General features: G+C 42.6%; 1 protein-coding gene and 1 non-coding gene across 4 annotated transcripts; one reads left to right on the top strand and one right to left on the bottom strand.

Annotated features, from left to right (window-relative positions):
* The first annotated feature begins 28,008 nt into the window (after positions 1-28,008).
* Positions 28,009-60,675, top strand: TC2N (tandem C2 domains, nuclear). Of its 3 annotated transcripts, none has more exons than XM_075282416.1 (12): positions 28,009-28,068; positions 34,012-34,136; positions 38,873-39,103; positions 39,361-39,531; positions 40,080-40,159; positions 40,723-40,798; positions 41,229-41,329; positions 43,830-43,946; positions 48,001-48,192; positions 50,564-50,678; positions 51,473-51,672; positions 58,621-60,675. In XM_075282416.1, exons 2-12 carry the CDS (start codon positions 34,076-34,078, stop codon positions 58,735-58,737), a joined length of 1,461 nt encoding a protein of 486 aa, XP_075138517.1. In that variant the 5' UTR covers positions 28,009-28,068; positions 34,012-34,075; the 3' UTR covers positions 58,738-60,675. The 3 variants fall into 3 exon arrangements, with proteins under 3 accessions (XP_075138517.1, XP_075138519.1, XP_075138518.1); XM_075282418.1 differs by having other exon boundaries at positions 28,017-28,068; positions 34,055-34,136; XM_075282417.1 differs by lacking the exon at positions 28,009-28,068 and having other exon boundaries at positions 34,011-34,136.
* On the bottom strand, positions 29,015-29,121 carry LOC142214740 (U6 spliceosomal RNA). Its single transcript, XR_012717305.1, has one exon. It is a non-coding gene; the product is annotated as a U6 spliceosomal RNA (small nuclear RNA).
* Positions 60,676-69,321: the final 8,646 nt, after the last annotated feature.

The following is a 69,321-nucleotide window of genomic DNA, read 5'->3' as shown; positions in this document are numbered from 1 at the left end:
TAATCTCAAACAGAAAACTGACTTCATTTTCACACTATGTTCTGTCCCATGCCAAAAGAGTTGTGTATCGCTAATATTTCTACTAAAAAACCTTAGCCCAAATCTTTCTGCTTCTAAGAGAAGAAAAGGTAAGATATAGCAGCTGATCCCTTCAGAACATCTAAATATCATTTTATAGTCTGAAGACTACACTGCTTGGTTTGTTACCTGATATTTAGTAATTTCCAGAAGGAAATTATCACTACGTATGGGGTATGAGATTCTCTTTGTTACATGTGTTATTGTCCCAGGCCAGAGCTCAGATTCTGTGATACAATCCAGAGCAGGGGGTGAGATATTTGATACAACAATGTAAGTACACTTACTGATAGAGTTTGTAGTAACAATACACAATGAGAAATACAGAGTAACTCCCAGTTATCAGAACTAGATTGTAATATGGTCTGTTTGGGCAGTTGCCCATGACCACCCAAAACTCTTACCACTTGGAGGAAGCTGTGGGAACTGTAGAATTTTACATGTAAATACATGTACAGCTGCGAATAGTGTTCCTATAAGTAAGGGGGCACCAACATAGTTTGGGCTGTTTTGGAATAGGGCAGTGCATGCTCACTTGTACAGCGCTTGTTACAGACATTCACTGTCCCATATAGGGCTCACCATCTACATTCCCTATTGGCATGTCTTTGGCATGTGGAAGGAAACCTACACAAACATAGGGAGAACATATAAACTCCTTGCAGGTGTTGTCCTTGGCAGGATCCGAAGCTAGGACTCCAGTGCTCCAAGGCTACAGTGCTAAGCTCTGAAACACTGTGTTGCCCATAGTCCCTCATATTGAGGAAGCCTGCTGTTGTTTCACAGTCAAGTCCTCTCTCATGTACCCCATGACCATTAAAAATAATGTTGCCTTCAGTAACATTCACCTGATCCCTGTGTTTGGCTGCATCCCTGGTGCATGTTGTACCCATTGCATGCATAATGTATAAACCACTGGCAATTGATTGAGAATGAGCATTCCTGTGACTGATCATTCATATGATAATCTGCCCATTTAAAACACCTTGAAAACTTTAGCCAGTGGGGGGGCTCACACTCTTTATACAGCCTCGGGGCCCATGGTAGTCTTAATCCACCCCATAAAGTTATTTCTTTACAAGAATTTGTATGTATACATTATTATAGCATAACTTGACACCTGAAATATTTGGAGGAGGCTACAGTGCACCCCATTATTACTCTTCTGCTATATGAAACTCACAGGAATCCCAGGAACTGTTTGCTTTGTCATGTAACTTAATAGTATAAAGAATAAACTAGTAATCCAGCGTCTGATTCAGATCTGGTTCAATATGCTACAAAAGGTGTCTTTCTCATTCTTGAAAAGTCACCTGCTACTTGGACACATACCTCCATGCACTACCTTCTAGAAGCTGTTAGAAGTTTTAATAATTTAGGGGTGTCAGATAATTGGGATTTTTTTTTTTTAATACCAAATTCTACTAGATCACCCCATCTATCAGATTCCAGCCAACCCCACCCTGCTGGCTGGACAGACATGACTTCTCCTGCTAACCCTGGGAGTACTGGTTATCAACTTCCCCACCAGACTCATTCTTGTTCCCCAGGAGACATCACTGACCCCTTTAAAGCAAATATTAGAAAAAGATAAAACTTTATAAGCCAAAAAAGCTCTATTATGAAGACAATTAAAGTTAATAAAGGGGATCTGGAATCCTGTGGCCTGGCTATTGGAAGAACTCAGCTTACATTTCCATCTAACTACACAGAGAATTGTCAGAATGTGTATTGTATCCGGGATCACAGGCCTGTTACTATGTAACACTCCACAGGAATCACTGGCCGATCAGAACAATGGGCAAGATGTGACCACATGCAATGACAGAGAATACTAAAAGTAGATGCCAAATCACAAGATGGGGGGACTTCACTAGTCCTAGCAACACAACAACTTTTACATTGAATCTATAGTATTGTGTATTTAATAAGTCATTGTAAGTCTGGGTTCATGCAGAATATGTCTTGTAAGAAATCAGCAAATGCCATCCAAAATGAGTTGTTATTTTGCAGTTGAAAATTTTGGATTAGTCTCATATGGATCCAGTCCACAGAATTTTTCAAGGAATCCAATATTGCTAGAGTACAGCAACCTACAGTGGTTTTGTTACTGTGGTCACATCGTCACATGTCTCTCGCTTCTACATCAGCCATTCCCTACCAGGGCGTCGAGGAAACCTGCCACAGGTGCTGCAACACTCCAGTGCAAGATGGCAACATGTATCAATATCAAGTCTATCAGGACACAGAGAAGAGTACAATTACAGAACTATGGATGGCAATATCCAAAACAATACAACAGTCTAGTATCCAATGTAACTTATGAAATACATAAACATGTACCACATACATAGTGCAGGACAAAGGCAAGTTTACAGTGTAACTCCCATTTCATTTATTCATTTTTGCATTGGGGTTATTTGGTGAACATTTTTGTAATATACTGTACTTAACCTAACTTCCTAAATCTAACTTCCTTTTATTAGAAAACAGGCTCTAAAATTCTCCCTAGCAACCCACTAACTGAGCTGTTGCCAGGGAAAAAGATGGGGCTGCGCAAGGACACATGATCCAAGAACAATCAATTCAATCCATGTACCAAGGTCTGTCCGTTATTAGTCATGGTTGGAAATGGTTTGGTTCACTATAAACAATATACTTGCCCAGGTAGTGTTGCTGTTGCTGTATAATCCTGCACAATCCCCATCTTGCACTCCGATGCACCTTGTGTAATGCTGAAACAGGAAGGCTTTGGTTTGCTGCCCCACCATTCAGGCTGCGATTAGTGCTGTCTGATGCAGGCCTACTTCATCAGGGTTGAGATGTGGAGATCTGCAGAGATGGGAATGATGCTAGGTATTACTTTTTTCATGTGCATTGCACAACTTGGGTTGGATCCAGTAAGAGAGCATAATTATACAGTGTGGGGGCCACTAAGTGATCATTATACACTATGTAGGAAACTGACTGATGATTCTACTGTTTCAGTTGTCACTAGAGATGAGCGAACACTAAAATGTTCGAGGTTCGAAATTCGATTCGAACAGCCGCTCACTGTTCGAGTGTTCGAACGGGTTTCGAACCCCATTATAGTCTATGGGGAACATATACTCGTTAAGGGGGAAACCCAAATCCGTGTCTGGAGGGTCACCAAGTCCACTATGACACCCCAGGAAATGATACCAACACCCTGGAATGACACTGGGAAAGCAGGGGAAGCATGTCTGGGGGCATAAAAGTCACTTTATTTCATGGAAATCCCTGTCAGCTTGAGATTTTCGCAAGCTAACTTTTCCCCATAGGAATGCATTGGCCAGCGCTGATTGGCCAGAGTACGGAATTCGACCAATCAGCGCTGGCTCTGCTGGAGGAGGCGGAGTCTAAGATCGCTCCACACCAGTCTCCATTCAGGTCTGACCTTAGATTCCACCTCCTCCGGCAGAGCCAACGCTGATTGGCCGAAGGCTGGCCAATGCATTCCTATCAGCGCTGGCTCTGCCGGAGGAGGCGGAGACTAAGGTCGGACCTGAATGGAGACTGGTGTGGAGCGATCTTAGACTCCGCCTCCTCCAGCAGAGCCAGCGCTAATTGGTCGAGTTCCGTACTCTGGCCAATCAGCGCTGTCCAATGCATTCCTATTGGAAAAAGTTTATGTCACAAAAATCACAATTACACACCCGATAGAGCCCCAAAAAGTTATTTTTAATAACATTCCTACCTAAATAAAGGTTATCCCTAGCTATCCCTGCCTGTACAGCTATCCCTGTCTCTTAGTCACAAAGTTCACATTCTCATATGACCCGGATTTGAAATCCACTATTCGTCTAAAATGGAGGTCACCTGATTTCGGCAGCCAATTACTTTTTCCGATTTTTTTCGATGCCTCCGGTGTCGTAGTTCCTGTCCCACCTCCCCTGCGCTGTTATTGGTGCAAAAAAAGCGCCAGGGAAGGTGGGAGGGGAATCAAATTTTTTTGGAGTTTGCCACGTGATGTTCGATTCGAATCGAACACATCGAACAGCCTGATATCCGATCGAACATGTGTTCAATAGAACACTGTTCGCTCATCTCTAGTTGTCACTAATGTAGCATGGTATGGTAAAAGATGAATTTTCATATTTGCTGGTAGAGGTGGTTGAGAAGTATAGGATGGTGTAGCTTTGACAGTAAATTCACACAGTTCAGTTTTGGTGCAGTACATGAAAACTGTATCAGAAAAACCTGCATGCCATTTTCACATGGTTTTTGGGGGATTTCTAAGTGAAATAATTTAACATGTTTCAACTAAAGAATTCAAAAACTGACATAAAAACTTCATAAATAATTTTTTTTGATAGGGGTACCCAAAGTCTGAAATGCAGTGCAGTGAAATCATGTTTTTTTGCCACAGTTTTTGCAAAAAGCAGCAGTTGCGAGCAGTTAAGACAGAGTCGAGGCAAAGTACAATGAAGCCCAATGACTGATAATCTGATGACTGATAACTGGCCAATGACTGATAATCATGTTTCCAATCCAATCTTGCAGCACACGTCATGTGACTAATTCTATACCAGGCGGATCTCTGAATGATCACAGACAAGGGAGCGGTTGGATGAAGTCTGTGGGCTCAATAGATCCTTGTGCAGATTACCACTATTTCTCTGACTACTCATCTCTATCTCTAACAGCATACGGGTTATACAAGTCACTGTCACGGTTTGTAACAGTAAACAGTATAAAAAAAAAGTCAATTCTTGACCAAGATTTAGGTCCTGTTATATGTCTCTAGTGACTGTGGACAGTCTGAAACATGCTGGCTACCTGATACCAAAGCCCCATCCCCTTTGCTCTTGGGTAACAGGACTCTCTTCTCCAGGGAACTGCATAGTCAGCAAACATGGGAATGGGAAACAAACACCAGATCCTTTAGTCTTGAGTGGCATAGCCTTATACCATAATCAAGGGGCCCATTTTTATCTGTCTAGGATTGCCTAAATTCTACATATGCCACTGCCTAATACACTGTACAGTTTGAAGTAGTGAGCAGGGGTGGGTTTTGTTTGGGTAGGAAAGGGTGGGACTTATGTATAAAATAATTACTATGACTTTCTGTGGTTGCCACATGTCCCAGTCCCGGTTTATAGGGATTGGGTAATCAACAGCTTACTTGCTTCGGGCAACAGAACGGAACGAAAGGCTTCTGCTTTTATACAGAACTTCAAATGCACCCATATAATCAAAGAGGCGTAACAGGTCATAGCTAGTCATAATCTCTGCAGTGGCACCATACATAACAGAACAAAAGATAACATGACTTTGCAGGTATTTTCCATTTACCACAGTTCGACGCTTGTCGCTCACAACAGATTCAAACAATAGTCATCTTGCAGTGAATATAATAAATAATTCGCTTTTTGTATCTTTTCATTGTAAGTATCCATTGCTGACAAGAAGCCCAATTATTACAGAATTGTCATGTAACTTGAGATGGGGATCTAGGCAAACTTGACACCGGCCCTCTTGTAGAGCCAGACAAAGACCCGAACTGCAACAACCAATGTAATAGGGAGTCTACCCAGTCCCGTTGGGTGACGTCTACATTCATTGTTTATTCAACTATAATAACACAGTAACTTACACCTGTCCCGGAGCCAATAAACTGAAAAGAACAAAAACACCCGTAAAGTTAGACCAGTAGATTGTCTACCATGCTCAAGTCCCTGTCTGGGAAAGCACCAAGTGATCTGTGCAGGAAGTATAACTGGTGGTTTGAGAGTGCTGTGGTGTCACTGAGCTTGCACCCCATTAACACCTGTAATGTATAGCCGTTGTAAATGAGTAAGTATGTAAACCAGGGATATGTTTAAGGGTATAAGAGCAGATGTAGTGGTTGCAAATGAAGCAGGCCCTTCCACCTGTGATGTCACTTTACATTGGATACTTACTATCAGTATTATTTTGCGTATCGCTCCTTTACAGTGAGGCAGTTACTGTAGGTGGTAGGACCCTATACTGTACCTGTCAACACAACTCCAAGCGACTATAGAAATCACAAACCCATTCACATTAATGAGACCCATTAGGAAATAACTGCCCAATCCACAGGCAGCATTGATCCCGTCATCTACGACACTTCATCCTGTTCATTCTCATCTTTTGAACCAGTTACAGAAGAAGAAGTTTCCCGGCTCCTCTCTTCTTCTTGCCCTATGACAGTAGTATGCAGTAGTAACCCTTTCTCCTCACACCTTCTCCAGTCTCTTTTGCCTTGTGTCACTACTTACCTTACTAAAATATTTAACCTCTCTCCTCTCTCCTCTTTCAAACATGCTGTTATAACGCCGCTACTGAAGAAATCCTCCCTTAACCCGCCCTGTGCTGCACCTTCCTATACTTCCAACCTCATCTCTGTCTATCGCCCAACTGTACTCTCCGTTCACTCAATGGCCTAAGCCTAACACCCTGTATTATCAGAACCTCCCACGTTTGTATACAAAACTGTTCCCAAGTTGCACCACTTCTCTGGAATGCTCTATCCTGGACAATCAGATTAACTCCCAATTTCTACAGTTTCAAGCGCAAACTAAAGACACATCTTTTCAGACAGGCCTATCCCAATTCCTAATGTAAATACTTCCACAGTTAAAATCCCTAAAATGAACCCTCTTATTATGACGCTCCCGCTTTATATGTCCAGGCACGATCTGCACGTTAAAGGACATGGCTCATACAGCTTTATTTATGTATATGACCGTAACCTCTATTACAAAATTGGCAGCACCATTGTATAAGCAATGCTACCTTCGATACTGTCCTTGCTATCTCTTGTGTCACTCCCTTTACCTCATAAATTGTAAGCTCTTGTGAGCAGGGCCCTCCGTCCCATTGTGTGAATTAATTATTTCTTTGTAATGTATCTTTTATGTCTGTATTTGAACCCTACAAATTGTACAGTGCTGCGGAATATGTTGGTGCTATATAAATAAAATGTATAAAATGTAAATTATTATTAATAAAAATAATAATTTAAACTTATCACCCTCATCCACAAGGCTCTCCATAATGCTGCATGTCCTTACATTTCCTCCCTCATCTCTGTCTATCGCCTAACCTGTGTTCTCTGTTCACTCAATGACCTAAGACTTACATCCTCTATTATCAAAACCTCCCACTCCTGTATCCAAGGCTTCTCCTGAGTTGCACCACTCCTCTGGAATGCTCTATTCCGGACAATGAGATTAATTCCCAACTTCTACAGCTTCAAGCGCAAGCTAAGGACACATCTTTTCAGACAGGCTTATCAGAATTCCTAATGTAATCCCTTCCACAGTTAGAATCCCTAAACATAACCCTCCACTGTTCACAATCCTGCAATATCCCACATGATATGATGCCGTATCGATTGGACTGTAATCTTATATGTTCAGGCACCATCTGCACATTAAAGGACACTGACTGGTGATGGCTCATACAGATTTATTCATGTGGAATGAAAGTAACCTCTATCACAAAAATGTCTGGACCACTGTATAAGCAATACTACCTCCGATGCCGCCCCTGCTACCTCTTGTGTCACCCCCTCTACCTCATAGATTGTAAGCTCTTGCGAGCAGGGTCCTCAGTCCCATTGTGTGAATTGACTATTGCTCTGTAATGTATCTTTTTGTCTGTACTTGAACCCTAAAATTTGTAAAGTTCTGCGGAATATGTTGGCGCTATATAAATAAGATGTACTATTATTATTACTGGCAATGTTATGAAGCATGCTGGCACATGAGCTGTCAGCTGACATCTACTTCTGTGTATAAACCAGGTTAGTTAAAAGATAGAGCCACTACAATCTTGCCTGACACTACCATCCCCCTCCTCCCCTGACCTAGACAGCCACTCCTTCAGGGTAAAGCAGCTCCTGCTACCATCTCAGCACAGGTAGTAGTGCCAGAATCACCCCAGGTTATGCCAGCCTTCAGCCCTCTCTGTCTCCTGCTCCCGCTGTATACGGATTACACTACTTCCTGGGTTCTTCCAGATTATTGAAAGCTGTCATCACTTCCACCAGGTGACACAGACTTCAATCGTCTTGCTCCAGATGTCAGGATAAATCGCTGGGAATCTGCTCACCTCTGCCACAGGTACAAAGAGTTACTGTACTTCATACCTGCCATGTGCCATGCTGGAGTTTTTAGAGTCACTCCTCCATTCACTGTGGGCGCAGTTATACAATGAAGTTCTACGACTGTTCTGCTGCATAGATATATCTATATTTTATGTATTATATGTATTGTTATGTCTATACATCAGAGTTTATATGATAATATACATACTTGACGCTTTGTGGGTGCATATATGTGCTGTTGTATCTATTTGCATGTTCGATATGTATGTTTCCAAGTATGTTTCTGCATGTATGTCCACGTGTATATTTTTCTATGTTTGTGAATTATTATGTATAATTGTATGCATATGAACAATATCTGTATGTGATTGTATGCTGGTGTGTATGGGCATAATTTTATGCATGTATATGTGTTTGTGTATAATAGTGTGCATGTTTTATGTAACTGTATGTATGTACTGTATGTCTAGTATAAAGATGGCTGGTCGCACAAGTATAACAGGTTTAATTATAGTACAATATGGCAGAAGAGGTGCAGAGCAGTTACATGTGTATTAATGGAGCCTGCACCGTAATGTAAGGTTGTTGCATTAGTGAACGCACTTCAGATAATAGTTTACAGCATTTGTTATGTAAGTAAATTTTTGCATTCTGCATGGGGGAAGTAACAGATATGGACTATACTATATTCTATCACAAAGACCATGTCATCCAGATCATTCTGTCTTGCTTTGTTGTGAAAAACAATTGTTACACAATATATAGATATCTGGTAAAGTTGAGTAGCCATCAATATGGCTGCAATCACTAAATCCACAGGGGGCCTCTTACCCAACTTTCCTAAAGTTCTGAAGGTAAATTTCCTCCTTATACAGTTCTCATCCCCCAGTTCAATATCAATGTATAATCATTCACATGTGCAGTTCCAATAGTTAAAGAAGTATTACGATGGAATCCCTGGGATGGTGTCATTGTCCAATCTATCACCACTCCACCCTTGCCCACTGCCGTATTTCAGAAGTTATCATTGCAGAATGGAAATTTAGAAATCCTTTACTTTTTATTTTCCTTTATGCTGGCACTTTTTTCCTCTTTTCTAACAAAGCTTACTGATTTACATGACTGTACGGGAGAGTTCTCTATGTACGTATTTATACCACTACCATTGAACTCACTGATCAATCTGTGCTCATTGAGCTTCCTCTTCTGATAGATGCAGGTAGCCTGAATTTCATCATTTAATATTGTTTTCTCACTTGTGGTTTAGTAATCTGTAGTTCACAATCGCTCTTGTAATGTAAAACAGTACTCCATGCCCTGTTTTACTGGTGAGCCTGTAATATAATGCATTTATACATATTAGCCAATGCAGCAGAGGTGCAACATTGAACAATGATGAGACATTGGTGTGTCTCAGACTAGACTTTGACACTAAACTGTAGTCACAAATCACAGCTTTGACCTATTGAACTACGGTAAAAATCAGCCAAGCTGCAAACAGGAAATAAATGGCGGGACTTCTTAATATACCATGTTTAAGGTCTTGACTGGACAGTCATCCTACTAATATTAAAAATGTGAAAGTTTGTGTGTTTGGATGTTTGTGAGTTTGGATGTTTGTTCCTCAATCACGGTGATACGGCCGAACGGATTACAGTCAGATTTGGCACATACCTAGAATGGTGCCCAGAAGGAAACATAGGCACCTTAACATCCCCGTAGGTTGCCGGTTTGCCCAACCGCGAGCACCGAAATCACAATCGGCAGAGGCTGAAGGACCTGGGATGACGTCAGCGCACTGATCTGATTGGAGCAAGCGATGGAGGGGGCGGAGCTGTGCAGACTCAAGCCAGCCACACAGCCTTCCCGCTGTTCTCTTATTGGGGCGGTCAATACAGGGGCGGAGCTATAGCAGCTCAAGCCAGCCGCCGAGCTAAAGCAATAACATGTCAGCGCTTATGCGAAGTCCCGAATGTGCCGGCATCAGTGAAGCCCAGCACGCGGCATGGATGGGTGAGTCCGCCGGGGCTCCAGGGGTTGCAAAGAGGAGGAGGAACCCGGAGCGAAATACACTAAATCGCCGTCTACCTGTGGAGCGGCGTGCACACTAGTCGGGACACTAGGCGCACGCGAGTCCCCTGCTGGGTGGTGGAGGCCGGGGTCCGGTGGTAGAGGTCCGGGCGGGGGGATGGAGTTAATTTCGGTGGTGGTGCTGCTGGAGGTCTGGGGGGGCAGGGTGTTTGGGAATGGGGGATTGAATTTGGTGGTGCTGTTGGAGGACCGGGGGGGGGGGGGGGGCGAGAGGTTGGAAGCCGGGGTTGTGGGGACTACGCTGCAGGTCTCTCGCGCACGGGGGGAACGGGGCCGCGGACGTAGTCGCGGGTATTGCTAGTTTCAACTATATGGTTATATGAAGAAAAAACAAGGGAACTGAAGATTAAGCATCAATATATTGTATAGACAAAAAATAGAAAAGTTGTCTCTGCTCACCTCATTAGGAGAAAATGATCTTCGGGCTGCACGGCTAGCACTTCACTGCTTAAGTGCTGTTCAATATTTTCACATGTAGAAAAAATAGGTAGTCCGGCAACTCTATGATAAGAAGTAAAATGTAACTTTTAATGGAAATCAGAAAAATGACCAAAACATGACAAATACTGTATAAATGAAAAAAACATAAGAAAAAAGAAACCCACCCTAAAGAAAAACCCTAACCCCCCCCCTAAAAAACACGTTTTTTTTTTGGGGGGGGGGTTCTTATGTTTTTTCATTTATATTTGTCATGTTTTGGTCATTTTTATGATTTCCATTAAAAGTTAAATTTTACTTCTTATCGGAGAGTTGCCGGACTACCTATTTTTTCTACATGTATCAATATATTGCCCCATAGCTACACTGTGAATGAATACAATATAATGGCTGGGGTCAATTCACCAAGTCACTGCAGTACCTAGATATAATTATTATAACTGGAGGTTTAGCTTGTGAAAAGAAGATGACAATAGGTTTATGGGCTTGTGGGAACTAAGCAATTGAGCGCGGGACTTAACTCTATGGGCAGTTTAAGCAATAAAGCGTTGGGTAATATTTACACAGAAGATAGTAATATTTGTTGAGAGATTCAGATACAAAATTAATGCTATTACAACATAACTATGATACAAGAAAATAAAAGCCTTAAAACACTGACCAAAACAATGAATAAGGTCTTTTTACTGAATGTAGCAGCCCCTGTCCACCAAATACCTGCATTTCCAATTGAGTGCCAGTTATTCAGTCTGAGCCCTCTTTGCCAATCTGCATCACCATTAAAAATCATCGGACCTCGTTGCCTCGGGCCATGGAACTTATAGACGAGTTCGGTAATTACTCAGGCCTCCGCACTAACTGGTCTAAATCCTCTTATATGCACATTTGCCGAGCTTCAGTGGCGGTGGGGGGTGACATGATGTGTGGGCTCCCGGTTGTCCAGGCCTGTAAATATCAGGACCATAAGAGGTTCCTAGACCTGAATGTGTTCCCACTCGTTTCCCATTTTAGGATTAAATTCCGGACCTGGGCTGCGTTGCCCCTGTCTGTAGCGGGTCGTATTAACCTGATTTAAATGGTAGTCTTGTCCAAGTGTTTATATGTCTTGAGTCACTCAGCCGTGCCTGTGCCTCTCCAGTTCTTCCAACAGATGGACTCTCTGACGACCTCCTTTGTGTGGGGCCATTCCAGGTCCAAATTGAGCTTCTTTACCCTCCGGAGGCCGAAACAGCTCGGTGGTGCATCTCTCCCCGATCTGTTCCTCTATTACTTAGCTGGCCAGCTTCGTTTTCTCAAACTCTGGCTCTCCCATGGACTGCTTTCGGGCCCTGAGGCCCACCTGGCTCACCATCTGGACTTGCGTATCTTGTGGCCTGTGTTGGAACATCCCCGACTGTTTAGGGGCAGACTTTTGCTCCTTCACTCTCTGGCGGCGCAGGTTTGGAAGCAAGCCCGGAAAGTGTCTTCCTTCTCTGACGTCCCTGCGGATGCCCAGTCCTGGTCCCGTTATGGTGTGTACTCCCTATCAGATTTATACGAGCAAGGTGTCTTTGTTGCATTTGATTCCTTAGTCTCCTCACGTGAGATTCCTCGCCATCATTTCTTTCGCTTTCTCCAAATACGGCATGCCCTCTCCTCCATATTCCCCGCTCAGCCATGTACTATCTCTGAATACCCGCTTATTGGTGTGCTCCGTTCCGAGGGGCCTGATATCCGCTCTTTATGAGCATTTAATTTACGCAAGGGTCTCCTTGACTGAGGACCCAGCCCTGGCACGTTGGCGCACCAATATCCTGGAGCTGACAGATGAGACGTTTCAGGATGTTCTGGAGTCTTCTTTGTACGTTTCACCCTTGGCCAATAATTAACTGATTCAAATATTTATTTTACATCAGTGTTACCTGACCCCGGCCCGTCTCTTTAAGATGGGTCGTCTACTTGGCCCGAACTGCCTCAGGTGTCTGTGTCCTCATGCGTACTTCTGGCACATGGTGTGGAGTTGCCCAGCTGTGCAGGCCTTTTTTGAGAGGGGTGGTGGCCCTACCGGCTGATGTTTTGGGTCGTCCTGTTCCGCTCTCTCCCGAGGTCTGTCTGTTTGGTGTGCTGGAGGAGGAGTTGTGGCAACATCACGTCCGGATTTTCCTTCGGGAGGGTCTGTTTTATGCCAGGAACACCTTTGCCCTCCGGTGGATGGCCCCGCAGTCTCCATCGGTATCTCAGTGGCGGAGACTAGTCAATTCAATCCTCCCATTTAATCAAATTATATATAAGGGTAGGGGCTGCCCCCAGAAATTCATTAAGGTCTGGGGAGCATGGTGTGCTTCTCCTGCTACCCAGTACTCTCCCCCCTCCATGCGCTCGGCGCTGGGCGCCTTTGCACCTTGAGTAATAATAATAATACATTTTATTTATATAGTGCCAACATATTCCGCAGCACTGTACAATTTGTAGGGTTCAAATACAGACAGAAAGATACATAACAAAGAACGTCATTTCACACAATGGGACTGAGGGCTGAGTAGGAGCTGTCGTGTTGCTTTGCTCATTGCTGCATTTCCCTGTGTGTGTACTGGTGGTGGGCTGTGGTGGGTCGGCGTCGTGGCAGATCTTTGTTTATTTGTTTGTTTGGAATTTTCTTTGTGTTTTATTTTTGAATTTATTTGCCTGTATTTTCCTGACTGCATCGTTTGTTATGTTACTTCTCCTTCAATAAAACAAGTTTAAAAAAAAAAAATCGGACCAACACCTTTACATATGAATTGTAGATGTATATTATGGTCCATGTCTCTCCATAGCATACTGTTTATTACAGAATGTATGTTAAGTAAAACTTGGCCCCTTGCTGGCATAGATTTCAGTTCTGGCGTACAGGACCATCCAGGATGCACCAGAATTATTAAGAGGCTGAAACCTCTTTTGGCACATATCATACTAGTCTTAATAAATTCTCCCTACAGTTCTTCTGCCTTTTATTGATAAATCTAATAAGAACTATATTGTGTATATCACTGATGGAATCAACTCACAAATGTGGGATAGGAGATAACTTATTAACCCTTTTAAGAATGGAAATATTAGCACTTTATGAAGAATCTTTTACCAGTCCTGCATTATGGAGGGGCATATGCAGCGCCGCACCTCCCATGAGGCGACCTGAAGCGACCGCTTCAGGCGGCGATATGCCAGGGCCCCGGGAAGGGCGGCATTTTTGCTGACCTAAGCCAGTCCAGGACAAGCTGCCCTGGACTGGCTTAGGGTCACCGTCACTGAGCGGTGGATTGGGGAGGCCGCCCCTCACGCTCAGGCAGAGAGCAGGTCCTCTCCCTGCCTGCTCTCTGCCTGCTAAAGACGCTCGCTCTGCTCGGCCCCGCCCCCTCCGCCCCGCCCCCTCCTCCGGGGGGGGCGGCTTTCTGACATCCGCCTCAGGCAGCAGAAACCCATGGTTCACCCCTGGGCATATGACACATGTGATGGTGGGAAAACTACATTTCCCATGATCCCTCTAAATATGCCCTTTATCAACTCAAACAATTTTTCATTGGTGGTTCATTGTACAGTTTTCAACATATCCTCAGCTACTATTACCCAGCCTAGAGGCATTTAGTGGAGACAGAAGAGAGTGACATATCACGGGGTGTTTTGGGAGGGGGAAGAAGTTAATACACAGTTTAAAGGGATTTTGCATGGCTGAACTATGATGATTTATGCTTAGGATATGTCATCAATATCTGATCAGTGAAGTCCAACACCCGAGACCCCTAAAGATCAGCTATTTTAAGAGATTGCAGTGTTTGGGTGAGCATGGCAGCTTGAATACCAAGCACAGTACCATGAATTGAGAAGGGGCTGTGCTTGGTATTGTAGTGCAGCTCCATTCACTTGAATGAGACTAAGCTACAGCTGTACCATTTGACAAATAAGCATGAATAGGGAAGAGACCACAGCTCTGTGGGGATCTCAAGTGTCAGGCCCCATCGATAAAGTATCCTAAATATTGTTCAATCCTGGAAAAACTCTTCTAATCATTTCATGAATAGAGCACATTGAGACACCAGCATGTACTTTTGTAGCGCCTGGTAGCTGCAAGGCATTGATCAGTTTACTGGATTATTTATTATTATTATTATTATTATTATTATTATTATTATTATTATTATTATTATTATTTTTAAGCACTATTAATTTCATGATGCTCTACATTTGAGGGTTTACATAATATAAACACAATACAAGTACAACACTAACAGTGATACAGGTACAGTGGGATAGAGGGCCCTGCCCGCCAGGGCTTACATTCTAGGAGGGAAGGGGGTTGGAGACCATAAGTGAGGGCAGGATATACATTGAAATCGTACATTAGATGTTTTTAAAGGAAGGAGTTTCTAACATTTGCATGTCTGTTCTGTTTATATAATGTGTTGGCATGTGTGTGCCTGGGCAGCTTACCAGCAGATTGTTGGTTTCCAGTAGGTCTGTGTTTAAAACTGGATCTGAAACATGTATGGTGTCTTTATACGTAGCCTCTGGATGCAGCAAACAATTTGGTTCCTTTCACGCTTCCTACCAGATATGACACGTGACACATGTTAAGTCCAATGTAAATAGCGATGAGAAATTACAAAGTAATTTATTAAGTCACGTGTGGCACTGTCATACTCATAGGGTGTATGTGGCACATGCAGAGCAGGATATCCCAGCTGTCATGTGCACCTACAATAGGGGTCACATATAATAACAGCTGCCAACTTTCATTTAGGACTAAGTATTAAATTAGTAGCCTTGAGCCATAGCATTGCCTCCTTTTGCTCAATATCTAATGTACAGTATATGAACCTTAGGCCAAGTTCGCGTATGCCCGGGTGAATGCTTCCCTGGTTCGTTAGTGCAAGTTCCTGCCATGTAATCGGGATACAACAATTTGTGTTTTGATGTCACCCTTCATTCTTGGACAGCATCTAGGACTCATAATGGGCTAAATATACAGTCATGGCCAAAAGTTTTGAGAATGACACAAATCTTATATTTTCACATGATCTGCTGCCCTCTGTTTTTTATGTGTGTTTGTCAGATGTTTTTATCACACACAGAAATATAATTGCAATCATATTATGAGTAACAAAAGCTTATATTGACAGAATGAGTTAATGCAGCAAGTCAATATTTGCAGTGTTGACCCTTCTTCTTCAGGACCTCTGCAATTCTCCCTGGCATGCTCTCAATCAACTTCTGGACCAAATCCTGACTGATAGCAGTCCATTCTTGCACAATCAATGCTTGTATTTTGTCAGAATTTGTAGGTTTTTGTTTGTCCACCCGTCTCTTGATGATTGACCACAAGTTCTCAATGGGATTAAGATCTGGGGAGTTTCCAGGCCATGGACCCAAAATCTCTATGTTTTGTTCCCTGAGCCATTTAGTTATAACCTTTGCTTTATGGCAAGGTGCTCCATCATGCTGGAAAAGGCATTGTTGATCGCCAAACTGCTCTTGGACGATTGGGAGAAGTTGATCTTGGAGGACATTCTGGTACCATTCTTTTTTCATGGCTGTGTTTTTAGGCAAGACTGTGAGAGAGCCAATTCCCTTGGCTGAGAAGCAACCCCACGCATGAATGGTTTCAGGATGCTTTACAGTTGGCATGAGACAAGACTGGTGGTAGCACTCACCTCATCTTCTCCGAATAAGCTGTTTTCCAGATGTCCCAAACAATCGAAAAGGGGATTCATCAGAGAAAATGACTTTACCCCAGTCCTCAGCAGTCCAATCCCTGTACCTTTTGCAGAATATCAGTCTGTCCCTGATGTTTTTTCTGGAGAGAAGTGGCTTCTTTGCTGCCCTCCTTGAGACCAGGCCTTGCTCCAAGAGTCTCCACCTCACAGTGCATGCAGATGCACTCACACCTGCCTGCTGCCATTCCTCAGCAAGCTCTGCACTGCTGGTAGCCCGATCCCGCAGCTGAAGCACTTTTAAGAGACGGTCCTGGCGCTTGCTGGTCTTTCTTGGGCGCCCTGGAGCCTTTTTGCCAACAATGGAACCTCTTTCCTTGAAGTTCTTGATGATGCGATAGATTGTTGACTGATGTGTAATCTTTCTAGCTACGATACTCTTCCCTGTTAGGCCATTTTTGTGCAGTGCAATGATGACTGCATGTGTTTCTTTAGAGATAACCATGGTTAACAGAAGAGAAACAATGATGCCAAGCACCAGCCTCCTTTTAAAGTGTCCGGTGGTGTCATTCTTACTTAATCATGACAGATTGATCTCCAGCCCTGTCCTCATCAACACCGACACCTGTGTTAATGGAGCAATCACTGAAATTTTGTTAGCTGGTCCTTTTAAGGCAGGGCTGCAATGATGCTGAAATGTGTTTTGGGGGATAAAGTTCATTTTCTAGGCAAATATTGACTTTGCAAGTAATTGCTGTTAAGCTGATCACTCTTTATAACATTCTGGAGTATATGCAAATTGCTATTAGAAAAACTGAAGCAGTAGACTTTGTAAAAATTAATATTTGTATCATTCTCAAAACTTTTGGCCATGACTGTACATTCATACTAGGCCAGGTCTCAATATTCACTTGCTATAAGTTACTTTTATAAACCCCCCCCCCCAGGCTAAATCCAGAGATAACTGATTGATCCTTCCCTTTTCTCCCAAACCTTCTTTAGCAATTGGAGTAAATCGGGAAGAAACATCTGTAATAGAGTTCTATAGCTTTACCAGTCAAATGATATAAAAAGTCACTTAATTTTTTTTTTTTTGACAAATAATTACAGATACACATTTTCCACTTCACCTCAGTAACTCTAAGCCACAGATAAAGTCTGTTGTTCTCTATTATCAGCCATGTCTGTAAAAGCTGTTAAAGCTGTAAACAACAGGGCAACATGTAATGGTTGTCAGGTAGCATACAAGTTATATACTCATAGGAAAACATTGCAGTCACATCACATGGCCAGAAGTTCTCAAACTGCGGTACGTAAAACCCAGTGGGTACACCATGCAATCTCCAGCGGTACTTGCTGTGGCTAAGAACCATTGGTCTGTATTACATGCTGCACTACATGCAGGTCTCCCTTGCCCAGGACAGATGCCTACTCATTTCAGTGGCTGGCACCATGAGAGCGAGTGGTGAGCTGAACTCTGATCCGGGTGCACATTGCTGATGTTACAGCAGACTACAGAACAGAGAGGAAGTGGGGAGCAGACTGGTGAGTGATGAATTAAGCTTACAACTCGCTCCCAGGGAGCCAGTAACTGCAATGGAGACACTGTAGAGGCCATTATATTTCACATAGGGGCCATTATGTTATATACATCGGTACTGTAGGGGCCATTATGTAAAAATGGAGACACTGTGGGGGTCATTATGTTTCACAAGGGAGTATTGTAGGGACCATTATGTTACATGTGGAGACACTGTGGAGGCCATTATGTATCATGGGGGGGGGGGACTGTGGGGTCCTTTACATGACTTCGATAAGTTATTTATAAGTGTTTGCTACTTTAGGGGTAGTTGGTTGGGAATTTTTCTAACTAGGGGGTACTTCACTTGAATAGGTTGAGAAACACTGACATGGGTGATGCAATGTCATCGAGGAGCCATCAGGTGATAGACAAGTGGTACGTGTGTCATGGATTTACAAAGAAACTAGATATGTCTGACCAGGCAGCCCCTGATGTACTTGATCCACCCATTTGTGCTGTGATGCTGTACAAAGAGTCATAAAGCTACTTTCACTAGCTTGCAGCCTAATGTATGGACACCCAGTATACTAGATATCAAAGAACAGAAGGCATGTATAAACTGTGGCCGCACCTTTTGTTAATACACTGTTGAGCTTCTACTATTTTAATGATCTGGAATCAGGACCAAATGATTGTAGTTAGAGATGAGCGAACACTAAAATGTTCGAGGTTCGAAATTCGAATCGAACAGCCGCTCACTGTTCGTGTGTTCGAACAGGTTTCGAACCCCATTATAGTCTATGGGGAACATATACTCGTTAAGGGGGAAACCCAAATCCGTGTCTGGAGGGTCACCAAGTCCACTATGACACCACAGGAAATGATGCCAACACCCTGGAATGACACTGGGACAGCAGGGGAAGCATGTCTGGGGGCATCTAACACACCAAAGACCCTCTATTACCCCAACATCACAGCCTAACAACTACACACTTTACACACTCAATACCACCTCTCTGACAGTAGGAAAACACCTTGAAACATGTGTATTTGGCACTTGCAGTGAGGAGAGCTTGTCACCAGCAGTGAATTTGGCCCTTGTAGTAAGTTGAGGTTGGCACCAACATTTGTTTTGAAAATCAGGGTGGATTGAGCCTCTAACCAGCAGAGTTTGGGCAAATTCATGGTGGAGGGAGCCTCTAAAAACCCCAGTTTGGACCAATTCATGGTGGAGGGAGCCTCTAAAAACCCCAGTTTGGACCAATTCATGGTGGAGGGAGCCTCTAAAAAACCCAGTTTGGACCAATTCATGGTGGAGGGAGCCTCTAAACAGCCCAGTTTGGGCAAATTCATGGTGGAGGGAGCCTCTAACCAGCCCAGTTTGGGCAAATTCATGGTGGAGGGAGCCTCTAAAAACCCCCGTTTGGACCAATTCATGGTGGAGGGAGCCTCTAAACAGCCCAGTTTGGGCAAATTCATGGTGGAGGGAGCCTATAACCAGCCCAGTTTGGACCAATTCATGGTGGAGGGAGCCTCTAAAAACCCCAGTTTGGACCAATTCATGGTGGAGGGAGCCTCTAAAAAACCCAGTTTGGACCAATTCATGGTGGAGGGAGCCTCTAAACAGCCCAGTTTGGGCAAATTCATGGTGGAGGGAGCCTCTAAAAACCCCAGTTTGGACCAATTCATGGTGGAGGGAGCCTCTAAAAACCCCAGTTTGGACCAATTCATGGTGGAGGGAGCCTCTAAAAACCCCAGTTTGGACCAATTCATGGTGGAGGGAGCCTCTAAAAAACCCAGTTTGGACCAATTCATGGTGGAGGGAGCCTCTAACCAGCCCAGTTTGGACCAATTCATGGTGGAGGGAGCCTCTAAAAACCCCAGTTTGGACCAATTCATGGTGGAGGGAGCCTCTAAACAGCCCAGTTTGGACCAATTCATGGTGGAGGGAGCCTCTAAAAACCCCAATTTGGACCAATTCATGGTGGAGGGAGCCTCTAACCAGCCCAGTTTGGACCAATTCATGGTGGAGGGAGCCTCTAACCAGCCCAGTTTGGGCAAATTCATGGTGGAGGGAGCCTCTAAAAACCCCAATTTGGACCAATTCATGGTGGAGGGAGCCTCTAAACAGCCCAGTTTGGGCAAATTCATGGTGGAGGGAGCCTCTAAAAACCCCAGTTTGGACCAATTCATGGTGAAGGGAGCCTCTAAAAACCCCAGTTTGGACCAATTCATGCTGGAGGGAGCCTCTAAAAAACCCAGTTTGGACCAATTCATGGTGGAGGGAGCCTCTAAAAACCCCAGTTTGGACCAATTCATGGTGGAGGGAGCCTCTAAAAACCCCAGTTTGGACCAATTCATGGTGGAGGGAGCCTCTAAAAAACCCAGTTTGGACCAATTCATGGTGGAGGGAGCCTCTAACCAGCCCAGTTTGGACCAATTCATGGTGGAGGGAGCCTCTAAACAGCCCAGTTTGGGCAAATTCATGGTGGAGGGAGCCTCTAACCAGCCCAGTTTGGACCAATTCATGGTGGAGGGAGCCTCTAAAAACCCCAGTTTGGACCAATTCATGGTGGAGGGAGCCTCTAAAAACCCCAGTTTGGACCAATTCATGGTGGAGGGAGCCTCTAAAAACCCCAGTTTGGACCAATTCATGCTGGAGGGAGCCTCTAAACAGCCCAGTTTGGGCAAATTCATGGTGGAGGGAGCCTCTAAAAACCCCAGTTTGGACCAATTCATGGTGGAGGGAGCCTCTAAAAACCCCAATTTGGACCAATTCATGGTGGAGGGAGCCTCTAACCAGCCCAGTTTGGGCAAATTCATGGTGGAGGGAGCCTCTAAAAACCCCCGTTTGGACCAATTCATGGTGGAGGGAGCCTCTAAACAGCCCAGTTTGGGCAAATTCATGGTGGAGGGAGCCTCTAACCAGCCCAGTTTGGACCAATTCATGGTGGAGGGAGCCTCTAAAAACCCCAGTTTGGACCAATTCATGGTGGAGGGAGCCTCTAAAAAACCCAGTTTGGACCAATTCATGGTGGAGGGAGCCTCTAAACACCCCAGTTTGGACCAATTCATGGTGGAGGGAGCCTCTAAAACCCCCAGTTTGGACCAATTCATGGTGGAGGGAGCCTCTAAAAAACCCAGTTTGGACCAATTCATGGTGGAGGGAGCCTCTAACCAGCCCAGTTTGGACCAATTCATGGTGGAGGGAGCCTCTAACCAGCCCAGTTTGGACCAATTCATGGTGGAGGGAGCCTCTAAACAGCCCAGTTTGGACCAATTCATGGTGGAGGGAGCCTCTAAAAACCCCAATTTGGACCAATTCATGGTGGAGGGAGCCTCTAACCAGCCCAGTTTGGACCAATTCATGGTGGAGGGAGCCTCTAACCAGCCCAGTTTGGGCAAATTCATGGTGGAGGGAGCCTCTAAAAACCCCAATTTGGACCAATTCATGGTGGAGGGAGCCTCTAAACAGCCCAGTTTGGGCAAATTCATGGTGGAGGGAGCCTCTAAAAACCCCAGTTTGGACCAATTCATGGTGGAGGGAGCCTCTAAAAACCCCAGTTTGGACCAATTCATGGTGGAGGGAGCCTCTAAAAAACCCAGTTTGGACCAATTCATGGTGGAGGGAGCCTCTAAAAACCCCAGTTTGGACCAATTCATGGTGGAGGGAGCCTCTAAAAACCCCAGTTTGGACCAATTCATGGTGGAGGGAGCCTCTAAAAAACCCAGTTTGGACCAATTCATGGTGGAGGGAGCCTCTAACCAGCCCAGTTTGGGCAAATTCATGGTGGAGGGAGCCTCTAACCAGCAGAGTTGTGGGAAAGCAGGGTGGAGGGAGCCTCTAACCAGCAGAGTTGGTGGAAATCAGGGTGGAGGGAGCCTCTAACCAGCAGAGTTGGGGGAAATCATGTTGGAGGGAGCCTAGTATTAGCAGAATTGTGCAACGCTTATGGTGGATGAGTATGAGGATGCGGAGGAATTGGAGAGGTTGAGTACAGACATGGAGTTTCATGTTGGGGTGCTTTACACAGGTGGGCACAAAAATGAAGGCTCTATCCAGTGGTGGTTCATTTTTATCAAAGTGAGCACTGAACACCCTCTCAGATAGGACGCTGGCGGCAGGACAGGACAGCACCTCCAAGGCATATAGGGCAAGTTCAAGCCACAGGTCCAACTTCGACACCCAATACGTGTAGGGCGCAGAGGGGTCGGAGAGGACAGGGCTGTGGTCGGAAAGGTATTCCCGCAACATGCGCCTATACTTCTCACGCCTGGTGACACTAGGACCCTCTGTGGCGGCACTTTGGCGAGGGGGTGCCATCAAGGTGTCCCAGACCTTAGACAGTGTGCCCCTCGTTTGTGTGGACCGGTGAGAACTTGGTCGCCTACTGGAGGAACTGTCCTCCCTGCCGCCAACGTCACATGCTGGAAACATCTCCATCATATTCTGCACCAATTGCCTGTGGCAAGCATTGATGCGATTGGCCCTCCCCTCTACCGGAATAAAAGACGAGATGTTGTTTTTATACCGGGGGTCAAGGATAGCAAAGATCCAGTACTGGTTGTCCTCCATGATTTTGACAATACGCTTGTCGGTTGTAAAGCACCCCAACATGAACTCAGCCATGTCTGCCACAGTGTTAGTTGGCATGACTCCTCTGGCCCCACCGGAAAGTTCAATCTCCATTTCCTCCTCATCCTCCATGTCTACCCATCCGCGCTGCAACAATGGGACGATTCGAAGTTGCCCGGAAGCCTCCTGTATCACCATCACATCATCGGACAACTCTTCTTCCTCCTCCTCCTCCTCCTCCTCCTCCATTAAACGCGATGAAGCGGACAGATGTGTGGACCTACTCTCCAGCTGTGACGGATCGGATGCTATCCCTGACTCCTCTGTGTGATCTGAGTTATCCCTGATGTCAATCAGGGATTCTCTCAGAACACACAAGAGCGGGATTGTAAGGCTCACCATCGCATCCTCAGAGCTCACCCTCCTTGTGGACTCCTCAAACACCCGTAGGATGTCACAAAGGTCTCTCATCCATGGCCACTCATGGATGAGAAACTGAGGCAGCTGACTTTGTGGCACCCTAGGGTTTTGTAGCTGGTATTCCATCAAAGGTCTCTGCTGCTCAACCACTCTATTCAACATCTGAAACGTTGAGTTCCAGCGTGTGGGGACGTCGCACAAAAGCCGGTGTTGTGGCACATGCAGGCGTTGCTGGAGAGATTTTAAGCTAGCAGCGGCTACTGTCGACTTGCGAAAGTGGGCGCACATGCGCCGCACTTTCACCAGTAGCTCTGGAACATTGGGGTAGCTCTTTAGGAAACGTTGCACCACTAGGTTGAAGACGTGGGCCAGGCATGGAACATGTTGGAGTCCGGCAAGCTCCAGAGCTGCTACCAGGTTCCGGCCGTTATCACAAACGACCATGCCTGGGCCCAGGTGCAGCGGCTCAAACCATATTGCCGTCTCATCGAGGAGGGCATCCCTCACCTCGGAGGCAGTGTGCTGTCTGTCCCCCAAGCTGATCAGCTTCAGCACAGCCTGCTGACGTCTACCAACGCCAGTGCTGCAACGTTTCCAACTCGTAGCTGGGGTCAATCTAACAGCGGAGGAGGAGGCGGTGGCGGAGGAGGAGGCGGTGGCGGAGGAGGAGGCGGTAGAGGAGGAGGAGGAGGGGGGTGTTCTTCTCGTGTCCCTGCCAGGAATGTTAGGCGGGGAGACGAGGTACACCGGGCCAGTTTGGGAAGCAGTCCCAGCCTCAACTACATTCACCCAGTGTGCCGTCAGTGAAATGTAGCGTCCCTGTCCGCATGCACTTGTCCACGCGTCGGTGGTCAAGTGGACCTTTGTGCAAAGCGCGGAACTAAGGGCCCGCCTGATGTTGAGTGACACGTGCTGGTGCAAGGCGGGGACGGCACACCGGGAGAAGTAGTGACGGCTAGGGACGGCATAGCGAGGTGCCGCAGTTGCCATCAGGTCCAGGAAGGCGGGAGTTTCAACAAGCCGGAACGCCAACATCTCCTGGGCCAGCAGTTTAGCGATGTTGGCGTTCAAGGCTTGCGCGTGTGGGTGGTTAGCAGTGTATTTCTGCCGCCGCTCCAATGTCTGAGAGATGGTGGGTTGTTGTAAAGAAGCGCCTGATGGTGCCTTTGATGGTGCAGGAGAAGGAGATAAGACAGGAACAGGGGAGGATGAGGGAGAAGTCAACAAAGTGGCGGAGGCAGATGAAGTGGTGTCCTGGCTCGTCCTCTGGAGTGCATTGCCAGCACAGTCAGCAGTGGCAGTGGCAGAGGCAGAGGCAGTGGCAGAGGCAGTGGCAGTGGCGTGAACGGCAGGCGGCCTTTGTCCTGCCGTTGCTGCCTGCCACTGATTCCAGTGCTTGGATTCCAAATGACGGCGCATTGAAGTGGTGGACAGGTTGCTCTTCTCAGAGCCCCTAATCAATTTCGAGAGGCAAATTGTGCAGACAACACTATATCTGTCCTCGGCGCATTCCTTGAAAAAACTCCACACCTTCGAGAAACGTGCCCTCGAGGTGGGAGTTTTTCGGGGCTGGGTACGAACTGGAACATCTTGGGAGATTCCGGGTGTGGCCTGGCTTCGCCTAAGCTGCTGACCTCTGCCTCTGCCTCTAGCTACCCTTTTTGGTGCTGCACTTGCCTCAACATCCACACTACTTTCCCCGCTTGACATCCCCCCTGTCCAGGTCGGGTCAGTGTCCTCATCATCCACCACTTCCTCTTCCAACTCCTGTCTCATCTCCTCCTCCCGCACAATGCGCCGGTCAACTGGATGCCCTGACGGCAACTGCGTCACATCATCGTCGATGAGGGTGGGTTGCTGGTCATCCACCACCAAATCGAACGGAGATGGAGGAGACTCTAGTGTTTGAGCATCTGGACACAGATGCTCCTCTGTTAGGTTCGTGGAATCGTGACGTGGAGAGGCAGGTTGAGGGACAATGAAAGGAGCGGAGAACAGCTCTGGGGAGCAGGGACAGTTGGGGTTATTGTTCTGTGAAGCTTGGGAATTTTGGGAGGAAGGAGGACAAGACTGTTGGGTAATAGGAGGAGAGGAGGCAGAGTCTGACTGGCTGCTGGACAATGTGCTGTAAGCGTTCTCTGACAGCCATTGCAAGACCTGTTCCTGGTTCTCGGGCCTACTAAGGTTTGTACCCTGCAGTTTAGTTAATGTGGCAAGCAACCCTGGCACTGTGGAGTAGCGCAATGCTTGCTGCCCCACAGGAGTAGGCACGGGACGCCCTGTGGCTTCACTGCTACCTTGCTCCCCAGAACCATTCCCCCGACCTCGCCCACGGCCTCGTCCACGTCCCTTTCCGGGAGCCTTGCGCATTTTGAATTCCCAGTTAGAAATTGGCACTATATACCAGTAGCAAAAATTGTGGGTGCACGTAACCCCAATATATTCTTTGAATTCCCAGTCAGACAATGGCACTATATACCAGTAGCAAGAAATGAGGGTATTTATAACCCCAATATATTCTTTGAATTACCAGTCAGAAACTGGCACTATATGGCAGTAGCAAGAAATGAGGGTATTTATAACCCCAATATATTCTTTGAATTCCCAGTCAGACAATGGCACTGTATACCAGTAGTAAAAATTGTGGGTGCACGTAACCCCAATATATTCTTTGAATTACCAGTCAGAAACTGGCACTATATGGCAGTAGCAAGAAATGAGGGTATTTATAACCCCAATATATTCTTTGAATTCCCAGTCAGAAACTGGCACTGTATACCAGTAGTAAAAATTGTGGGTGCACGTAACCCCAATATATTCTTTGAATTCCCAGTCAGACAATGGCACTATATACCAGTAGCAAGAAATGAGGGTATTTATAACCCCAATATATTCTTTGAATTCCCAGTCAGAAACTGGCACTATATGGCAGTAGCAAGAAATGAGGGTATTTATAACCCCAATATATTCTTTGAATTCCCAGTCAGACAATGGCACTATATACCAGTAGCAAGAAATGAGGGTATTTATAACCCCAATATATTCTTTGAATTACCAGTCAGAAACTGGCACTATATGGCAGTAGCAAGAAATGAGGGTATTTGTAACCCCAATATATTCTTTGAATTACCAGTCAGAAACTGTCACTATATGGCAGTAGCAAGAAATGAGGGTATTTGTAACCCCAATATATTCTTTGAATTCCCAGTCAGAAACTGGCACTGTATACCAGTAGTAAAAATTGTGGGTGCACGTAACCCCAATATATTCTTTGAATTACCAGTCAGAAACTGGCACTATATGGCAGTAGCAAGAAATGAGGGTATTTGTAACCCCAATATATTCTTTGAATTCCCAGTCAGAAACTGGCACTGTATACCAGTAGTAAAAATTGTGGGTGCACGTAACCCCAATATATTCTTTGAATTCCCAGTCAGAAACTGGCACTATATGGCAGTAGCAAGAAATGAGGGTATTTATAACCCCAATATATTCTTTGAATTCCCAGTCAGACAATGGCACTGTATACCAGTAGTAAAAATTGTGGGTGCACGTAACCCCAATATATTCTTTGAATTACCAGTCAGAAACTGGCACTATATGGCAGTAGCAAGAAATGAGGGTATTTATAACCCCAATATATTCTTTGAATTCCCAGTCAGAAACTGGCACTGTATACCAGTAGTAAAAATTGTGGGTGCACGTAACCCCAATATATTCTTTGAATTCCCAGTCAGACAATGGCACTATATGGCAGTAGCAAAAATAGTGGGTGTATATAGCCCCAATTCTATTGCTAGGGGACTTGCAGGGTATTTCTGGGGTGAAGGTGGGGGGGCACACCGTTGGAACGGGTATCGGGGGTATATATCGGGTATACGGGAATACACTGACAGTGTATTCCATTCAGGATCCTGGGAAAGCTGGGTTGCGGCGATTGAGCCCGTCAGTGCCACGTTACACTGACAAGCTTCTCCCTGGAATTTAGCTCTTACAAGAGCTGTTGTGGTTGTCTTCTCCTTCCTATCCTAGCCTGTCCCTGCCTACCCAGAATCTAAGCCCTAGCTAGCTGGACGGAAACCTCCGTCCCCGGTGAATTGCAAGCTCAGAATGACGCGAACCTGGGCGGCGCTGTTCTTTTAAATTAGAGGTCACATGTTTTCGGCAGCCAATGGGTTTTGCCTACTTTTCTCAACGTCACCGGTGTCGTAGTTCCTGTCCCACCTACCCTGCGCTGTTATTGGAGCAAAAAAGGCGCCAGGGAAGGTGGGAGGGGAATCGAGTAATGGCGCACTTTACCACGCGGTGTTCGATTCGATTCGAACATGCCGAACAGCCTAATATCCGATCGAACATGAGTTCGATAGAACACTGTTCGCTCATCTCTAATTGTAGTTCCTTCTACAGCGTGTTATCAGCATGAGAAAATGTTATTCCATGCCTAGCAGTTCTCTCATACTGTATGTACCTACTATTGGAACCCACAAAAAAAGAAACTGATCCTGTAACAGAGCCAGGGGTCTATATACATATATATCTCTGTCTGTCTATCTATCTATCTATCTATCTATCTATCTATCTATCTATCTATCATCTATCTATCTATCTATCTATCTATCTATCTATCTATCTAGCTAGCTATCTATCTAGCTATCTAGCTAGCTAGCTAGCTAGCTACAAACTGGTCAAACTGATGTTAGCAGCCTGTATTGTGTCCATAGAGCTACCAACACAGACTGAAACATCTTATGTATCAAGTATTCCCCATTGCCTTGCTCCATTGTTGGTTCACTCTCACTACAGAAAAATATGATAAAAATATGATTTTAAAAAGTGCATCACTGTTAATGTGATTGTCTGGTCTATAAGTATAGGTTCCACCAAAGCCAAATAATTGCTTTTAAAGGGTTGGTAATGCTTGCCTACTAGGTTGGTTTGGTGTGCCTCTCAGTGAGTGATACACATTTATGCCAGTGACTGACGTTTCCCAGCCTTTGTAGGAGGAACCCTACAGTCTGATGTGAGGGAGCTCACCTTACAACACGCTGATGTACTGGAGAGGAGGGGGATGTATCCACTGTGAAGACAGTTTAACTTTAACACATCTCCTACTTCTATTGCAGGGATGGACACTTCTCATCTGCACTGGCGCTGGTGATGGACTCGTATCACACTCACACTGGTACGTTTATTACATTATATTCTATAGGAGGTTGATTGTGTAATGGCTACTATTGTTTGTCTTAGGTCTTCAATTCTGCTGATATTAAGCAGCATACAGTATTTTATAGCGCTATTGAATACAACCTTACCAGTAATCTTTTGCAAATGCACATTATACCATAGCTTTACTGAAATATCACAAGCCGGCAGAGTAATAGTTAATGGTGAGTGTTTCAAGCTTGTACCAGGACACTTGGGCTTAACCTTGGGCTAAATGTTGATTTTAATTACAATGAAACTGTAGAATTTATTGTTCTAGGAAAATTGCAAAATTTATGCAAAGAAAAATAAGCATGTGTTATTGTTAAAGCTGGGATTTAGTGTAGATTTATGAACCTGGTTTAGAGGAAAGCTCATAACTTGTATCATGGACTGTATTAGAGCAAGAGAAACTATTCAATAACTTGTAATTGCTAAATGGCATTTATCCTTTTACACCCTGCTCCTATGTCTCGAAAAGTTTTGTAGACTTTGGCCCAGATTTACTTTTGTGGATACAACTAGATTCTGGCGCATCTAAAGCTGGGTTCACACTAGTGTTGGTCTTTCCCTTGTTACTCATGGAACCCATAGACCCATGGGATCCATGGGGTCTGTCGGGTGTCCGTTGGGTTTGTCCAGGACGTTTCTCTCTGATGATTTTAGGCAGAATTTGTGGCAGAGTCTCCTACGGAGACTCCAATGTAGATCTGAACCTTCCAAAATCTTGGTACATCTAGTTCTAAAATTTTCTGACTTAGTAGACATCTTGGCTTAGCTTTTCAAAAAAAAAAAAGGAGGGTTGGCTTAAAAGCACCAAAAGTGCCAATATGCCCCCAAATTGTATTATAAAATCCTAGCTCAAAGTGAGCCAACTAAAAGGTATAGACTTTGAAGATAATCCAGATTTTTTTTAAAAAAAAAATATATATATGGAACTCTTCACGAATTTGCGTGTCATCCTTGCGCAGGGGCCATTCTAATCTTCTCTGTATCGTTCCAATTTTAGTATATGTGCTGCCGAAGCAAGCACGAAGATGATCCAGATTTATCTGCCACTGTGATAAAACTAAATGCATATTTAGGCTGTCTCTATACATTTACATTCTCTAACTATTAGTAGATGGGGACCTTTATGTTTCAATTCCTCACCATTTCAAGATCCCTGCTTGCTATTAGTGAATGGAAATGGTCTTGTTTACTTCTCAAGGCTAAAAACAGCTACTGACCTAAATATGGGTTTGCTACAAGGCTTCCATTGTAGACATACTACCAGTGCAGGCGGCAGCTCTGTTGATCTGTGTACATGTCCTGCAGCTGTTTGTGCTAGGTGACTGCTACAAACTGCATGTCACAGCAGACACATAACATTAGGAAGAGGCCACTGCCGAAGCCTGTGATTGACTACATCAGTCCCTTTGCACAAATGCATAACTGCACAAATCCATAGCTGCCTCCGCTGGAAACAGAGACCCAGAGAGTATTCATTTGTTAGGTTTATATTCCTAGTAGCAGCAGTCTTAAAAGGCACATTTAAGTTGAAATATTTGCAGGGTCTTACTGAGCAATCTGTGCAACAATCTGCCCACCTCTCCTTACTACTAATACTGGTTTTACATGCAATTCTGCCAGGAGCAACTGTACAATAGCAAACAAATCACTGAGAAAAGCACAAGTGAGCACAATATATGATATTAGGACACTGGACTGTAAATGCATTCAGGTATGATAGGTATGATGCAGCTAAACAGATCCCTGACACAGAAAAATAAATCTTTGAGCAGCTGCTTGCTGCCTATCTGACGGACATCCTATTAGCAATAATACAAGCAACTAATCAGAAATAGATACAAGTACATAAGTACAATTGTCCTTACACTGTAAGCTGAGAAATGTGAACCAGTTTTGTTTCACTGTGGTAACTAAGGACAAACCTTCTCTAGTAACAGGGAGTAAACAGCACATTAGCTGAGAGCCACCTAGTGGCAGGAATTTTAGAGTGTTTTTTTTAAAGCAGAAAACAGCAATATTTTGAAATAAAGTGCATCACATTTTTGTTCAGAATCATATGCTCTATTAAATAAAACTAAGTTATCTGAAAATTTATTAACCATTTAAATAATAAAATAAAAATATGAAAAGTTCTATCCACACAATGCAAAAAAAATTGTGTCTCAGGTTTGACCATGGAATATGTCAATTAATGTTTCTTGGGTTAAATCTAAGCCAAGGCCAGCTGCCTGGGAATTTTCATGGAAAAAAAAAACCCCAACTATTTCAACAGTTTTTTGGTTTTTTTGGACACTTTTATTGTCAACCACTTTTATTCTCAGCTAAGGCTTGCAAGGCGTTTTTGACAGAAAACTAGCATAGGTGCTTTATAAATCTGCCCCACAATATTTGTTGCAAAAAATGCTGGTGTTTTCCGTATAGGTATATTAGGGACAGAAATTCCGAAGTGGAAAACTTTGTGGACTTTCTGTAAAAAGCGCTGTGGAAAAAAATACTGTGATGCATTTATGCCACTGTCTTTTCCGCAGCTCTTTTTAGTTGCAACTCGCTACGTGGGGCCTTAGGCTCAAGATCTTCTACCATGACCTTCCATCTTCGTTCTAATACTTATTTGACAACTAAAATTGCCCTTCTTTGCTTTCATTGGTGAGTTGCTGTAAGATCCGTGTTTTCTTTGCAGCACTTTTCATCCTTATCTGACCACTTGTTCCCCTGGCTCTGGGTATTTTTAGTTATATAACAAGGTGATTTGCTTGGTAAAATGGGCTATCTAAGCTTCTTATCACAGGTTTTGTTTTGGAATTTTGCTTATTTAACTCAACAAAATTTCCATGAGAGGTGAAGTTTACAGAGATAAAGTTGTATATTTTGGCAAAGATTGTATTTAAGTATTAAGTGACCATGTGCAACGTCTGTACAATTTCCCTGGCTGATATGGACTTATTGCATCAGAAGAAAAGACTACCTCCTGAGAATGGGTTTGAAATGGAATAAAAGTAAGCATTACAGTAATGGGTGCACTACAACCTTCATTAATCTGCGGCAAGTGTGAAACTATCCTAAGCTTTTAGTACATTGTTGTTACTGAAACTTCATTCCATGGAGCATGTGGAGATTTGAGGAAGGGCATGGAAGGAGCAATTGCCCAGGACTCTCAACCCCCATGGAGACCCTGGGGATCAAGACTTTTGGCCTGGTGCACTGAATCCGTGAGCATGTGCTAATGTCAACTGCATCTACATTCGTAGAGTGCTAATACAGTATGAAACCTATGCCAGGGAGCTATGATCAGGGAGCCACAGGCTCTATGCCCTGCCACTCTCTTGGCTCTGTGCTGAAACACTTGTGCACAGGACACGTGTAGCAGCACAGGCAGAGAACTAATGTCATTGTGTCATGACGCCTGGGCTAAGAGCTTACAGGCCAGGGGAGGCTTTAGCTACTTCATTCAATAGTAAAAGGGCTAGGATAAGGAGAACTGTTATTATTTTCTTGACAAAAAAGTATTAGGGCAAATATTAGGGAGCACTATCTCAATATTAGGGGGTACAGTTTTAGTATAATGTTATAGTTTATAGTTTAGTATAATGTTTTTATTTTATTGGATATTATTTTATTATTGTGGCACTATTTTCCTATTAGGGGGTACAGAGGTAGGCATCATAACCCCCACAGAATAAAAAGTGCCCATGTTTATCATTTTCTAGAATGTGGGTATTTTTACTATGTAGTCATAGTCATGGAGGAGATATATGTGCCAGACTTCATATCTCCTGCGCCTCATTTATGATTGGGTGCATGCTCCCTCATAAAGTAGGTGCACCTAGAGTGGTATTTCTTGTATCATTCATGACAATTTTCTGTAAAGGATAATAAAGGTGTCAATGTCCCCACCCCAATTATGCCCCCTTTTCAGGACAGTGATGCGAGGATGGTGCAGTAACATATCACTTATGCCTCAAATGTGCAAATCTGAGGTTTGCGAATTTTTTACACCAGAAATCAATAATAATAATATCCCAAATTATTCTGCTTTTGCTGTGCATTTATTAAGTGGGTCACTATTACAGTTTGTGGTCACTGAGAACATCACAACTACCATATGGGTTACAAAAACATAGGCACTTTTAATGTGTGGTGAATTTTTAACATCTGGGGCACAATATGGGGCACTGTTGGTAGTTTTATTATGGGGCTCATTATTGTTTTCTTAGGTGTTATCCGTTTGTGGGTATTTTCACAGCATTATTTCTGAAGTACAGTATTCTGGGTAATATAGATCAGTGGGTAATGGTGTAGCTGGGGGTGGCAGCAGGCACAGAATGAGAGGTTTGAGTAAGTTGTTAAGAGGTATTGTAGATACTGAAAAAGTGAGGAGACAAAAATGTTTTGTAAACTGCAAAGACAAGTTGTCGCTAAAAAAAGTTGCCGTGGTTGCCTCTGCGGACTTTCTGTTTAAATTATATCTATGGGGAAACCGCCGACGTTTCCGTAGATATAATTGACATGCTGCGATTTCCAAATCTGCACCGTTTTTGGAAATCACAGCGTGTCCACAGCGTGGTTTTCACCACAGTGAGTATGGAAGTCGCTAGAATCCCATCCACTTTGCTCCAACTGTAAAACTGTGCGACTTTTTCCACTGCGTTTCTGCCGCGGGCAAATCGCAGTGTTTACGCCATGTGGTGCCTTGGTCTAAGAGAAGATTTCAGTTTAGATTTAACTGCACTGTAATAACTTATATGGTCTGCAAAGTGTTCATGGCAGTATTATTTGTGCCTTGTATAGTGGTATTGTTGATAATGTTGGTATAGTTATTGTGACTATTGGATATAGTAACTGTGTTTTTGGTAAAGTATTAGCATTTGGTGCTCACATTTATTTTGCCCAGGACCACAATTTGTTAAAAACCAGCCCTGCCATTGCTTTTTAGAAATACTATTCAGACATGTAGAACAGTAAAATACATTTCTTCAACAGATCTGCCACATGTGACTCTACCTTTTACCTTTAATGGAGACTGTCAGCAAGCAGTACAGTAGAGTCTTTAACAATTGGCAAGGTCAAGTGTTCATTATTTATGCCTTTGTGGCACATAGAATATGCTAATAGGAAGCAGACATCACATACCATATTCTTAGTTTACATAATATATAACTGTGACTAACTATAACGATATCTACTGTGATCTCTATTGCGTCTCCCTCAGAATGATTTCTCTATTGACCACCTGCATGGGGAGTTTTAGGCACGTGTACATAGCACAGATTATTTCAGAAATAGACAAGCTAATAGTTTATTTATGACAATTAACAAAATTAAGTGAACGAACAAGCAAGAAATCTAACTCAATATTTGACGTGACCGGCCTTTGCCTTCAAAATGGCATAATTTCTTCTAGGTACATATGCTTATAGTTTTTCAAGGAACTTGGCATGTTTCAAAGATCTTGGAGAAGTAATCGCAGATCTTCAGTGGCTTTAGGCGCTTTCACTATTAACACTTCTTCTTTTGAAGACATCATTACATTGTAGCCTTTTTCCTACACCTACCTAAAAATTTGGCCTGACACTGTATGTGTGTGTGTGTGTGTGTGTGTGTGTGTGTGTGTGTGTGTGTGTGTGTGTGTGTGTAAAAATATCAAGGGTGATTGAAGCAATGACAAATATTTCAACCTTAACCACTCAGTTAAATAAGGTTCCAGTGCTGGGATCTGTCAGATTCAGTAAATCTTCCACAATTTTTTCTCCCTTATCTTTAGGTGTTAAGCCAAAAGTGACTCAATCGTGCAGCCTATTAGCATAGCCACTCCCCCTGAATGCACCTGTCCAGGTAGACAGGATGAGCTCTGGTGTATGGATCGCTCCTTTACGTAGCCCTCATACAGTAATGTAGTCTTCTTCTGTTTTAGAGGAGTGATTGATGGTTGATCTCGCCTCTGTTCTGGGTTACAGCGAGCCCCTCACACATGTAGGATGGCGGCAGAGTTCATCAAGAGCTGCTGTAAAGGATGTTTTGGAAGTGACAGCAAGAACTGTAAGTATTTTGCCTTGTAATGTGAATCTGTTGAGAGGCTCCATTGTATGTTGATAGTGTTTACTGAGCTGCTGTATCTAAGCCTAACATGTGTGATACTGTCTGCTGAGTTACTGTATCTAATACTATTAGAGGTGATACTGTATGCTGAGGTGCTATATCTAAGCCTAATATGTGCGATATTGTCTGCCGAGCCACTATAGCTATGCTTACTGTCTTAAGTGCAATATAGTCTGCTAAACTGGTGTATCTAAACCTATTATATGGGATACTGTTTGCTGAACTGGTATGTCTAAGCTTACGCATAATACTGTTGGTGGAGCTGCTGTATCTAATCCTATCATGTGTGATACTGTCTGCAAAGCTACTAAGCCAATAATACTGTATGTGATACTCTCAGCTCTCCAAGATGTCAAAATCTACTCTGTTTTGCAGTGATCTACTCACTGCTTTCAGATTATTTCCACATTATGGTGAATCATATTTATAGAGATTTTTTGTTGTTGTGGAAATAATTTATCTTTATACTGAAATTTACATTTTGTGTGCAGTTTTTATCAGCATCTCCCATCCCTAAAAGTTTACTTTTAAGATGTCCACATTACTAGGTCACCGGGGGATCCGTTTGGCAACTCTATCACTTAAGCAGAGAGAGCCATTTTATTTAGAAATGGGGATAATAAACCTGGTATAACATAAACCAATCCATTCTCTGACTACTTATGACCATACCATAGGCTCCCGAAAACAGAGGAGATCAGCCCACCAATCACTTGGGGACCCCTGGTAAGGACTACTAAACTGAGTAAATGTTACTAGGGATCTGTGGTCCTCTTCTCATAAGCCAGTCACCTCCCAAATACCCTCCCTTAACAAATGAAGATATGACAGCAGCCCTGGTAAATACCTAATACTGATAATTCTATAATCTGCAATGTGTTCATATGACTAGCCCATGGTGATCTATGCCTGCGTTATTTGGAAGTTCTCCTTTTAGAGCCCCAATAGGATATATGGAGTCTACTTTGAATCTGACCCTCATTATATCCATAAACAGTAGTAGGACACAAGGAAAGGTGTTTTTACCCTTTGAAATAATTACATTTTACAGAAGGTCTCTTTATTAGAAAGACACTATAAAGAGTTGCTCTTGCCCCGGAGGACTGTGGGCATCTTTGCATTATATGGGCAACTCACTAACTGCACTAGTTGATATCCACTTCTTCACACTGTATCTCCTCAAGGTTTATGGTCAGACACTGAAGACCTTCCCTTGTATTAAAAGCTGATCACAGAGATGTTATGAATAGGACATCCTGGTCAACTACGTTAGTTGCATATCTGTTTCCTTAGGCCCAGTTCGCATCTGTGTTCAGGTTTCTGTTGGGGGGTAGTCCACTTGGGGACCCCCACATGGAAACCTAATCCTCTAAAAAAAAAAAAAAGTGGTTACCTCTGGAAACCGGTGGACCCCATAGACTATAATGGGGTCTGTGTGGTTTCCACTCGGTTTCTGTCCAAAGTGGACAAAAAATATATATTCCATGCAGAGAGGGGAACAGAATACCCGTACAGAAAGTCAACACTGGTGTCAACCCAGCCAAAGAAGGGTTGACCACAGTAGATCCCTATGAAGATGGTTTTCTTTAAATAAGGTTAAAAATCCTTGCACACTAAAATTTTGGCAAATTTCTAATCTACTTTGTGTTTTAAATTCCCATCATTTTTCATTCACCAATGAAAGTGAAAAATGGCCATGTGACACCGGTTGTTTTAAAGGACATGAAATAGTCATTTTAAAAACAGTGGGTATGAATAAGCGTACTCACATGGCCATTATTTTTTATAGAAAAAAACAATGAGATAAAAAAAACCCCGCCATGCTCTTTATTAATCTGTTTTGACCCAAAAGATATAAATGGATAATTTTTAACGTCTGTAAACGGATTGACATCTCAGTTGACCCAGTGAGTTGGATCAAAATTGAAAGACCAATGAAATTCATACAGTTTTTGAATAGACCATTAAAAAGGATGTAAAACGGGTGACTGTCAGCCATCAAAAAAAAAAGAAAAAGAAAAGGGGAACTGGTTAAAAATGGACATAACACCTAACATATATCCATATGCTCAGCATCTCCAGCTCTATAACATGCTGCGCAGAGTACCAACTACAGTGTCATTGTCCCGGGTTCCCTTTAGGACTCATGCATATTCATCATTTTGATATGAAGAAATACATTGGTACTGGAGTCATTGTAGATTATAAAATAAACTTGGTGATAGGACAACACAAATATTACTTTTACATAACACTTTTGGCTTCAATTGTTATTCACAAATGAAAGAACTTTTTTTCTGCACTGTGTTTTTGAAATGTGCAAGGAAACCGCTGACCTGTGATAGGAAAGCCACAAACAGGTGCTGGTCCTGATCGGAAATGAACCCTGTCCCCTGAGCTCAGAGGCTGCTGTACTAACCACTATGTTATGTCCTCATCAAAAGTTTTCCCAGAACAAGCTGTTGTCCCTGCCAGCCGAGGACTTATTAAAATGTCATTTGTAACAATATGACTGTGACAGAGGTGATGTTTGATATTGCAGTACAAGAGTGGAGTTCAGGCCGCCCTGCTGGGAGTCTCCAGGTTTGCACAAGTATTTACTAAGGGAGGTCATATAGTACATACACGCATACTATCACAGCTCCCATCCTGCAGGAATCCACCACATCATGATTTCTGTAATCCAATAGAGGCTTAATATAGGACCAGTTAAAGTTTGTCTCCTCTTCATTTGCTATGCTTTTTATTACAATCTGTTATCAGCCATTTGAGGCTAGGAAGAAAAGTGAGTGCAGTGTTCTTCAATAGGAAGAGTCAAAGAGATTGCCCCATGACCACTAGTGCCCTAATATCTACTGTGCTGAGAACCCTATGAAAGATTCACAAATACCTAAAGCAAAATTGTGGTTTCAGCAAACAGAGTTAAAGAAGGGGCCCCACATTGCGAAAATGCAGCATTTTGGCCATGGCAGAAATTCCTTGGAAGAAACGCTGTGTTTTACATTACCTGCAAATTGGATGCAATTCTAACTAATCCCATCCACACATTGCAGAAAAATTTTTTGTAGTGGAAATGCTGCGACTTCAAAAACGCAAGGGTTTTTGTAAATCGCAGCATGTCAATTGTACCTACAGAAATACTGACGTTTTCTGCAGACTTTCAGTAAAAAACACTGCAGAAAAAAAAGCAGTTTCTGTTGTGGTCTTTTCTGCAGCAATTTTTTGCATGCGTGCTGCTTAGGATACGTCATCATGAGATCAGTGGGGTCTGACACTAAGGGTCCATTCACACGGAGGAAAATGATGCTGTATTTGGCGCTGAATTTTCAGCGCTGAAAAAAAATCCGCTAGTGGAAAATAAAGCTAGCAACACCCATTGAAGTCAATGGGAGGCTTTTTTTTTAGCGTGGATAATTCAGCGCCAAATAAAGCGCCATTTTCCTCCGTGTGAATGGACCCTTAGCGTCCTCATTGATCAGCAGTCATTATCTAGCAGGTAAAACTTTGATCTGGCCACATGACAGTAACACAGAGTATGGCTCAATATAATACTTTCATGCAGAGAAATAGCCGGGAATTAATTGGCATTTCACTTGCTTGTGAACGCACTGGCGGCCCCAACACTAATGCGAACACTGTCTAGCAGCATCCCTTTCACAGCTTTTAGCAAGCAGGGTACTTGTGTCATCATCACATGACCTGGGCAAATTTATATCCCTTGGAAGTAAACAATGGAGGTTCTTACAAAAAAATTAAGAGAGATTTTTTTTAAAGGGAACCTGTCAGGGCGACTTGGGACACTAAACCACTCATAAGTCCTTATGAACTGGGGGTTTAGTGTCCCAAATAACTCAGTTATAAAGTTGCACGTGCCTATACTAAAAAAAAACCCACAATCCTTTATACTTATCTAGAGATGAGTCCAATAAGCGAGCGCTTGTCCAGTCATTGAGTGAGGCTGGAGAAGTACTGTGAGGTCTGGTGAACTCGCAGTGAAGCCAAGGTGTATTATCCCAGGTTTCAATAAACAATTGCATAGATGCTGGGTGTACAGATGCTATGTTAGTATAGTTTATTACAGGCACAGACAGATTTATATCTGGTATATTTAGGACATTAAACCATCAATCCATAAAGACTTGTGGGTGGTCTAGTGTCCCAAATTGCCCTGACTGGTTCCCTTTTGAGACAGGTCAGCCTACAGTGTCACAGACTGTAAAGTCAGTTTATTAATCCTCAATAAGCTTTGAGACATTGGCTCATAAAACAGTATCACACACAATATTCTTATATACAACAGGTCAACGGACAATATCACACATAATAGGATTACATAGAGAGGCTCAGCAGACAGTAATACACATGATGGACTTACAGTGTGACACATCATATGCTTAGATACAGTACTTCAGCAGACAGTATCACACTCACGTCATATGTTAAAATACAGAAACTCTGCACACAGTACCATATTCAATATGCTAAAGTAGGCCTCACATATTAGTCATATATTGCTTGGCCTTCTCCTATACATGCTCACTTGGCCAAGCATCTATATCTTGAAACTTCTACCTTTGAAATTCTTCAAGCCTAACTATCCCCAATGCTGATATGTTCATTTTGTGATCTTTAAGATACTGAACAGCTTCACTAATGTGAATTTCTGCCTTTTCCAGCCTTGCCAGATGGAGGAAGAAGAGAAGAAACCAGGAAAGGATCCCATATTGTGGATCTTCCCCCAATGTCATCTGTTTCTATTAAAAGACAAGTGGGGTGCACAGAGGATTATTTAATGTCCAAGCTGCCAGCTGACGGGAGGGATGTGCCATTTGTTGTACCAACATTTAAACCCTCCTATATTCAGCCGAGAACAGTGACCAGTCCAACACTCATGGAGGGCCTGAAAGGTAACTCATCAACCTATAATATAGCATCCCTCCCTCACAGACTTGGCTGTAGTTCATGTCACATGAGATCTGGCAGGTAGTTGCAGGATGACGCAGATCTATAGAGTTGACGTATACTGCTTGTGCTCAGCCTGTCAGTGTCATATAGGTTTTACGTCTTTGCTTGTGCTCAGCCTGTCAGTGTCATATAGGTTTTACGTCTTTGCTTGGCAACTCGCCCATTTTTCAGTAATACTATTAAACTTCCTATCATTAAGGATCTGCGAGGGCAACGTTTACTGACAGGAAGTCTGAATTACAAACTATGTATCAACAAGGACCAAACTATGATGTGGTTTATAATCCGGGATACGTCCTACAGCACATATCACCTGACTTAAACCGACGGACATCAGTGAACCAAAATAATGCCAGGAGGTATGGTTCAGGTGAGTACTTCACATTACTCATCAGATAAGTGTGTAGTCTAATCCGCTCTAAGTATAGGGTTAACTCATGATTTTAGTCATTATGTGTTTTTATGCATTTGTAGTATACAGCATAATATACCTAGCACTGCAGGTGTAATATACTGTGGTGTATAATACCGTCTACTACGGTATATGCAGACTGTTATGCATAATGATAAAGGCCTATGTTTCTGCATATGACAGGAGTAGTAATAATTGTTGCAGGTTTGGACATCTATCTGTCTCATCCACACTCACTGTACAGCAATGGGCTGATAAAATCAGAGCAAATAATGACTTATCCTCTAGCAGCGATGATCTGAACATTAATCACTTTGTTTGTACAGAAAGCAGAACAAGGCTGCACCTTGCCGGGGCTACTGAGCGGAGCCTTGCCCTACCCTCTGTGCGCTTCACAAAATGTAGTCATTGTCTTTGCTTGTCTCATGTACTGAAATGAATCTTCTGTTTGATCAAACCCAATACCAAGCTTACTCCTATATTTTGTGTTTTTTGTTTTTTTTTAGTCTGTGACCTAAGAAACATTAAATCCAGTGACTCGCAAGGTCTGAGCAGTTCCCTCTATGACCTCAGCAGCTATATCCAGGTATGAGAAAGTGACTGGAATACCCTGTGGCTATTATGTATCTGCATCCTTTAAGGTGGGGGAAGCGTACTGGAATAATAACATATATACTTACATTAGACACACATCTGAGTACTTTGGTGTACTCATATATGCATATACAGTTTCTGTAATCTGCCACCCAATGATCCATAAATCTTGAATTGGGTGCTAATAATAGACATGTGAAATTTCAGTCTAGTGTTTGGGCTAAAAGATAAGAACTAGTGAGTTACCAATAACTGGAATCGGAGTGGTGGCAAGCATGCCATATTATTGGAATGTGATTACATATGTATATGCTCATCAAAAAGAAGCTAATCCAGTTCATGATCCAGTATCAACTCTAGCATAATAGGGGCCCACTAAAGTTATTGGGTCCCAGTCAACCATCATTTCATGAGTGCCCAATGCTGAAAGCCATGCAGACTTCACCTTTAAAGTAAGCCCTTGGGGGGGGGGGTTAACCCACCTAGTATGCTGTAATATCATCTCTGCAGTATGTGACAGGATCCTCACTAAAAGGATGTCATTTCATTTACCAGAGATACGATTCGGTCTCCAGCATTCGAAGCAGCAGCTCCTCCAGGAAGGACTCACAAGGAAGCAACCGCAGCCTAGGTATGTCTGAGGACCCTCAGTACAATTTCTGCTCTACATGCAATGCAGATGACTACACTGATGAACACACTACTGTACATGTACACAAAGTAAAATATCTACAGTATTTATATAGATCTCCATAGCTTATATGGAGAATATCACTTTGCAAACTGAGTACAAAACAGCCTGGCAACAGTCACTTGGTGCCACCCCATCTTGTCAAACAAAACTATTGCCTTTTTGTGATGAGGGAACTGCCCTAATCCTGTAGCTTGAAAGAAGGGTATGGATTTCTTGACATTATTTAGCAACATTACAGACTCCTTACATTTCATGTTGACATGTCTGATCATCTGACTGTAAAACTTCAAACGCTACATGGAGAATGCAACCTGATCCGGCTCCACTTACTGTTTTTCTCTATGGACTGACTTTACCTTTGTTGCAGACACAATAACCTTGTCAGGGGATGAACGTGAATTTGGGAGGTTACATTTCAGGCTGCGGTATGTCACGGCTGTGGAGCAAATCTGGATTACAGTGTTACAAGTAAGCAATGCCCTGCACCTTACACAGATATTGGGAGATGCCCTCTCACCCAATCACTTACAGCTACCTGGACATTCATGGGAACACAGCATACATGACACAGTTTTTTTTCTTTTTACTATTGGAAAAGTTTTGCATATTTACATTCATGTCAAACATCAGCACAATTGCAGTTTTGTGCATTGCTCAACATAGGAAATTCTCTAACAATTATTAATCAGTTTGCCTAGTCTTATGTCAATATTGCAAAATCGTGAAAAGTTCTGCAAGTTCCTAATATACTTTGTGTTTCGGTTTCTTGATGCTTTTGAGATATCTGACAAGTGTTAGGCTGAGTTCACACTACGTAAACGGCAGCTTATTCTGAACGTAAAACACATTCAGAATCAGCGGCGTATAAAGCAGTTCCATTCATTTCTATGGGAGCCGGTTCAGAATAAGCTGCCGTTTACGTAGTGTGAACTCACCCTTTGGCTGAGTTCACACAGGGTTTTTTGGTCTGGAATTTGACGCGGAGGCCGCTTCAGATTCTGGACCAAAAAACGACTAGCCATGCCTGGTGCAGTGCACCGGCATCCAGTCGTGGCATTATGCTCCGGATTAAGCCCAAATGAATGGACCTAGTCCGGAGGGTGGTGTCGCGAGGCAGATATCTGCGGAATCCGTCTGAAGAAAGAGCATGTCGCTCTTCTTTTTTCCATGAGCGGGAACAAACGGCTTGCGGAAAAAGGAAATGACTGGCTCCCTTTGATGTCAATGGGAGGCGGTTTTTTGAGCAGGATTTTGACGCGGATTCCGCATCAAAATCCTGACGAAAAAACCCCGTCTGAACTCAGCCTTAGTTAATAGAGATGAGCGAGTACTGTTCGGATCAGCCGATCCGAACAGCACGCATCATAGAAATGAATGGATGCACCTGGTACTTCCGCTTTGACGGCGGCCGGCCGCTTAACCCCCCGCGTGCCGGCTACGTCCATTCATTTCTATGCGAGAGTGCTGTTCGGATCGGCTGATCCGAATAGTACTCGCTCATCTCTAATTAACAGAAACTTAGATTGGGACTGAGGCCACATAATGCTGCATATTTTGTTGCAGAATTGGCTGTGGGTTTTTTAAATGAAAAGAGTGGATTTAGCAGAAGTACAAGGTTCTCACTAACGTTATTTAAAGGGATCCTATCATTCAAACCCTTTTTTTTCTCATTAACACATCGGAATAGCCTTAAGAAAGGCTATTCTTCTCCTGCCTTTCGTTGTCTTCTCCGCGCCGCATTCACTTGAAATCCCGGTTTTTGTCGGTATGCAAATGAGTTCTCTCGCAGCACTGGGGGCGAGCCCCAGCGCTCGAACAGCACTGGGGGCGTCCCCAATGCTGCGAGAGAACTCCATCTTCTTCAGCAACGTCCTCATTCACGGGTTTTCTTCCGCTGCGTCAGACTTCTAGGCCTTGGGCCTAGGGCAAAGCCGACTGCGCCTGCCTGCTGGACATGAGAAAATGGCCGCTTACACAGTATTGTAAGTGGCCATTTTCTCGTGGCCGGCGGGCATGCACAGTCGGATTTGCCCAAGGCCTAGTAGTCTGAAGCTTGCGCCGTTAGAAGACGTGTGAAGAGGACGTTGCTGAAGAAGATGGAGACGGCGCTGGAGAGAGTTCTCTCGCAGCATTGGGGACGCCCCCAGTGCTGTTTGAGCGCTGGGGCCCGCCCCCAGTGCTGAGAGAGAACTCATTTGCATACCGACAAAAACCGGGATTTCAAACGAATGCGGCGCGAAGAAGACAACGAAAGGCAGGAGAAGAATAGCCTTTCTTAAGGCTATTCCGATGTGTTAATGAGAAAAAAAAGGGTTTGAATGATAGGATCCCCTAAATGTCTGTCACATGATGAGAGCAATGCACATTAAACAACAGATGCATATGGAGTCCTTTTCATCTGGTGTCCATCAGCATTCGTCCCCATGTAAAAAACATGACTGAAGCCTTCTTCCATTATATTTATCACTTTTCTATATGCAGGAGTTTTACAAAACTAAACAAACATGACAGAAGAAAACTTTTGTCATTTTTTTTTACATTTTAGTGAAAGGGAATGTTAATGTGCATTGTTTGCATCCTATGATGGCTGAATACAATGAACCCTAGTAATGATAGTGTGAACATACCCCGAGTGCTGTCTGTATTTTTTCCCATTCCTTTTGAAGCCACTCTTGGTTTTGGCTCAGAAAAACAATGGAAAATCTGCAACCAAAAATACAGCTTTTACAGGTTTACAAGATGTTTTTCTGAAAAACTCATGCAATTTTGAAAACAGTGCATGCATTTTTAAAAATCACTTGCTTTCCTTAAAAACATATGCTGTTTCTATGTAATCACATGTATTTTTTTGTTCAAAAACACACCATCCACATCCAGCCACTTTTTGATAGTGATCCAGAAATAGCAGGACAATTATTTTAAGACAATAACTGCCTCAGTGTTTACAAAAATTGTTTCTCTTTCTAAGCTGAAGGATTTGTACTGGCCAGCGAGCTGCGGGGATTCTCCAAGTATCTATATTAAAGGAATTATTACCCTACCCAAACCCATCCAGTTTAAATCCTCTGCTAAGGAAGCAGCTCTGGTAAGGGAACTTTATAATGTCTCAATACATCTTACTGAAAATTAGTTGTTGTAGTGTCAGAAAGCCACCAAATTAAATAAAAAAATGGATCTCCTGAAGGCAGTGATTCCAGACTTATTACAACAGTGAAACCCTGAAATATGTTTACATTCCTGCCTCAAGGAAGATTCCTATAAGTCTTTTCTAGAAATATCATTTAACTCAGATATGTTTACTTTTTTGCACAGTGTATTTGTACAGGCTGAAATAACTTTGCCTTCTGTATTATAAAAGAGACAAGTCTTTGTTGTTATGTGATGAGGAACCACTGATAAGGGCACGAAGAACCTGAGGGCTCTGGGGTATCCTAACTGGAAAAAACACTGCCTTAATGCATCAAACTCTCCTTCTTTTGATACCAAAGCCATTACACCATCTTCATTTGACCAAGACTGCCTTGAGCTTATGCAGTTTAACTGCCCATAGAGCTGTAGAACTTGGGTAGAACCATGTAGAAGTACCTAGATCCAACATAGAATAATAATAATAATAATAATAATAATAATAATAATAATAATAATTAATAATAATGTATTTAAAATTGTAGGGTTCAAATACAGACAGAAAGATACATTAAAAAGAAAGTCAATTCACACAATAGTACTGAGGGCCCTGCTCACAAGAGCTTACAATCTATGAGGTAGAGGGGGTGACACAAGAGGTAGCAGGAGCGGCATTGCTTATACAGTGGTCAGAGAATTTTGTAATAGAGGTGACTGTCATTACACAAACAAAACTTTATGGGCCGTCACCAGTCGTGACGTTTAACATGTGGATGGTGCTTGCACATATAAAGTTAGCCTGAAATGGCATCATATCATGTGGGGTAATGTGGGAGCTGGAACAGAGAAGGGTTAGATTTTGGGGATTCTAATAACCTTACGGAAGGGTTTACATTAGGAATTGTGATAGGCCTGTCTGAAATGATGTTTCTTTAGTTTGCGCTTGAAGCTGTAGAAATTGGGAGTTAATCTTATTGTCCAGGATAGAGCATTCCAGAGGAGTGGTGCAACTCGGGAGAAGTCTTGTATACGAGCGTGGGAAGTTCTGTTAATAGAGGATGTAAGTGTTAGGTCATTGAGTGAATGGAGAACACGGGTTGGGCAGTAGACAGAGATGAGGGAGGAAATGTAGGAAGGTGCAGCATTATAGAGAGCCTTGTGGATGAGAGTGATAACTTTATATTTTATTCTATAATGAATAGGCAGCCAATGTAGCGACTGGCACAGACCAGAGGCATCACTGTAGCGTCTAGCCTGATAGATTAGCCTGGCCGCTGCATTCAGAATAGATTGTAGAGGGGAGAGTTTAATGAGGGGAAGACTGATTAGTAAGGAGTTACAGTAGTCAAGGCGAGAATGAATCAGAGAGACAATAAGTGTCTTTAGTGTATATCTGGTAAGGAAAGGGCGTATTCTGGAGATGTTTTTGAGATGGAGGTGACATGAGCGTGCAAGTGATTCAACATGGGGAGTGAAGGAAAGGTCTGCGTCAAACATGACCCCGAAGCAGCGGGCATGCTGCCTAGGAGTTATAGTAAGGCCTGAGACTGCAATGGATATATCAGGGACAGATCTATTAGATGGTGGAAACAGTAGTAATTCAGTCTTAGAGAGATTTAGTTTCAGATAGAGCAAAGACATAATATTTGAGACAGCAGAAAGACAGTCACTAGTGTTCTGTATTAGTGCAGGGTGATGTCACAGGAAGATGAATATAATTGGGTGTCATCAGCATAAAGATGGTACCTGAAGCCAAATCTGGTGATGGCTTGTCCAATGGGGGCTGTGTAGAGAGAAAAGAGCAGGTGGCCTAGGACCGAGCCCTGAGGAACCCCAACAGCAAGGGAAAGAGGGGAAGAAGCAGAGCCTGCAAATGATACACTGAACGTGTGGTCTGAGAGATAAGAGGAGAACCAGGAGAGCGCAGTGTCATTGAGGCCAACTGAGCGGAGCATAGTGAGGAGTTGATGGTCAGCAGTGTCAAAAGCTGCAGAGAGGTCCAGAAGAATAAGAAGAGAGAAGTCTCCATTAGATTTAGGCATTAAGAGATCATTGGAGACTTTTGTGAGGGCCGTTTCAGTAGAGTGCAGAGCGTGGAAACCAGATTGTAAGGGGTCAAGCAGAGAGTTAGCCGAGAGATAGCGGATTAAGCGAAAATAGGCTAGGCGTTCCAAGATTTTAGAGATGAAGGGGAGGTTAGAGACTGGTCGATAGTTAGCAGCTCAGGACGGGTCCAGGGAGGGTTTTTTCAATAGCGGGGTTATAACAGCATGCTTGAAAGAGGATGGGAAAATTCCAGAAGAGAGAGAGAGGTTAAATATTTTAGTAAGGTAAGTCATGACAGCAGGCGACAGAGATTGAAGAAGGTGTGAGGGGAAGGGGTCACTACTGCAGTTTGTAGGGCGAGATGAAGAAAGTAGCTGAGAGACTTCCTCTTCTGTAACATATACCCTTCGCTTCTAAAATTGAAACACATTCTTACCAACCACTACCCCAAGTCTTATGTGTTCTGTGTTACCTTTCCAGGAATTAAAAAAAATGTATTGGAAATAAAAAAAAATAAAATAAAAAAAATACTCACCCTATAAGTCTCCCACAGCTCCAATGGTCCCTGCCAGATTTTTCTATAGTGGTAATGTGCAATACAGCCAAGTGACCTATGCAGCAAATGACAAGCAGTATGCGCAAATATTACCTCTAAGGCTAGTGATAGGCACAATAGTAAAATGGCTGTACATCTTGTCATCACTGCTGGAAAATCAACATAAATTGGTGGGACCCTGAGAATGGAGATGTTGGCGCATTGGGGTTTTATACCCAAGCCATTACACCTCCTTCACTTTACCATGACTTGAACTTGTGAGTCTTACTGTCACACTGCCAATAGAGCTGTAGATCTTAGGTAGAAGCATGTGGAGGTGGTAGATCCAAATTATACCATTTACTTGAACCCCTCATCCTCCCTCAGCCACCCTTTTGTTGTTTCCTCCGGTATTCCCTGAAAAAAATTATATATATATATATATATATATATATATATATATATATATTCTAATGCCTCCCTCCCCCCCAAAAAAAACAGGCATGATAATTCTATTAATGAAAAGTAGCAAGGTCCAGCACGAACGATCAGCCATCCATGTATCATAAAACGTAGCTTTTATTTTACATATAAAAAAACTTCATGTGCAGCAGTAGGGGTTACAAGAGCCTACATGTTTCGGGGTTGCCCCCTTACTCATGGCATATGGATGCGTGTTGAGCTGCAGTCTTTTAAACAATAAAAGAAACACAAGTAAAAACAAAGCCCCTCCCGTCTGCACAGAAACAGAAACTGATTAATTAAGCATCAAGTGTGGTGCTGGAGAGACAGAGGAAAAAGAAGACATAATATGGAGTCATCATTTTAGAATGGTGCATTGAAGTGTAGCATATCAGAAAAAAAAAAAAAAAAAACCTTAAAGGTAAGTATGAATGGGTAAATGTGGGGGAATTGTTTATATATGTCATGCATGGAAACAAACAAACAAAAAAACAAAAAACAAAAAACAGAAAAAAAAAAGAAATGCATAAAAAAAAACAAAAAACCTGATGATAATTCTAGTTAGGCAATCATGATTTAGAAAACAGGACTAAGGCTGGGTTCACATCTGCGTCTGAGTCTCTGTTGGATATTCTGTCCCAGAGACTGCCGAAAATTGATGGAGAAAAAAGTCTGTCACAAAGGAAGTTTTACTCTGCTGCTTTCAGTTTTGAAATGGTAGACCCCATTATAGTCAATGTGGTCCATCGGTCTAAGTGTGTACCAGCTGTTGTAGCAGCCCAGCTATAGAGTGAACCTATTATAAGTTTGAAGCTTTCCTCCAATAGGCCAATGAGACAATAAATTTAGGTGCCTGCTTTAAGGTTGGATTAAAATGCTGATGCAAATTGATTTTGAAAACTCCAGTTGCCAAATATTCCAATCTGCGCCTATTATATGGCAATCTATTAATTTAATTTTATCTTAACAGGATGTGGAATTCATGGAAACGTTTGTATTTGCTATCAAATTACAAAGTTTACATAATGTGCGGCTAGTATTTAAGGTCCTGAGCCAGACTCCACGTAAAAGGACCATCAGCAAGTGCTCAATATCTTTGCGCGACCTGAGTGAGGTGGAAATGGAGCACTATCTGGATGTGGTGCCATCTTCAAAAGTATCAGTGAGTAACAACCATTTGTATACATTTTTGCATTTGTATAAATTTGACACTTTTGTATGTTTTCATGTATTTAATGCAAGAATACTTCAATAACTTGGAAAAATAAATCTGATTGTAGAATCAATTTTGTGCAATCATGAATAATAGAGAAGTAGCATGAGAAAAGCATTGGCACACTAGAGCTGATGATGAAGAAGACCATAGACAACAGAAATGCAATTGAAGCACAAATGACCCAAATGAAGCTTTAACTGAGTCAGGTCAACGTATGAGAAGAACCAAAGGACAATTATACTCTGAAGAGGTGAAGGAAGAAACCGAAGACACAATAAGATAAACGGAGACAAAAAAGGCATCAGAAGCACATTACTGAGATACCTGAAGACCCAAACCGAAGACAGAACTTAGCACTAGTCATACGGTTGCCAAACATTAAACTCCAGTCTCCAAAATGAATGGTCAATCTCTACTTGGTACAAAGGTCCCTTGGCAATAAACTATTCAGAAAGTGCCCCCCCCCCCCCCCCCTCTGATGGGGCCCTCTCAGTGATTGGCTGTAATATGTGAGGAAAGCTGGCAGTAAGTGTTCAGTTTCTCTGCAGAGCCACAATAGGCCAAATTGGGCATTACATGGTTTCCAGGTCCTCCAGAGAAGGACATTGTTTGGTACTGCTGTCTACTCTGACTAAGGGCTGGTTCACACTAGCGTATGTATTCCGTCTGGTTAGAGTCCGCATGGAGACCCCCCGGATGGAATACAATTGAACCATTCATGTGGGTGGTGCGCGGCAAGCATACAGACCCCATTATAGTCTATGGGGTCCATGTGCTCTCCATATGCAGACATGTACATACAACTGAGTATGCTGCGCATATGCTGTGATGTAGCAGAGCCGAGACGCGGCAGCAGGCGGATCGTCCACAACAGCAATTGGCTAAATATAAGCGGCTCAGCGATAACACCAACTCGCAGACGAAGTCGCGGGCAGATGCTAGTATATCATATTAATTATATCCAAACTTGCTGCTTTCATCAGTACCAGCAACCATTTAATGTGTATCAGGGTCTCCCATCTCAGGGTAGATAAGGATCAAGCTGTAAAATTTTAAGGCTTACTACACTTTCACCATTCAAAATACTCGAACTATTCAATTGAGCCGAGTGTGCACGTGTATGGAGGAGTTCAGAAGGACGACTGCCACCTATTTAATGTGTATGACCAGCTCAAAATGTCACCAGCAGAACAAATGTGGTTACACCATATCAGATAATAGTATATGCACGACTTGCCGGATCTTCCCATATAAGCAAAATAATATGAAGATGGATCACAAGGCAGCCTATGATGAAGAATAAATGGAAAGCAGTCTTTTAGCATTGTCTTTGTTGTCTGAGGAAGGAATAATGTGAATGCCTATATTCTCTAGCCTCAAACCAAAGACCTCTGTGATAGCCTTGCAACCTTACTTATGGAAGGCATGGGGTTGGTTGGTTGTTTTTCTATTTTGAATTAATAAATTATTATTTGATTTAAAAAAAAAAAGGAAAGTAGATAAAAGTTGTGATGATTTGTGAGAATTACCCATGCTGAGTCCACTCTCACTGTACTGTTGATTTTTCCATTAAATTCCAATACATATTACAAAAGTTAAACAAGTCAATTGTGATGTGATCCGGGTCCATTATTTGCCTTTTCTGGTGTAAAAATCTCTGAGGTGACGTTAGTACGGGACACAAGATATTACAGAATGTCAGTGGTGGGTGTGTATGTACACACTTTTATTCCCAGGGCAGTAACATAGAAGGATGTGATGGGTGTTGACACAGATATACATTTCTTCAAATTTTATAGCGCTACATGGTACAAGACGTTTAGTACAGGAACGTTACAGTCACGTCTAATGGATATGTATTTGTTTATTCTTGGTATTGTCCTGCTATGATGTGCGCCTGACCTTTACAAGATACACAACATCTTATCTATAGAAAGTAGAAGGCAGTAGACTAAGTACTGAGCTTAACCCTTCCTGTGCCAACTCCACTCTCCCATTTTTTAATAGAGGTTGGCATATCACAGTGGCCCTGGGACTGCTATCTTTGAAAATAAGACTCCAGGATTTCCTACTGCCTTATAGGTTGTCCTGTGCAGGACTTGTTCTTCCAATTTTCAGGTGGACACTGTAACGGAGTCTCCAATAAAGACTCTGGCACATATGTGAACATAACCTTAGAGTGTAATATAATTTTCGTATTCTGAGCCTGGACTAGCAGGGTGCCTTACAGCATAGAGAACAGAATGTTATTTGTGGTACAAAGGTTTATTGTATGCCAGTCTGACAGCTATCCTTTTCTGTTTGCCCGTTTATCCAGGCCTGTCAAGCGGAGCTCCTGATCGGGACATGTTTCCAGGCAATAAATAGCAGGATTCAGTTACAAATCCTCAAGGCTCAAAACCTGCCAAGCTCGTCCACGCCACTTTCCATAAGTAAGTTTCAGTCTGTGTGCCCTTTCTTGATCTAACATCAAAAAAATACTGGTACAAGACTAAGTGCACCTGGTTGCATGTGGTAGCCATTTTCGAGGCTGCTGACTGGCACTACTTCAAAGCAAATTCAGCTTGGAGCACAGTATGTTGCGGGGTCGGTATTGGAATCTTTTATCAATGATCTTGTAGATGGTTTACCAAGTAAAAGTTCCACATTTGGTAATGCTACTAAATGATGTAAGGTAATGGACACAAAAGGGGATAATATAATATTATAGAGGTGAAGTTGAACGCATGGGTGGAGAAATGGCAACAGTAGTGTATCGGATGAGAACATATTACTAGTGGTAAAACACTGGATAAAAGTGACATGGAAAAGGACTGAGGGTACTGTACTGTAATAATCAATGCCAAGCACCTACTGCCAAGGCACATAATATTATGTGGTTTATCAAAACAGGTCTAGACAACTTAGCCATTTGACTAAGGCCCCATTCACACGAGGAAAGAGGGGGAAGATTTTGGCACGGATTCTACGTCATAATCCGCCCCCTCACAATGGTGGTCTATGTAGGCCGCTAGCGTTCTTTTTTCTGCTAGTGGAAAAAAGAAACAAGCTGCCCTTTCTTCAGGCGGAATTATTTGGGCCTAATCCGGAGTGGAAAGCCGTGAGGGGATGCTGTGCACTGCATCAGCATCCTGTTGCGGCAGCCATGACGGAATATGCACACGTGGAATTGCATGTGAACTAAGCCTTACACAGACACTGATAGCTTTCTCTACCATCTCTGCAGCTTTCTACGTCAAGGCAGAGATGTTCAGCACTGAGGGACTGCTTTACAAAAAGAAAACACGACCATTAAAGTTATCGAATTCCCAGGTGAACTGGGGGGAGACCATGATTTTCCAAGTGACACAGAAAGAAGAGGCAATTAACTTTCTGATTAAGTTGTACAGTCGCAGCTCAGTCCGGCGCAAGCATTTCATTGGACAGGTAAGGACAGCGCCGTGACAGATTACTATTCATTGAAGTTGGGATGTTGAACCCATTAATCACTCAATTGATTCCTACAACCAAAGTAACCTACTGTGTGGTCTGTTTAAAGTGAAAACTAATCCCATTTAGGCTAAGGCCTTGCATTGCGGAAACGCAACTTTTCTTTTTGCAAATTTTGATGTGGTCAGGAGTAGATTTAACAGAAGGTAGAAGTAGAAGACCTTCCTATATATTTCCCATTCTATTTGTAACCATTATTGGCTTTGGCTCAAAAAAAAAACGCAGCAAAATCTGCAACAAAAAAAAACTGTGTTTACGCAACGTGGGGCCTTAGCCTTAAGGTATTTTTCAGTTCTTTGAGTATCTGGTGAGGATGTAAAGTAGGAATGTAAAAGGTCAAATACTACTGCCAATATACACTCAAAACCATGACTAAAAGTGAAATTGGGAACAAATTCCTTCCCAAAGTGGATCATGTAGAGTTTCTTTCAGCAATAAAAAAACGTTTCATTTAAGTTTGTACAGATATTAAACTGCATTTTTAACATAAATGTGAAAAACACATTTAGAAACATAATCCCTGGGTTACGTCTGTGCACAGCCTGAATAGTCCCTACTACATGTATAACAGTTCCAAGAGGGGATGTCATCCAGCTTTCTAAACAACCAGAATGACAAATCTTCACAGTGATATGTTGTCATATCCACATGTTCCTGTCTCTGCCAGTGTACATATCTGTATTCTTTGAAATTCTGGCTTTATATTTTTACATCAGACAGCTTCAGCTAGTTGAGTGCTGCAATGCACGGAAAACATTTTTCCAATAACACCCGTGATAACCATCAGTACAATGCTCTATCTGTAAGTGCAATCTATGGGGGTTATAAAGTCCAGGTGTTCAGCTTGGCTAACAAACAGCCGGATGACAAGACTGTAATGAAGTTGACTGATGATCACATTCTATCATGTAACCGTATCAACCGCCATCTGGATTTTTAGCCAAGAACATTTAAACTTTTGACTTATTTGTTGAATTACTGGGATGTATTTTCCCAAATCGCAGGGGTTATGTGTACTTTGCATTACAAGTGACAGAATGCAGACAAAGAGCCAGTATTTATAATATGCAAACACGGGGGGGGGGGGGGGGGGCTTTGCATTGCCATTCCCAGCATATGGGAGTTGAGTGAAACCCAATATGATCACCATAGGCCACACAGGATAGGTTCAACTAGCTGGGCAGATGTTGTCATATGTGGTGATACTGCATGAATTCGCCAGTCATAGTACCAGAAAAGCTAAATTGTACAATTATGGACTGTAATGAGTCTTCATTCATCTTTCCCAACAGCAGGTATCACATCAATATATTACACAAAACTAGGTATCATATCCGCATATTACACAGACTCAGGTATCATATCACACGCCTAGAATAGGAGTAACAAAACACCCATGCTAGGGGGTCCAAACTCTTTCTTAGTCTCCTGGTGACCTGTAAATTTCCTAGTTCAAGATGGCCCCACCATTCATCTGGTCTCTAGAATGGCATCTTTTTTCATTCTTTGTCCCCAGCATGGCATCTTTCTAAATCTTGGTCCCCAGCATGGCTTTCCTCTCATTCCTAGTTGCCAGCATCGGTTCCCCCTTAAGGGCATTACTAGCAAAGACTTAGACCCATAGCAAAATTGTGACCTGGGCTCCATGCCCCCACATAGCATAGCACTTCTCCCCAAACATGGTATAGCATTCCCTTTAGTGGTGCCCAGATGGTATAACAATTTATTTTCTAGCTCCAACACAGTATAATGTAATCTTTACTGGCCCCCACATGGTATAACACCCAATTTACTGGACCCCAAACAGTATACCGCCAACTTTACTGGTTCCCACATGGTTTAACACCCCCTTTACTGCCCCCACATGGTATAACACCCCCTTTTCTGCCCCCACATGGTATAACACCCCCATTACTGCCCCCACATGGTATAACACCCCCTTACTGCCCCCCACATGGTATAACTCCCTCTTTTCCACATAGTAAAAAGACCACTTATTTTTCCCTCACATGGTATACTGCCTCCTTGTTAGCCCCCATACAATTTTCTGCCTCACTTATTGGCCTCAACATGGTAAATGCCCCCTATACTGACCCCCCACACACTATACTGACAAGTGACTTATGGGGCCCAGTTGGCCGCCTGCTGATTTTTTATTAAATAGACCATTACCTGCTGGATTACTCACCATTCAGAAGATCCCATGCATCGTGCTGAATAGCATCAGCGACGTCCTGACACTGTTCAGTGTCTAGAGCACTGAGGGGGAAGTAGAGGCAGCCGTGGGCAGGAGAGGGATCTGTAAGTGAATAGCAGTGGTTACCTGCTGATAACTGCAGGAGTTTGGCCACTGTGTTCTCTCTCATTCTAAGTCTCTTAACTTAGTCTCTGATTCCTAGCCCCCAGCATTTTATTGCTTTAAATTATGGTCCTCAGTATGGTTCACCTCCTGGACCCTAGCATGGCTCCCTCTCTCATTCCTAGTTCTCAACATAGTATCATTTTAAACCATCCCATGGTCATTAGCATGGCCTTCCCCTCTTTCCTAGTCCACAGCATTGTATCCCTTGAAATTTTGGCCCTAAGAATGGTTCTCCTCTCATTCCTAGTCCGTACTTTTAAATTGTGGTCTTCGGTATGGTTCCACTCTCATTCCTAGAACCAGACATGGCTTCCCTTTTCATTTTCACCCTTCATGATACTTGCTGGCATAAGCCAAAATCCAACTTCATTAAATCCAATGTTTTATGGTCCAGTTCCTGAGATTCTCCTAGCAAATTGGGACTGTTGGCATGTATGCTTGGCACCTCAGTGGCAGATTGCATTGACTACAACATGGCCTCTGCGTCCACATTGGTCTCTCAGTGCAATGAAATATTATCTCAGAAATGTGGTCTTTGGTTGGATAAGGTGATGGTTTGCTTATAGAGAGGTAACTTCCATAGAGCATTAATGGGAGAAAAATCGGTTGCTGAAAAAATAAGTCTTTAAGAGGGGTGTCTTTTTCAAAGGAGTGATCCTCTGGAGAGGTTTAACTGTACATAAACCTTTAGTACAATTAAAGGAATTACACATGTAGCAATTATTAACATTACAGGCACAAAGAGTTAGCACGATCTGCCTGCAATTTTAACTTGCACTATGGGAAATTCTTTTGATTGACAAGGCCTACTCAACAATTCATATGAATCATCAGACAGTGCCTTCATCTTCCATTGCCCTACTGACCCATTCTCTGCTATCTGACATAAAAATAGAAATGGTAGCAGTGGGATATTTTTGTCAATTAACAAAATTAAGTGAATGAACACAAGAGAAATCTAACTCAAAACAATGTTTGGTGTGACCTGGAAGTGATGATATGGCCCCCACAGAGCCCTGCTCTCAATATTATCCAGTCTGTCTTGGATTGCATGAAGAGACAGAAGGATTTGAGCAAAACTATAACCATAGAAAATAGATCTTTGCTTAGTTCCCTAAGATGTTTAGACATGTGATTTAGATTTCTCTTTTGTTCATTCATTTAATTGTATTAATTGATAAAAAGTAAAGTATTAACACTTCTACTTTTAGAAAGCATTCTTAGTTTGCTGGTGAAAGCCCTGCTACGATTCAGACAGGCAGCTCCTGCTAAGACAGCTAACATGACTGGCAAATGTCATGTTAATGAATGCTACATCTGTACATTTATAGGGGATTCTGAAGATTTTAGGACAAATGCTCTTTCATATATTACAAGTAGGTGCTGTCAGAATAAGGTTGTATTCCAAACCCTTCAACCTCACCTTGTAACTTCACCCTGACCATGTGTAATAAGACCAAGGAACGTTCTGCAAGCAGGCATTTAAGCCCTGTGCGATATAGATGACATTTGTAAGGAAATGCTGTTGGCCACAATAACAGGACACTTCACTTATGTATCCCACTACCTTTTAAAATGAAGCACAAATGTCCCTTTCATGAGCAGAAGGACACAAAGCACTGAGGAAAAGGACTTGAAATATCAGTTTACTCTTCCCTGAAAAGATTTCTTTTCTAGGAGAAGAAAATGTCAGATGTATAAATTACGCCAAGGGAAGGGGCCCTTTACTCCCATATATAAGCCATTCATCCATTGTGTGCCTCTCTAAAAGATATTCAAGGCAAATCGTCAGTGTAACTATAAAGATTGCCTTATAATGGTGACAATGAAGCAGAACATAATATGTCCCTTAGGAAAACATGAGGGGTAAGTAAACATTGTCTTGTATAGGGAAGTGCAGCTTGGTTAAAGTTGAAGAAAGTTGTAATATTTTTAGGTTGGGGCCTAACATTGCAAAAACTGTGGCGTTTTACAATACCTGCAAAGTGGATGGGATTCTCGCTTACCTCATCCACACATTGCAGAAAAATATCCACAGTGGAAATGCTGCCATTTCAAAAATCGTTGAGTTTTTGTAAATCGCAGCATGTCAATTATACCTACAGAAATGCTGCCATTTTTCGTATAGGTATAATAGAGACAGAAAGTCCACAGAGGAAACTTTTCTGCAGCTTTTTTTTTTTTTTTGCTGTGGCCTGCTCTATGGTATCCTTAGGCTAAGACCTCACATTGCAGAATGCAACTCAAATACACTACTGAAAAAATTCAGCAGAAATGCATAGCATTTTTTTCTGCAGCGCCTTTTGACTGTGGTTCGCTATGTAGGGCCTTAATCTAATGGGGTTCTTCCATACACCAGATTCCACTCCATTCAGATTTCCCTTGTGTGTTGAGAATAAATGGGAATTATAGCACTTCAGTTCTAGTGATCATGGTGGGCCCAGCAAACATCCATGTCATAGAGGCTTATGGCCACCCTTGATGGTAGTTTCATAGGCAGTGGATACTCTTTAGATTTTCTGTTTGGATTTGTGGGAAAACCGCGGTATATTACAGTATACGCAAAATGGCAGAGAGTTTAATAAATTGTATGCGCATGTTGTGGAAAAAACTGTATAGATATAGATAACAAAAATTCACATGTGAGAAATGGTATGTCAAGAAAGGGTTGTGGCTTAAGAAGCAACAATGTACACCAGAATTGTGCCAAAATTTGGGAAAAACTAAGCCAACTGTTACATAGATGGTATGAAGACCATAGCCTAAAGAAGTACCACATCATCCAGCATCAGTGACGGGGATAAATTTGGTGCAGTTACATTTAAACTGTTTATAAATTGAGCAAATCTGCCCCAATTTCTTTATGGACTACCGATCTTATTAGATACATGAAGCTACTGAAAGCCACAAAGAACACTGCACCATATATTAATGTGAGAATAGCCACAAATGTCATACTTTCTTCCAGAGAAGGTTTGCAGTCATGCAGACCAAAGGTCAAAACTGCCCCGCTTTCCTGATCCATGCGGATCTTAGCGGTCAAACCCTTACCTAACCCCACTCCTATGGATAGGAGATAGCTTGTTAAGATGGGAATACCCCTTTAATGAATGGCTTTACCGGAGTGAAATTTTAGCTAATCTTGGGTGGTTTGCATGCCTGAAACTGAAATATATACTAGCTAAGAGTCAGTATAGATTTCAGCCTTTATTTGTGCCAGTTTTCTATTGTCAGGTTGTAAAGTCCAGCCCCCTATCTGGCCATTATTAATATGTGGCAAGCACAATGTAAATGGTGAAAATATTACTATTTTTTTGTGCAAATTGGCATACAAGGCAAGATCAATGAGCCCTATGGTGTAGCCCTAGGTTAAAACAACTGCAATGCTGCACCTTTCATGGCACGAATGCAGAACTGCAGTCCCCGTCGGTGAAGGCGCCCTACAATGTTGATGTAACTGTACATCACAATCATATCTACAAGCCTTCCCGTGACAGATGCCAGAGGCTGAAATTACTGTACCCCAGATATCCATCTATCCTGTGCTGTACAGTATGAAATTCACTTTTGAAACCAAACTCTTCTAAACTCTTCAGTTTGTAATTTGGATTATAGAAAAAGGCAGAGAATACACAATAAGAGGGAATTAAACAGCTAACAGTGCAGCTTTTCATGAAGTACACTGAGTCCTCTGTTATAAATCCAATCCCACAGACAGAACGGGTCAGGTCTGCTCTCCTCCCTATTGACAGGCAGCCAGGTTCTCGCTACATCTCCGGGAAAGTTAATCACCACAGGATAGCATGATCCCCAGGCTCGAGCCAGCTGCAGGTGCTGTTGTTTCAGGAACATCTGCGGAGTGCCTCCTTCCTTCCCAGGCCTACAGTCATATACAGACATCACATGTCTATGCACTATTCATATCATCTAACTGACCCGGGGATAACAACACATGAGATTTATGTAGAAAGGTGTGGGGGTGATATTTAACTATAGAGGGGTCACTATGTAAATATGTGCTGTAGCCAGATAAGCCCATGGTCTAACATAGGTATTATTCTTTACTAGGATATATGCATTTAACCAATGAAGGTTAGCTGAACACAGGTTACTGTGTGCAGCCAGCTTAGAGTAGTACTCTATCTGCAGTCTATGTTCACATTGCTGTGCAACTTAATGTAATCTATTGGTCCCTGGCATTGCAACTTGCAGTGTGGCTGGCTAGTGGTTTTTAATGTGATGAGCATAATAGGACTGATGATGGATATGCAACACAGCGGTTTTGGTGCAGTTATTTATGCAATGTTTCAGTCTCCATCATTCTCTGGCATTATAGACTCTACATTGTAGAGCTGCCAATAGTGCTGTATACATTGTAAACATTAGCATCATTAATCAGTATTGAATACCATTGATTCACTCCAGATACACGTTTTACAAACACTTCCCATAAATGTGATACCCCTATATAGTTTGATTGCTGTTTATAGAAGACAACTCTCTGACCCTCTCCTTGTTCTCAGGTGTGGATCAGCAGCGACAGTAACAGCAGTGACGCCGCAGATCAATGGACGGACACAATTAGCCATCCAGAGAAAGTGGTGACAAAGTGGCATAAATTAAACCCCCTGAATTGTTGAAGCCCCCGTGGACTGGACAATGCCAGGGATTATTTGTAAATAAATACTGTACAAAGGATTGAGTATTGCTTATCTCAAAGGATCTTGCCTGGAAACAGTAGGATAAACCGACAAGGAAGATTTACGGGCTATGGTGGTGAGACACAAGGCACCATAGTGGATACCTCATTTTGCACATGCTGTAAGATTACAGTAAATAGCACTATTGTAATTACTGTAGTTGCTTTGTAGACCATGTTAAAGAACGTATTTAGTTACTCTAAAAAAAATCCAGTAAAAATAAGTTTTTGAATTGTTCAACTTGTTTTTTTAAGTTCTATTTCTGGTAAAACTGCATAACATGCAGCATGACTGCCATTACAGTTTTTCTTCAATCCCGAATGTCAGCTCTACCAAGTTACAGTAGATACTAAGGTAGCTTGGCCACACCCAATAAAGCTGTAATGGTGGCCGTATTGGTTGTTATCCAGCTTTCATAAGTCCTAAATGGCAAAACTGTATAGTTAACAGCATCTGCAGTATGTAATAGCTTTGCCAACAAGGACTGAGGAATACTGAGTGACAAGCCCTGTGGAATGGACGTCATATTGGTTGCCACCTAGCTTTCCATAAAGCAGTCATAAATAAGAAATAGAATAATTAAACTCTGTAAGAACATGATAGAAGAGGATGACTCGGTTACTCATATTTACTAGGGAACTTTTTAAAGTGTATCTGTCATTTCCTTTTCATCCCCTAAACCTCCATCAGTACCTCATAGTGCTTCTCATGGCTTGTCACTGGGTCTCTATATTGCCAGTCCAATACCATCATCTGCAGACAAATACCCTTCTTCTGTATGTAAATTAGGGGTTTCAAGACAAGTTGGTAGAAAGCTAATGGAAGAAGTCAAGCGTCCGACAGCCCAACCTGGTCCCTTCTTGCCCAAGAATGATGTCCATTATCACTGCTAATATCACTGCAACTGCCAGACTAGGGGACATTGGTCACAGCAGAGGGGCTGAGTTGGGGTGCGGAGAGATCAAAAGTTATCTTTCTGTAGATGATGGAAGTGGACTGGTGTTATAAAGGCACCAGAAGACAGCACATGGGAGGAACTATGACATGTAGTGTTTTCATGGGTGAAAAGGAATCAACAGATTCCCTTTAATTCTTTTGGGAAAATGCAATTTAGGAAAATGTGATGTCATGAATGAAAAATTTGAGCAGATAATGGAAAATGGATCCTTTATGTAAAAGTAAATGTTTTTTTATATTTAGTACAAATAATATTATTATTTTGTCATTTCTAAGCATTCCGAGAAATGATGTTAAGCAATGTCCTTCCAAACTACCTGAGCTCCACCTATTTACGTAACCTCCATTTGTACTTTTACAAAAAGATTGCTGCTCAACACATCATCTCATAGTCTAATAGATGTAATTCTCAGTAACTCTCTTTAGTCTGTGTGTATTGACCACACAGTACTACTTCAGGTCAGTATATGAGGACACAGTATATGACAACACTACACAGTACCACTTCTCTGCATGCTGATCGTTATTCCCATTATCTGCTCCTATTCTGTATATACAGCATGGATTATACAAATACCAATTCTCTTGTCCTGTACGGTGAATATAAAGTATGAAACTCTTATTCTGGATATGCAGTGACCACAGTACCACTTCTATATCTTTAAAATGGACAATGTTTAGTATGAAAATGTCTTGTTAGGTCAGCGCAGTGGTCAACTTTTATACCCTCTAGAAACAACCAAAGACCATGGGGTAATAGTTGTCAGTTCCCATGTATGCTAGATATTTGCACAGTACCCCTTTACCATTCTCAGTATGTGTCTTAGTCTTAGGATTTAGAAAGAAACACTTTATAAATGACTAAACATCATTATTTACCTATTTATTGACAATGTCATTATGAACCACTAACTGCAATAAAGCCTAATCCTCAGTGATGGAAGCACCAGGATCAGAGTGTTTTATTTCATACATTTAAGAGCTTTGCAAAGGTCACTCAAGACCAAGAAGAAAGGGATTAAGCAGCCTATTACCAAGACAGGGACAGGATGCAGAAGGAGGATCAGGATTGCCTTGTAAAAGAAAATCTACCCTCTGACCTGGGTTCTACATTATGCTATGGGGATGATTGCCTTAAAGTGCCATAAGCTGCAAATGTATGCCGTTTTCTTTTGATCTCAAATATGGTTTTCTATCTCTCCCTACATTCATTTAAAGGGGTTGTCTAAGAGTTAATGAAATTAAAGGGGTTGTTCCACGAAGTAAAGTGAGCAGAACCTCTCTTGGGCTCCACATTCAATCTGAAAGCAGCCAAGCTGAAAGTGGGAGAGACTGGTGACAATTGTTGCTCCCTTTCACTTCAACAGGAGCGCCAGAGATAGATGAGTGCTGTACTTCAGCTGTCTCCACTGCTCCTATTGAAGTGAATGGGATTGCCAACCACCACTTTGTAGGACAACCCGTTTAAGCGTCCTGCCAAAAATGTTATGATATTAAATAAACAAACTCACCAGTGAAATCCTTCACCACTCCAGTTCTGGTGCTTTGTAAGTCCTTCTGTACTTTTCCATAGCAATTATGTGCCATAGAAACTTGTGACCACTGCAGCCATTCTCTAGCTTTAGTGGTGATGCTCTTCAGTACTCAGGGGACATCCATCTATGGCACCTGACTGCTGAGGTCTGAGTTTGGGTGCAGGGATCACACAGGTATATGGCATGTCAATAGTCCCTTTTATTCCATAATAATGTCTATAGCGGGTTTCATCTAGCTTTCTGCAAACTGTCAACACATGCTGGGAGTTATAGTTTTGTAACATCTGGAGTGTTGCAGGTTGAAGCAATGGCAGAACTAGCAGCCATAGCAGTAGAAGTAGAAGTGGAGGAGTCCATGGGCAGGGCCAGGGGTTAGTAAGTGAGTATTGACCATTAGCTGCTGTAGTAATCCAGTCAGAAGTGGCCAAAAGTCACTGTATGGGGGCACTTACTGTATGGTGGCCACTAAAGGGGGCACTTACTGAATGGAGGTCAATGTGTGGGGGGACAGTAAAGGAGACAGCATACTGTATAGGAGCCAATAAGGAGATCAATAAAGGGGGCAATATACCAAGTAGAGTGTCAGTAAGGATTGTATGCGACGTGGGGGCCATTAAAATTAATGTTAAGCTGGGGGGGGGCATTAAAGGGGGCTTTTTACCATGTGGGAGCCAGAAACCGTCTATTATACCATGTAGAGGCCAGGAAAGGGGGCTTTATAAAATGTGGTGGCTAGGGTTCCAGTCAAAAGTTTGCTATAGAGTCCAGTTTTTTCCCACGCCCGGGGTAGGACATCAAATTTCTACACTAAAGTTTTGGCATTTATGAACCATGGATAACAGATTAAACTGAACTCACCTTAATAAGCTTGTTGGGAAAATATACTACAGTGCCACAACTTATCAGTATATAATGCTACATCTGTGGCTGCAAAATTGGTGTGATTTGCAAACTGCTGATGTAATTTACGTACATGGAGTAAGTAAGATACAGAAATGTTGATTTGAATGCAGGAAATTAATTGCAAAAAAATGAGTTCACTGTTTAATCTTTGTGAATAACAAGTGTGTGCTTTTATGGACAGGATGATAAGATATCAGGTCTCTTCCTGGTGTCTTTTCACCTTTCCAGGTGGCAAGTGACATGTGATGACATTTGGTCTAGTGAGACCTGTGTGCTCTATCTGCACTCTGTCTCCTGTTTGTATTGGCAAGACTGCCCAGGAAGCAAGAAAATGCTGGGAAAAGATTCTGCAATTGCTACTTCCTAGTACATTGTGGAGTGTGAGGATCATTTGTGTTTCATATACTCATTGACAAAAAAAAAAAAAAAAACCCACCCAGATAGAAATGTGGAATTGCTACAAAACTTGACATAAAGTTATTTCTCAGGCAGATAAAGTCGTGTTCAAAAGTTTACATACCCTGGCAGATTTTTAGTTTTTTTTGGCCTTTTTTCAGAGAATATGAATGATAACACAAGAACTTTTTCCCCACTCATGGTTAGTGGTTGGGTGAATCCATTTATTGTCAAACTTCTGTGACTTTTCTTTTTAAATCATAATGACAACCAAAAACATCAAAATGACCCTGTTCAAAAATTCCCATCCCCTGGTGATTTTGGCCTGATAACATGCCCAGAAGTTGACACAAAGAGGTTTGGATGGCTACTAAAGGTAACATCCTCGCCTGTGACCTGTGTGTGCATAAAAGCTGAGTGAGTTTCTCGGATCCAGACAGACTGTTGCATCTTTCCTCCAGCCACTGAAGGCTGGAGGAAAAATGCAACAGAATTGTCCACGGATCTACGGGAAAAGGTAGTTGAACTGTATAAAACAGGATACAAAAAGATATCCAAGGAATTGATAATGTCAGTCAGCAGTGTTCAAACCGTGATTAACAAATGGAAACTCAGGGGCTCTGTAAAAACCAAACCACGGTCAGCTAGACCCACCAAAATTTTGGCCACAGCTGCCCAGAGAATTGTTCAGGATGCAAAGAAAAACCCACACATAACATCAGATGAAATACAGGACTCTGAAAACTATTGGTGTGGTTGATGCACAATAACGAGGCACTTGAAGAAAAATGGGCTGCATGGTCGAGTTGCCAGAAGAAAGCCATTACTGTGCAAATGCCACAAAGAATCTCTCCTTCAATATGCCAAACTGTACAACGACAAGCCTCAAAACTTTTGGAACAAGGTAAATTGGAGTGATGAGAGAAAAATTTTACTTTTTGGCCACAACCATAAACGTTACATTTGCAGAGGTGTCAACAAGGCCTATGATGAAAGGAACTGCTGTACTGTACTGTATTCCTACTGTAAAGCACGGAGGTGGATCACTGATGATGTGGGGATGTGTGAGTTTCAAAGGCACTAGAAACTTGGTCAAAGTAGAAGGAAAGATGAATGCAGCACGTTATCAGCAAATACTGGAGGCAAATTTGCACTCATCAGCCAGGAAGCTGCGCTTGGGACGTACTTGGACGTTCCAACATGACACCGATCCAAAACACAAGGCCAAGTCAACCTGTCATTGGCTACAGCAGAAGAAAGTGAAGGTTCTGGAGTGGCCATCTCAGGCCTCGTTCACATCTGCGTCAGTAATCTGTTCGGGGGAGTCCGAATGGGGACCCCCCTGAACGGACTACCGAACGCATTTGCAAGCAGTGTGCAGTGAAAGCACACGGATCCCCATAGACTATAATGGGGTCCGTGTGCTTGCCGTGAGCTCTCCGCAGGGAACATGTGCACGGGAAAGTACTTCACAATTTACTTTCCTGTCCGCATGCGGAGAGCACACGAACCCCATTGTAGTCCGTTTGGGGGTCCCCATGCACACATGGTGTTTTTGGTTGTCATTCTGATTTAAAAAAAGAAAACACAGAGGTTTGACAATAAATGGCTTCACCCAACCACTAACCATGAGTGGAAAAAAAGCTTTTGTGTTATTATTCATATTCTCTGAAAAAAGGCAAAAAAACCCCCAAAATCTGCCGGGGTATGTAAACTTTTAAGCACAACTGTATGTCAATGATTACAGATGTGGTCTAATTTGGCACTCAGTCTTACCACATGAGGGTGTGAGGACATAAAAGTGCTTCCCCTCTGCCCTAGCTCTATAACACACTCAAATACATATTTTTCCCAGTTGACAGTCTTTGAGAGCAGCACATCAGTGAAATGATAGAAGCAAGATGATCATTCTGATGAACTGTCTGCCATCTAGGCTTTTCTGACCTAGCTATTGGGAGTAATAGTTACATGAGGGCATGAACACATGGCTAACAGGCTCTAGATGGTGCAGACGAACCACCATTAGAGAGGCAGAGTAGCTTTCACAGTTTCCTTGTCCACTTTACTACACACCCCTGTATCTGCCAATACCATATCTAGACACTTAGAAGAAGTAAATTTGGCGTCATGGCACCCATTACATGTACTTCCATTGACTGCCAGCCTAAGTTTCTTTCATTTGCAGTAGTGTCGTGATCGAGACTGAACTGATATGGACTGGAACTATTTTGTCTTTAGTGACAAATCCAGGTTTTGTGTGGGATCTGATGACAATCGGGTTTCATTATAGAGGCCTCATGGCAGGGTTTCCAAGTGGTATTTTTCGTCAGAAGCAAGGCTTTCCCCGAAATGTTTAAACCGGATTGTAACATTTGCTTGGCCTGCCTGGTAGTCAGATTTATCACCAATCAAGAATTTTTTTTTTAAATGTAGATTGTGAGCCCCACATAGAGCTCACAATGTACATTTTTCCCTATCAGTATGTCTTTGGAATATGGGATGGAAATCCATGCAAACACGGGGAGAACATACAAACTCCTTGCAGATGGTTTTATGCCCTTGGTGGGATTTGAACACCAGGACTCCAGCGCTGCAAGACTGCAGTGCTAACCACTGAGCCACCGTGTGGCCCCTATCACCAATCAAGAATTTAAGGAATCAGCTAGCATGCCAACTTCTGCAACAAATAAGTGTGCCAGATCTACAGGTCCAGCTGCAACCTCTGTAAGAAAAAGTGCCATAGAATACCATATGGAATATGCATGTTCATGCCCAGGCATATTTCATCTTGTTTGCAGCCATGATCAACAGGGTAATATGTAGTGTTACATCCCATAGCTCCCACATTTCTTGTTTTCTGCTTTTTGTGTCATAATCTTTGCTCAAGCCTTTAAATTATGAATTGGAGAGCTCAGGCTGATGTCTACCATTATAGGAAATGACCGTAGGTTACATTTGATAATAATGAAGATTATATATAGAAATTACATTTAGAATTCCAGTCCATAACTGAAATGGAAACAAATGGGACATCCGCATGAAGCCTGAAACTACATATATGCCTTGTGATCATTTGCGTAGAAAGACAACCATCACAGGATCTACCAGTTTATATTGCAATAAACACTTCTATGTACCCAGGAGTTCCTGCTCAGTGACGGTGTAAGAGCCAAGAGACTGATTACCTGCTCTGTACCTTATGAATGACGCTGTGCCAATGCCAGGGGCTCTGTATGACCTTTAAACTTCTTCATATTCTGCCAACCTGAGCTCGTTCCACTCCACGTGACTTAAAGAGGAAGCTTGAAGGGTGGCTTGAGGGCAATTTACAAAAGTTGCTATCATTAAAGGGATTCTATCATTAGAATACCCTTTTTAAACGTTCCTGAGAAATATCTTCTTTCTTCCTTATGTAAATGACTTTTCTCGCAACACTGGGGGCGTTCCCCTGCTCTCAAACAGCACTGGGTGTCCCCAGTGCTGCTTGAAAACGCTCCAGCGATGGCTTCTGTCTTCTTCTCCGCCTCTTCTCTGCCTCTTCTCTCGCGCTCCCATCGCGCCTTCACCCAAAAGCGCTGATGTCCGTCGGCCACTTTCCTGTGTATAGTATAGTTTTGCATTGTATTGTTCTTATGCATAAAATTACTATACAACTTTGAAAATAGTCCTGATTTCAATACAGTTTGTATCCAGACCTATTTCTCTCCAAGCCTGTGGACAATAGAAGAAGGAGGGTATAATGTATGACTACAGGATTAGACTACAAAGAGTTCGCTTGTAGATTGTGACACATTGGTCTGCAAATGAGCTGTGTACACTTGGTTTTTTTTTGGGATTTTTTAATGGGGCCCTCTCCTTTATTTAAGACTAGATGTGATGAATCTCAGGAAGAGCCAAACTACTACCCTTTCCTGTTTACAGCTTGCTCAGGTATTCTGGCTGGAGTGTTTTCAGCCACTCCTGTGAAATCTATGTACATTCTGCAGCAATGTCTCCAAAGTAATGAAACTTTTAATTCATGGCTGGAAGACAGAAATCTATTTACATTAGTGTAAGTATGAGTCATGTTACTTTAATTAGCCCATGTGATTAAAGGCTCAAGCAACTTCGTAACATGGAGGAAAGACTGGAATAGACACTCTTCGGATTATCCTGCAGTGCATCACAGAAGAGCAGTCCTCTGAGTATCTTACTGTAACATACATGTCAACTCACCAGACTTTCCCAGAAATCTCATGATTTTCAAGCTCTGTCACCCGGTCATCTGAGCAATCTTCACTTTCCCCTGGCTGCCCACTCATTGGTATTGAGGTACCAGTCACCTGAGAAGAATGTGATATCAGTCACTAACAGAAGCTGCATTTCTTGCCCAAGCACAACTGATCAGTGGCGGTGCTTAGTGTCGGACTCCCACTGATAATTTTGAAGATGTACCCTAAAGGCTAGGCCATCAATATAAAAGTCTTAGAATACCCCTTTAGGGTGCATGCACACTACGTAACGCCGGGCGTGTATGAGAGCCGTACACGCCGGCGTTACAGCAGGGCTGCCGAACACTTCCCATTCACTTCAATGGGAGCGCTCGTAAACGCCGCTGTTACGAGCGCTCCCATTGAAGTGAATGGGAAGTGTTCGGCAGTCTGCTGTAATGCCGGCGTGTACGGCTCTCATACACGCCCGGCGTTACGTAGTGTGCATGCACCCTTAATCATACATTCAGCTCAACATTTTATATTTTACGTACAAGGAAAAGCTCAATCTGTAAAAATATTTCATTTGCACTCTATTTCTGTATTAACAATTCTGCAGGCTTCAGCGCTGTCCACAAACTTGCTTAGAGCTTCCAATAACAACAGTTAAATAGCTTCTGCAGCTCTGACGTATATGAAACACAGTGGGGCAGATAAACTAAAACTTTTAGACTGTGCAAACTTAGACTAGACAGTCTTAGGCCCAGTTCACACCTGCGTTCGGGCCATTCTGTTCCCATTCTGCATGAAAAATACGGAGAGAAAAGTGCATTTTTCTATGGGGTCCGCTGGTTTCCTAAGGTAACTATTTTTTTATGCGAATTAGGTTTCTGTTCAGGGGGTCCCCAAGGGGACTCCCTCATGTACAGATGTGAAGCGGGCCTTAAACTTCACCAGATTTTCTGAAGTCTCTGATGCTGCTTGAATATCTGTTGTACTTTTAGACTGTCTAGTTTAACTTTAAACCAGTTTAGTTTCTGATCAAATTTTGGCCCAATTTCTGACTCAAACTTTAGCATTTTAGCCACACCCCCTTTTCAATCAGTTCTACCCACATGTCGTACACAGTGCACAAAGTGCTAGAAAGTGTCTAAAATGAGATGTAAAATATCTACATATTTTTTTTGGTGCAAATTATGCCAGAATTCTGGTGCCTATTTATTGGTTTATCTGCTGCCCTGACTACACCAGCAGAATAGTTGGTGCAGCACTTGAGTATAATACAGGATGTAAGCTCAGGATCAGAACATGATAAATAACCATCACTCTTTAGATATATTAGCTTTTTATGTAAATTGTAAAACAGGGTTCACAGGCCGCCTCAGGTTGTATTTACACACATGCTACTCAAGAAAACTACCTTTGCCCTTGATCTTTATATGTAAAACATTTAAAATTTGAGATATTTTGACATGGAACAGGTAATACAACACCCTGGAGGTTAGTGGCCTGGAACTTCACAGTTCTCGTCTTTGTCATCTGATATAAAAGGTGCCATTATGCTTTGCATGTGTTTAATCTACTATTTATGCCACCAAACCTGGTCTTTGGCCAAGTGGCTATCAGCTAAGGTCCCTGTGCCAAATGCTTGTGATCCCAAAGATGTTATGACATGGACAGTCAAATCTGTATTAGTTTCTTGGAAACGTTTTCACTGGTTTGTTTAACAGCTTGTTAGTGGATGAAGTTACTAAAAGAGATTGACGTCAGCGCAGGCTCTTGTCTGCCACGTAATGGAAGCTTCTCCTCTCTGTGACGTGATACATTGCGCAATAACCTTGCTTTACCTAAGGGCATGCTACAGTTTTCTAAATGTGAGAAGTCTCGCAAGCCATTCTCTTAAAGGGGCTGAACACCATTAAAAAACATGACTGCTTTCTTGCAAAAACAGCACGATACCTGTCTATACTTGTTAACTAAACCATTGTGATGTGAAGGTGCAACATAGTTAATGAGATTTCCCTAAGACCAAGGCCCCACGTAATGAAATGCAGCTAAAGAAAAGGAGCACCAAAAACACATTGCATTCAGTTATTGCTGCCTTTTTCTCTACGTTTTCCTTTCCCTATTAAATCTATAGGGAAAGTGCTCACAATTCCACAGCTAAAACTAACATACTGTCATTTTCAAAAACATATCCATGTTTTTGAAAAAGCAGCTTTTTCATAGTTCTTTTTTTCCACAATGTGTAGATAAGATTAACCAAAATATCATTCACTTTTCTGGTACTATAAAATACAATAGTATAAGTAAAGTAATGAGAACTGCGTCTTACCACTTCTCTTAGGCTTCTCTCGGAGGTGCAAGACCTTGCCTCCGGACTGTGGGAGGAAATCAGCTGATGAGAATGAAGTGAAGAGATGGTCTGCAGACACTCCTGAGCCTTTAAAACATCCAATTTTTTATTCCATAACAATTAAAATGACAGCATACAAAAGGGTGTCCGTAGGAATTCACACATGGTGCGTTAAAAGAAGAAGAGC

Source organism: Leptodactylus fuscus, chromosome 7 (genome assembly GCF_031893055.1).
Source record: "Leptodactylus fuscus isolate aLepFus1 chromosome 7, aLepFus1.hap2, whole genome shotgun sequence".
In the NCBI taxonomy this organism is placed as follows: Eukaryota; Metazoa; Chordata; class Amphibia; order Anura; family Leptodactylidae; genus Leptodactylus; species Leptodactylus fuscus.
This window is presented reverse-complemented; position numbering and strand designations above follow the sequence as displayed.

Excerpts from the sequence above, each read along its gene's own strand:
- TC2N (XM_075282416.1), top strand. The coding sequence starts at position 34,076 with ATGGCGGCAGAGTTCATCAAGAGCTGCTGTAAAGGATGTTTTGGAAGT. Across the intron at positions 39,104-39,360 it reads ACTCATGGAGGGCCTGAAAG|GATCTGCGAGGGCAACGTTT; the intron begins GTAACTCATCAA and ends CCTATCATTAAG. Across the intron at positions 51,673-58,620 it reads GCAAGCATTTCATTGGACAG|GTGTGGATCAGCAGCGACAG; the intron begins GTAAGGACAGCG and ends CCTTGTTCTCAG.